Raw genomic sequence first — 72,089 nt, forward strand, 5'->3', positions numbered from 1 at the left:
CTCTCTAGCATACCAGGTACACTCTATCCTTAACTCCCGGCGTGGTAATGGGCATCTTCAATACCTGGTGGACTGGGAAGGTTATGGCCCAGAGGAACGGTGTTGGGTCAACGAGCAGGACATCCTCGATCCCTCACTCACAGAGGGGTTGACAAGTTGGTACTCATTTCCGGTCTTGCTCGGTTATTTAAACAGCTCCCTATCTAGTGTTCTCTGTGAAGTATAGTTTAAGTATTAGTTTATCCATTTGGAGTATGTACTGAGCCTTGCCTGATTATTTCTAGATTTTCTAAGTGTGTGACCTGTGCCTGTTCTTGTGATTACGATTCCTAGTTTTGCGGTTTTGGTTTGTTTTTCCGAGTGTGTTTTTGATTTTAGACTTTTTGAAGTAAGCACTAAACATTATGTAAGTTTGTGAAAGTCATGAAAGCTTTTATAAACCGGCCCATACTGTTGCATGCTGAGGGATATAATCCCAGTCATTTTCCGAACAAACAAACATACTTGATGCAGGGTGGTACAATTATTAAAGAGAAGGCTTGTTGCTGTAATTTAGGTAATACGTTACCCTCTATAAACCTGTCTCCTAAAGTCAGCATGAAACTTTGCTGTATCATAGCAATATCTTCAGCAGTGATGAACATTACAGTGATAAACATTACCCTGTAATGTTATTTGACATTTCAGTACTTGAATATGTTGTTTTTTTGGGAAAAAAAGGAATAATTGGAAAGTAAGCACTAAACATTATGTAAGTTTGTGAAAGTCATGAAAGCTTTTGAAAACCAGCCCTACTGTTAAACCTACATATGATCTCAATTTAGCAAACAATGTTTGTGAAATTCCTGCCAAATAATTATATGTATAAAATATGCAGCTTGGGACACCTGACCCATATGTGAGTCAAAAGTTTTTGCATGCGGTACCATTACAGATATTATTAGTAGTAGTAGTATATTTTGCATACACACATATGCACAAAAATAGTATTTTTGCATGGTGAGGGCTATAATCCTACTCATTTTCCGAACAAACAAAAATACTTGATGCAGGGTGGTACAATTATTACACCTTAAGTTTTTCATTGTTTTTACCTACTATATAATCTTTTTACACAATATAAAAACTATTCCTCAAACTAGCAGCTATTCTTTCTCTTTATTTTTGAAGCTGGATGGGGTAAAGGTTATGTGTATGGCAACTGAGAGCAAAATCCCTTCAGACATGCGGGGCAAGCGACAAGCTCTTAACAGTGATTACAAAGGCTCTGGCTATGACAGGGGCCACCTATTCCCAGTTTACCACACACATAACGAAGAAACCATGCTGGCCACTTCAACCTTGACCAACGCAGCTCCACAAGATTCTAGCTTCAACCGTGGTCAGTGGAAAAAGCATGAGCGTGACCTGAAGAAACTACTACTGAAAAAATGTAAAAAGGCTTTCATTATCACAGGGGTAATTCCTGGGAATAAAGTGATTGGGAACAATGTAAGGGTGGCTAAGTATTACTGGAATGCTTATTGCTGCTTGGGTATTAATGCAACAAGCTCAGAAGGCTACATGGGCCCTGATAACAATGGCAAAGTGCAGAAGGGCACTGTGCGTCACCTGGAGACAAAGCTGCAAAAGAGTTATAGACAGGCCTTTAGGGTCTTCCAAAGCTTATGCTAATAATAATTCTAAGCACAAAATATAGTCAAGTATAATATGAAAATATTAATTTACGTGCTTTTGATTTTGACACCTATCATGCAACTGATATATCTAATGTTATTAAATACTTTGGATTCTCAACAGTGGTAATTAGATGGCAACAAACTGGACAATTAATAGAATGACAGGAATCAGTTGTGGCCCCTGTTTGGAATCAGGTGTGGTTCCTTTGGCCACTTTGCTGATCAAATTGGACACTGATATTAATTACTTTACACAGTTTCAATCAATCAATTAATCAGTCAATCAATCAATCAATCAATCAATCAATTCCAAACACAAACACCCTCGACACCCTCTGCAATTAGTATTGATTTTTAATTGTCTCTGGTTTTGTTATTTGTTTGTCACCTAGTCTTTGCAAAGGCTTGCATGCCTTCTGTAATTCTACAATGTAAAGAATTTTCACAATAAATAACTATGTATAACTCAGTACAGCATTTAAATTTGTTTGGTAAATTTGTATAGCACTGTAGCCTGTTGTCATGTCAGCACCAGAATTGGTAACCACAGACAATAGATCACAAACCACACACACATTTTTTCTAACTAGACTCAATCACACACACACACACACACACTCTCTCTCTCTCTCTCTCTCTCTATAAGCTACCATACAGTGTGAAAGCTGTAAACCCTGGTTAATGATATTACCTTGAACAAAGTTAAGTCATAAACACACAGACAATCAGGGGATTTATTTTATTAGAATAAGAAAGGTTTGTTTTTAAAAAATGGAATTGAGATTTCCACAGTGATTGCCACAGCAATAACATCTAATGTAAAACTGTACATAGTACAAACTCGGAACCATTGTTTCCAATGATTGATCCTAAAAAATGATAATACAGATAATACAAAAAACAAGAAAAAAAAAAAAAAGATAAATGTATTTTTCCAATCCTATTTCAATTAGATTTTTTGGGGTGAAATTTACAATAAAAAGTTTCAGCATATTTGCATGAGATATTTTCTTAGTGAAGAAATGATGAAGTATTTAGAAGAGTAATTAAGATCCTAATTTATGATCTATGCAATAAAGATAAAGCAGGAGCCAGAGAAGTTTTTATGTAACAGAAGCACAAAAAAAAATCTTAATAGCTGCAAAAATAAAATTACAGTATAATTTTATTGCCAGCCATGTATATGAGTATGAAAGGGCTTGTTAAATCATAAGGTTATATAATGTACATGATGTTTTGTTGTTGTTGTTGTTCACTAATCCAAGATCCGATCCAGGAAGTTGTTTGCATTTACTGGCATGGTGGACCCATTATTATTCAGGTGTTCTAATTGTCCTGTGATTCTCTGCCCTTCTCGTCCAGTGAGAAAGGAAGAATTCAAATTCTCCTACATGTCATCCCTCTTTCTCTGACGTTTTTCAAGTTCCTTTTTCATTTCAAGGACCTGCTTCCTCTCCTCATCCATCTCTGCTTGCCGTTTTTCTAAAAGTTCCCACATTTTCCTCAGGTCCTGCTTCTCCTTTTCCACTTGCTTTTCTTTGAATTCCAGTTCTCTCAACCTCTCTTCTAGCTTGTCCTCAGGAATAATGTGCACTAATTGGTTGTGTTCTTTACCTAGTTCATACATCTGAAGCACTCTGTGTTTTTCTGAAAAGGAAAAATATGGAAGAGACTCTTTGGTTAGAATTCTTGTAACAAACATAATTAATTAAGTAAGTAAGTAGTTATAATTAATAATTAAATGGTTGGTCACTAGACATAAATGTTTTACAATTAATTGCTGACAAACATAGATGAATAAATTTCAGCAAAGGCTAATGGTTAGAGGATTGTCTGACCTAGCTCACGGTACAGTAATGGCTCACAGTAGAAGAGTGTATTGTAGAATCCATCGCTCTGTTTTATCCCATGCTGCTCCAAAACTCTAAACATGGCATGCATTCTCGCCTCGCTTCCTTCCTCTTCACACACCTGGAAATACTCTTCTTCTGTAATCAGGCCCTGATGGAGCATTCGGTTGGCCACTGGTTCCACCTGCCTCACTGACTGAATGAGCCTCTGCCTCACCATATGCACATATTGAGAGTGCTCTGAATGGGAGAGATTACAGTCTGTGAGTGATTTTCATTTACCAAGTCCACTTTAAGCATGAGAAATTATTAAATTACTTGTTTCTTGGGGTCTGAGCTTCATGTTGCATAGATTTTAATTATTGGGACTGTGTATGCCATCGCTTAAGCTAGTGTGAGTTATGCTTTTAAACTGCATTTATATGTTTGAAAAAATATGATGACTATAGCCAGGTATAAACAGAATGCTGTGAGCCGTCCCAACAGAATAAAAAAAAAAAGAAAATTAGGAAAATTAACTTTGAATGTAACTTACCCATCTGCAGAGTAAGCTCAGGCTCATGTTCTTGTAGTAATCTGTAAAGGGCTTCTCTTCCCTGTTGTCCTTTGCTAGACAGAGCATGCAAGAGCTGTTTCATTCTATCCTGAGACCTTGAAGATTCTACAATGGTCCTGTATTTGTCCTGAGTCAGCAGACCCTGGCTGAGCAAAGCTTTACATATCCGCCGGCTTTCATTCACCCTCTCAACCAGCTCGTCCATACAGCTCGTTACCACATCTGCACACACAGAGATAACACACTGAGTGGAGTAATTCCCCAGTTCAGTAATACCCAACACATGCTAATCAATGGTCATTAATTACATCGACAGCCAAGAAGTAGTGAGTCCTTATATGACTTATAGTTCTAAGTACCAAGATCGTCAACAAGCAGTGGGAATCTGTTAATCTCTGAAACAGAGCCATCAGGTATTTCATCAGATTGTTCTTCCACAGCCCTACTTTTGAGTCAGAAAAAATTCCAATTTATGCTTGTTTTTGCTTCTCTGGACATCCAGAGTATATCTTTTATCATTGACAATAGGTAAAGCCTGCTGTGATTTACATGCTGTGTTATTTAAGGTTGACAAGTTTTTTTTTTTTCATCATTGTTCACACCCTGCTAGAGTTTCACAGTGAAACTTTCTTTTAGGGCAGGGTTCAGAAGAATAGATGAATCCTAACCATAATTGACACAAATTTGCATAAAAGATCTTTCTTATTTACAATTGAACACCATGGGTTTGGTTTAGTTCCAAATAGAATTGTACTTAAAAGTCCACATTCAGGAACTAGAAATAAATCGTAAACTCACAGCTCCCGGTCATAATAACATAGTTACGGAAGTTCACATGTATTTCATATTCTATTATACATTATTAATGACTGTGTGTAATTTCTGTGCTCAAAAAATATTTCAGCAAGAGTTCATTTGTGAGTTACGTGCAGAATGTTCAGATCAAAATGTACTTTATATTTCTGTGGAATGCTCATCTAAAAATATGTGCTGGTTGACTGGAGTGTGTGTAGTTTGCTTGAACATTGCACGAATGCCTCTTTTATTCGGCGTCACCACGCACGTTAACTGTCATTCCGGAACACTCTTGTTCATGTTGTCATGTGTCATGATCTGTTTTTTTAAAGTCCTGTGGCCTGAATGTTCATCAAGATTGTTACGCTGTGTTTATAGTTAGAATATAATAGAAGAATGTAGGAATGGATTTGCATCACGAAATCATAATATAATAAACCTACGTTGGATTATCATTTTGCGTCTGAAAAGAAAATTGTTATATATACTAAAGAAAATTTCCCAAAAATAAACATTACCTATATACACCTATTGTGTATTGCAGTATTTCTTAATATATTTTTGACAAAATATACAATGATTGGATGTAAATTGTTTGTCTAACTGATGCTCGGATGAACATCATCATTGTTTGACAAACAGTGAGTAGATTAGATTTAGATTACATTTATGGCATTTGACAGATGCCCTTATCCAGAATGACTTACATTTTGTTTTATTTTATACACCTGAGCAATTAAGGGGGTTAAGGGCCTTGCTCAGGGGCCCAGCAGTGGCAGCTTGGTGGCCCACTCATTCAAACTAAGCTATTACATCCCCAATCTTATTACTCTTATGCACTCAAATACTCAAATTCAGTGAGTGATTTATACATTAGTCATACTATCGTGCTGTTCACTTGCTCTTATCATCTTACCCTGGTGTCTTGCCATGTTCATTTCTGGATACATGATACCTGTTGAACAAAGAAGAATTCACTCTTATATGCAAAACAGCAAAACAGACAAGTACAGAATTTAATCATGTGCCATTGTAAAATACACCCCCCACCACCACCACCCACACACCCACACACACTGTCATTTTTAGTAGTTTGTGAGGACTTTAATAATCAAAAGTGTGACTCTAGGCAATTAATAGAAAATAGAAACTAAAAGAATTATAATAGAACTAGTGCATTATTACATAAAACTTATTAACTGTAAAGTTTACAATAGCTTCCTCTCAGCTGAGATGCCAGAAATATAATTTTATATTGATAGTAAATAACTGTAAAACATTTTTTTAGTAAAAGCACTGTTACACCTGTACATATAGTTCTTTTTAGAATATACTGATGCACACTACCAGTCAAAAGTTTGGACACACCTTTTAATTCAATGTTTTTTGTTTAGGGATTTATTTTCTACATTCTAGAACAATACTGGAGATTTCAAAACTATGAAATAACACACATGGACTTCAGTCATCCATATGTAATGACAACAAAAAACAGTCAGTTGTTATTTTAAGACACGAAGGTCAGGCGTTCTGGAATAGTTCTTGCAAGAACAGTATTGTCAAGTGCATTTGGAAAACCCATCAAGCACCATGATGAAACTGGCTCACATGAAGACCATCCCAGTAAAGCAAGACCAAAACTTACCTCTGCTGCAGAGGAGAAGTTCATTTAGAGTTACCAGCCTCAGAAATCACCAATTAACAGCACCTCAGATTAGAGCCTTTATGAAGGCTTTACAGAGCATCAGTAGCAGACATATCTCAATATCAACTGTTCAAAGGACATTATTGTGGATTTCAGCCACGTTCAGCATTGTTTTACAATGTAGAAAGAAATAAACATCAGGAAAGACCATGGAATTAGAAGGTGTGTCCAAACTTTTGACTGGTACTGTATGTTTCCAGCTAGTCACTGTGCATTTTACAAATAAATAAAGCACAAAATAGTACATTTGCTGTGGCTGATGAAGAACAAAAGTTAAGATAGTTAAGATCCAGCCATGGACATTTGAATATACAACCATCTAATCTGTAATTCACAACCCTAACCACTGAGCGACCACAGCAAGCACTGATACATAATAAATAAATCTACAGTTTCTTTGCAGCAAAGAAAGTTAATCTCAACGTCAACATTAGGAGAATTTCATAATTCTTACCCATGACAAAAATCTTAGATATCCCACTATGCATTTCATTTTCTGATATTTAACTGCCTAATGACTTAGCACATGAAATAAAAACAGTATTTTGCAATAAAATAAATACTTTATATTTACAGAAATGTTCCTTTGTTCATTAGAAACTGGATTAATTAATGAGTGAATTAATTCCAAATCAAACTTATATTTTCAATTCATCAGCTGCTTAAAGAAATGAAAGCTTATTGAATTAGAGAACGTATTTAATAAGTATAGAACATTTGAATAATTATATAAATAAAACAAAACTGATAATGAAATGAATTGATTTTATTATTAATTTTTCTTTGAAATGACTTTTGGTTAATTAAATATGACTACTTTTCGTTGAATCAATTTTACTTACAATTTCCACATTATTAACATCTTTATTTGTAACATTCCACTATTCAGTTTAGAACATAAAGCTTCAACTGAATAACATACAAAACAATTCAATCTACTTTTACTAAAAACAGATTTTATTTAAAATGCTCATTTAAGCTTAGGTCTACTTAAAGAAGCTCAAAATGGTAAATTCATAATATTTCTTACCTGTCACCTTCTTTCCTTTATCTGTTCTGCTTGAGTTGGATGTGGCACTGTAAGCTGCTATGGTTCTGTATGTCTGCTAATGTTTTGTTATCTGATTGCTGCGGGGCGTCTAGCTTTTATACCCAAATCATTGCCATTTCCAGGCATAGAGTCATTTAGTCTGAATTTCCCACACATGCAATCATTATTTCCAGGTCGTGCACTGACTGTAACAAGACTCGATTTTCCTGTTTTTCATTACTCATATACAGTACACGTGCATACAAGTTGCACACGTTTGGCCACCATTCACCAAGAGAAAAGAATCTCTGCCACAAACAATTTTAACACATTTTTCTCACAAATGTTTTTATTTTATCTTTTATTTGAAAAATTCTATGTTACTATGTCAATAATGAGTAACACCACTTTGCAGATATCACAATTTCCAAGTGTTTTTTGTTGTTATTTATTTTATTTTATTTATTTTTGCCAGCTAGGATACTTTCTATAATTGTTTTAAGACACTATGCCACTCTTTATGACACCAAAGAAAAAATCCCTGTTTATTCAGCTTACAAGTTCAGGCATGCAATTGTTAAATGAATTAATCACTGATATGCGAAGCCACAGGTAAGAACCATGATTTATAAAACTTGATTTTATCTTTTCCAGAAATCCTGCCAATATGGTTGGAATGATACCTTTATGAATGTCATTTTGAATTGCAGCTCTGTATAATTGTAACGGCGTATGCGGAGCCAGAACACCAGAGGGCACCGTCACCAGAGTATTGACAAGTTGGTACTCATTTCTGGTCTTGCTCGGTTATTTAAACAGCTCCCTATCTAGTGTTCTCTGTGAAGTATAGTTTAAGTATTAGTTTATCCATTTGGAGTATGTACTGAGCCTTGCCTGATTATTTCTAGATTTTCTAAGTGTGTGACCTGTGCCTGTTCTTGTGATCACGATTCCTAGTTTTGCGGTTTTGGTTTGTTTTTCCGAGTGTGTTTTTGATTTTAGACTTTTTGAAGTAAGCACTAAACATTATGTAAGTTTGTGAAAGTCATGAAAGCATTTATAAACCGGCCCATACTGTTGCATGCTGAGGGCTATAATCCTAGTCATCTTCCGAACAAACAAACATACTTGATGCAGGGTGGTACAATTATTACACCTTAATTTTTTATTGTTTTTACCTACTATATAATTTTTTTAACACAATATAAAAACTATTCCTCAAACTAGCAGCTACTCTTTCTCTTTATTTTTGAAGCTGGATGGAGTACATGTTATGTGTATGGAAACACAAAAGCTCTTAATAGTGATTAAGAGCTTTTAGAGAGCAAAAGCTCTTAATTAGAGAGCAAAAGCTCTTAATAGTGATTACGAAAAATCTGGCTATGACAAGGGCCACCTATTCCCAGTTTACCACACACATAATGAAGAAACCATGCTGGCCACTTCAACCTTGACCAACACAGCTCCACAAACTCATAGCTTCAACTGTGGTCAGTGGAGAATTCATGAGCGTGACCTGAAGGAACTACTGAACAATTGTAATGAGTCTTTCATTATCACAGCGGTAATTCCTGAGAATAAAGTGACTGGGAAGAATGTAAGGGTGGCTAAGAAATACTGGAATGCTTATTGCTGCTTGGGTTTTAATGGCCAAAAAAGCTCATCAGGCTACATGGGCCCTGATAAGAATTGCAAAGTGCAGAAGTTCACTGTGCATGACCTGGAAGCTGAGCTGCAAAAGGTTTATGGTGGCGACAGCTTCAGTGTTTTCCAAGGCTTATGGTAATAATAATTCTAACCACCAAATATAGTCAAGTATAATTTGAAAATACCAATTTACGTGCTTTTGATTTTGACATTCATCAGGCAACTGATATATTAAAGGTTAGTAAATACTTTGGATTCTCAACAGTGGTAATTAGATGGCAACAAACAGGACAATTAATAGAATGAAAGGAATCAGTTGTGGCCCCTGCTTGGAATCAGGTGTGGTTCCTTTGGCCACTTTGCTGATCAAATTGGACACTGATATTAATTAATTTACACAGTTCCAATCAATCAATTAATCAATCAATCGATCTATCAATCAATTAATCAATCATTCAATCAATCAATCAATCAATCAATTCCAAACACAAACTTGTCCAATATCTAGTTCCAGCAAGTTTATAAGTGTGTAAAGTGAACATGTTTCTTGTCTCCACTACAGAAAAACATGACTAACCTGTGATGTGTATGTTATCCACACCCTCTGCAATTGGTAGTGACTTTTTAATTGTCTCTGGCTTTGTTATTTGTTTGTCACCTAGTCCTTGCAAAGGCTTGCATGTCTTATGTAATTCTACACTGTAAAGAATTTTCACAATAAAAACTATGTATAACTCAGTACAGTATTTATATTTGTTTTGTAAATTTTTATAGCACTGTAGCCTGTTGTCATGTCAGCACCAGAACTGGTAACCACAGACAATAGATCACAAACCACACACACATTTTTTGTATGCTGTATGGCTTAACTCTCAACTGCCTATCAAGGGGTTGCAGTTATCTCATCTGCTTTATGTTTTACCCCACATTGTAAAAAATGGGCTCTAAATTTTGCAGTAATTTACTGGCAACAGGGATGTCAACAAAAATCACTTTCAGTTTTTTTACACTAAACAACTGTAAACATACGGTATTTCCAGTAAAGTACTGTTATTACTTACTTATTATACATCTATTAATACACAACCTCTTTAAATAAATGCATGTTAGCTAGGCGAGTTTTATGTAAAAGGCTTTGACTTACAGAGGGTTAAATGTTCAAACCTTGACATATCAGTCAAATGACCAAATGTACTGGACAAGGGATAAATGGATAAAACTGCATGATGTGCTGTGTATTATGTAGCAACTGTACTCTGTACTGTACTTTATGTTCTGTAGGTACTATAATACTTTACAGTAAGTACTGTATGTCATGTCATGTCATTATCTCCCACTTATCCGTAGCCGGGTCGTGGGGACAGCAGTCTAAGCAGGGATGCCCACACTTCCCTCTCCCTAGCCACTTCCTCCAACTCTTCTGGGGGAATTCCAAGGCGTTCCCAGGTCACCCGAAAGACATAGTCCCTCTAGCGTGTCCTGGGTCTTCCCCAGGGTCTCTTCCCAGTGGGGCATGCCCGGAACACCTCCCCTGGGAGACGTCCAGGAGGCATCCAAAACAGATGCCCAAGCCACCTCAACTGGCCCCTTTCGATGTGGAGGAGCAGCAGCTCTACTCTGAGCTCCTCCCGGGTGATCAATCAATATAGTACGTAGTACACATCTATTAATACACAACTTCTTTAAATAAATGCATGCTAGCTGGGCTAGTTTTATGTAAAAGGCTTTGACTTACAGAGCAGAGGGTCAAGTGTTCAAACCCTGACATATCAGCCAAATGACCAAATGTACTGCATTATGACATGGAATAAATGGAAAAAACTGGATTATGTGCTGTTTATTATGTAGCAGATGTACTCTTTATGTTCTGTAGATACTATAATACGTCACAGTAAGTACTGTATGTCTGCTGTATATTGTATTTGTAAGTTTACTGTAAATTACTTTAAATTTGAAAGGTTTTTTTACAGCACAGCTATAAACATGAAAAAGGCACAAACACACAATCAGGGGATTTATTTTATTAGAATGAGAGGTTCGTTTTTTAAAAAAATGGATTAGAGATTTTTACAGTGATTGCCACAACAATAATATCTAATGTAAAACTGTAAATAGTACAAACTCGGAATCATTGTTTTCCTTGACTGATGTTATAAAGGCTTTCATTATCACGGGGTAATTTCTGGGAATCAAGCGATTGGGAACAATGTAAGGGTGGCTAAGTATTACTGGAATGCTTATTCCTGCTTGGGTATTAATGCAACAAGCTCAGCAGGCTACATGGGCCCTGATAACAATGGCAATGTGCAGAATTTCACTGTGCATCACCTGGAAGCTGAGCTGCAAAGGAGTTATAGACAGGCCTTTAGGGTCTTCCAAGGCTCATGCTAATAATAATTCTAACCACCAAATATAGTCAAGTATAATTTAAAAACATTAAGTACTGTGATTTTGATTTTGACACCTATCAGGCAACTGATATAGCTAAGGCTATTAAATACATTGGATTCTCAACAGTGGCAATTAGATGGCAACAAACAGGACAATTAATAGAATGACAGGAATCAGTTGTGGCCCCTGTTTGGAATCAGGTGTGTCATGTCAGGTGTGTCATGTCAGACACACACATACACACACACACACACACACTCTCTCTCTCTCTCTCTCTCTCTCTCTCTTTCTCTCTCTCTCTCTCTCTCTCTAATCTATGATACTGCGATTTTTGCTGATCAAATTGGAAACTGATATTAATCAATGATTGATATCAATCAATCAATCAATCAATTCCAAACACAAACTTGTCCAATATCTAGTTCCAGCAAGTTTATAAGTGTGTAAAGTGAACATGTTTGTTGTCTCCACTACAGAAAAACATGACTAACTTGTGATGTGTATGTTATCCACACCCTCTGCAATTATTATTGATTTTTAATTGTCTCTGGCTTTATTATTTGTTTGTCACCTAGTCTTTGCAAAGGCTTGCATGTCTTCTGTAATTCTACAAAGTAAAGAATTTTCACAATAAATAACTATGTATAACTCAGTACAGCATTTAAATTTGTTTGGTAAATTTTTATAGCACTGTAGCCTGTTGTCATGTCAGCAGCAGAATTGGTAACCACAGACAATAGATCACAAACCACACACACTTTTTTTCTAACTAGACTCAATCACACACACACACACTCTCTCTCTCTCTCTCTCTCTCTCTCTCTCTCTAAGCTACCATACAGTGTGAAAGCTGTAAACCCTGGTTAATGATATTACCTTGAACAAAGTTAAGTCATAAACACACAGACAATCAGGGGATTTATTTTTTATTTTTGTTTTTAAAAAATGGAATTGAGATTTTCACAGTGATTGCCACAGCAATAACATCTAATGTAAAACTGTACATAGTACAAACTCGGAACCATTGTTTCCAATGATTGATCCTAAAAAATGATAATACAGATAATACAAAAAAAAAATGAAAAAAATAAAAGATAAATGTATTTTTCCAATCCTATTTCAATTAGATTTTTTGGGGTGAAATTTACAATAAAAAGTTTCAGCATATTTGCATGAGATATTTTCTTAGTGAAGAAATGATGAAATATTTAGAAGAGTAATTAAGATCCTAATTTATGATCTATGCAATAAAGATAAAGCAGGAGCCAGAGAAGTGTTTATGTAACAGAAGCACAAAAAAAAATCTTAATAGCTGCAAAAATAAAATTACAGTATAATTTTATTGCCAGCCATGTATATGAGTATGAAAGGGCTTGTTAAATCATAAGGTTATATAATGTACATGATGTTTTGTTGTTGTTGTTGTTCACTAATCCAAGATCCGATCCAGGAAGTTGTTTGCATTTACTGGCATGGTGGACCCATTATTATTCAGGTGTTCTAATTGTCCTGTGATTCTCTGCCCTTCTCGTCCAGTGAGAAAGGAAGAATTCAAATTCTCCTACATGTCATCCCTCTTTCTCTGACGTTTTTCAAGTTCCTTTTTCATTTCAAGGACCTGCTTCCTCTCCTCATCCATCTCTGCTTGCCGTTTTTCTAAAAGTTCCCACATTTTTCTCAGGTCCTGCTTCTCCTTTTCCACTTGCTTTTCTTTGAATTCCAGTTCTCTCAACCTCTCTTCTAGCTTGTCCTCAGGAATAATGTGCACTAATTGGTTGTGTTCTTTACCTAGTTCATACATCTGAAGCACTCTGTGTTTTTCTGAAAAGGAAAAATATGGAAGAGACTCTTTGGTTAGAATTCTTGTAACAAACATAATTAAGTAAGTAAGTAGTTATAATTAATAATTAAATGGTTGGTCACTAGACATAAATGTTTTACAATTGATTGCTGACAAACATAGATGAATAAATTTCAGCAAAGGCTAATGGTTAGAGGATTGTCTGACCTAGCTCACGGTACAGTAATGGCTCACAGTAGAAGAGTGTATTGTAGAATCCATCGCTCTGTTTTATCCCATGCTTCTCCAAAACTCTAAACATGGCATGCATTCTCGCCTCGCTTCCTTCCTCTTCACACACCTGGAAATACTCTTCTTCTGTAATCAGGCCCTGATGGAGCATTCGGTTGGCCACTGGTTCCACCTGCCTCACTGACTGAATGAGCCTCTGCCTCACCATATGCACATATTGAGAGTGCTCTGAATGGGAGAGATTACAGTCTGTGAGTGATTTTCATTTACCAAGTCCACTTTAAGCATGAGAAATTATTAAATTACTTGTTTCTTGGGGTCTGAGCTTCATGTTGCATAGATTTTAATTATTGGGACTGTGTATGCCATCGCTTAAGCTAGTGTGAGTTATGCTTTTAAACTGCATTTATATGTTTGAAAAAATATGATGACTATAGCCAGGTATAAACAGAATGCTGTGAGCCGTCCCAACAGAATAAAAAAAAAAAGAAAATTAGGAAAATTAACTTTGAATGTAACTTACCCATCTGCAGAGTAAGCTCAGGCTCATGTTCTTGTAGTAATCTGTAAAGGGCTTCTCTTCCCTGTTGTCCTTTGCTAGACAGAGCATGCAAGAGCTGTTTCATTCTATCCTGAGACCTTGAAGATTCTACAATGGTCCTGTATTTGTCCTCAGTCAGCAGACCCTGGCTGAGCAAAGCTTTACATATCCGCCGGCTTTCGTTCACCCTCTCAACCAGCTCGTCCATACAGCTCGTTACCAAATCTGCACACACAGAGATAACACACTGAGTGGAGTAATTCCTCAGTTCAGTAATACCCAACACATGCTAATCAGTGGTCATTAATTACATCGACAGCCAAGAAGTAGTGAGTCCTTATATGACTTATAGTTCTAAGTACCAAGATCGTCAACAAGCAGTGGGAATCTGTTAGAAACAGAGCCATCAGGTATTTCATCAGATTGTTCTTCCACAGCCCTACTTTCGAGTCAGAAAAAATTCCAATTTATGCTTGTTTTTGCTTCTCTGGACATCCAGAGTATATCTTTTATCATTGACAATAGGTAAAGCCTGCTGTGCTTTACATGCTGTGTTATTTAAGGTTGACAAGTTTTTTTTTTCCCCATCATTGTTCACACCCTGCTAGAGTTTCACAGTGAAACTTTCTTTTAGGGCAGGGTTCAGAAGAATAGATGAATCCTAACCATAATTGACACAAATTTGCATAAAAGATCTTTCTTATTTACAATTGAACACCATGGGTTTGGTTTAGTTCCAAATAGAATTGTACTTAAAAGTCCACATTCAGGAACTAGAAATAAATCGTAAAATCACAGCTCCCGGTCATAATAACATAGTTACCGAAGTTCACATGTGTTTCATATTCTATTATACATTATTAATGACTGTGTGTAATTTCTGTGCTCAAAAAATATTGAGTGCAGAATGCTCATCTAAAAATATGTGCTGGTTGACTGGCGTGTGTGTAGTTTGCTTGAACATTGCATGAATGCCTCTTTTGTTCGGCGTCACCACGCACGTTGACTGTCATTCCGGAACACTCTTGTTCATGTTGTCATGTGTCATGATCTGTTTTTTTAAGTCCTGTGGCCTGAATGTTCATCAAGATTGTTCCGCTGTGTTTATAGTTAGAATATAAAAGAAGAATGTAGGAATGGATTTGCATCACGAAATCATAATATAATAAACCTACGTTGGATTATCATTTTGCGTCTGAAAAGAAAATTGTTATATATACTAAAGAAAATTTCCCAAAAATAAACATTACCTATATACACCTATTGTGTATTGCAGTATTTCTTAATATATTTTTGACAAAATATACAATGATTGGATGTAAATTGTTTGTCTAACTGATGCTCGGATGAACATCATCATTGTTTGACAAACAGTGAGTAGATTAGATTTAGATTACATTTATGGCATTTGACAGATGCCCTTATCCAGAATGACTTACATTTTGTTTTATTTTATACACCTGAGCAATTAAGGGGGTTAAGGGCCTTACTCAGGGGCCCAGCAGTGGCAGCTTGGTGGACCACTCATTCAAACCAAGCTATTACATCCCCAATCTTATTACTCTTATGCACTCAAATACTCAAATTCAGTGAGTGATTTATACATTAGTCATACTATCGTGCTGTTCACTTGCTCTTATCATCTTACCCTGGTGTCTTGCCATGTTCATTTCTGGATACATGATACCTGTTGAACAAAGAAGAATGATTCACTCATATGCAAAACAGCAAAACAGACAAGTACAGAATTTAATCATGTGCCATTGTAAAATACACCCCCCACCACCACCACCCACACACCCACACACAGACTGTCATTTTTACTAGTTTGTGAGGACTTTAATAATCAAAAGTGTGACTCTAGGCAATTAATAGAAAATAGAAACTAAAAGAATTATAATAGAACTAGTGCATTATTACATAAAACTTATTAACTGTAAAGTTTACAATAGCTTCCTGGCAGCTGAGATGCCAGAAATATAATTTTATATTGATAGTAAATAACTGTAAAACAATTTTTTAGTAAAGCACTGTTACACCTGTACATATAGTTCTTTTTAGAATATATTGATGTATGATTCCAGCTATTCACTCTACATTTTGCAAATAAATAAAGCACAAAATAGTACATTTGCTGTGGCTGATGAAGAACACAAGTTAAGATAGTTAAGATCCAGCCATGGACATTTGTAAGTGGGATTTGAATATACAACCCCCGATCTGTAATTCACAACCCTAACCACTGAGCGACCACAGCAAGCACTGATACATAATAAATAAATCTAAAGTTTCTTTGCAGCAAAGAAAGTTAATCTCACCGTCAACATTAGGAGAATTTCATAATTCTTACCCATGACAAAAATCTTAGATATCCCACTATGCATTTCATTTTCTACTATTTAACTGCCTAATGACTTAGCGCATAAAATAAAAACAGTATTTTGCAATAAAATAAATACTGTATATTTACAGAAATGTTCCTTTGTACATTAGAAACTGGATTAATTAATGAGTGAATTAATTCCAAATCAAACTTATATTTTCAATTCATCAGCTGCTTAAAGAAATGAAAGCTTATTGAATTAGAGATCGTATTTAATAAGTATAGAACATATGAATAATTATATAAATAAAACAAAACTGATAATGAAATGAATTGATTTTATTATTAATTTTTCTTTGAAATGACTTTTGGTTAATTAAATATGACTACTTTTCGTTGAATCAATTTTACTTACAATTTCCACATTATTAACATCTTTATTTGTAACATTCCACTATTCAGTTTAGAACATAAAGCTTCAACTGAATAACATACAAAACAATTCAATCTACTTTTACTAAAAACAGATTTTATTTAAAATGCTCATTTAAGCTTAGGTCTACTTAAAGAAGCTCAAAATGGTAAATTCATAATATTTCTTACCTGTTACCTTCTTTCCTTTATCTGTTCTGCTTGAGTTGGATGTGGCACTGTAAGCTGCTATGGTTCTGTATGTCTGCTAATGTTTTATCTGATTGCTGCGGTGCGTCTAGCTTTTATACCCAAATCATTACCATTTCCGGGCATAGAGTCATTTAGTCTGAATTTCCCACACATGCAGTCATTATCTCCAGGTCGTGCACTGACTGTAACAAGACTCGATTTTCCTGTTTTTCATTACTCATATACAGTACACGTGCATACAAGTTGCACACGTTTGGCCACCATTCACCAAGAGAAAAGAATCTCTGCCACAAACAATTTTAACACTTTTTCTCACAAATGTTAATGTTTTCTCAACCTTTTATTTGAAAAATACTATGTTACTATGTCAATAATTAGTAACACCACTTTGGAGATATCACAATTTCCAAATGTTTTTTATTATAATTTTTTATTTTTTTTTTTTTTTGCCAGCTAGGATACTTTATATAATTGTTTTAAGACACTGTTTTCTAGCTTCTAGTTTCAGTCTTCAATATTTTCAGTCACTATATCTGCAAAATGTTTCTTTGATATGGTTCTAGTTCTGAGATATGCTTGTTGAGACCTACCCACAGATTGTGTGAGGGCCATTACATTCTTGAAGTAGATCATGCTGGATTTTCAGGAATGTTATGGTTGATTGTCTTGTTGCCAGTCTCGTTTCACCTTCAGAGTGTGTCACACTGGTTTCCAGAAATTGCTGATATTTGCTGAAGCTCCCATTCTTCCATCTACTATCTGCTCATTTCCTTTGCCACTGGCTGCCACACAGCCACAAAGCATAAAACATCCACCCTATGCTGAACAGTTGCCAAGGTGTTCTTTTCATCAAATGCTGCTGTTTTAATACCTTCAGAATTATGTTAATTCATTTTTAACTTGATCATTCTGCAGCATTTACAAAATGTCTGTGACTTGTTTAGATGTTGGGTGGAGTACATTTTGTATAAAACTTCCTGCATGGTCCTTTGCTGTCATCTTTGCCTTTCTGCCAAGTGGTCCTATCTGAGAGTTTCTTTGGTTGTCCAGGTCTTCTCCTGACTTCCACGGGTCTCTTTAACTGCCACATTTGTAATGACAATTCAAACAGTGGAAAACTAGAAGATTTTGCCTTCCTTCTTGCTTTGTAGATATTAATGAGAATAGTTTTAAGCTTCTCAGTGAACTGCTTAAAGTATGCCTTGGTTATTGAGTGGAAGAGTCAGAGAATTTATTATGTTTAGAATTGCCATCAGCTGACCATTCATGACCTGCCCTAAGTCAATTAAGGCCTAACAGGTTAAGCCATTATAACTGGAATGCTGTCCAATCTCTTGGTATAATTACCTTTTAATTTTTAATTAATTACTAAAATAAACTAATAAAGTTTTTTTTATGTCCCTCAAATATAAGTAATCTATGCATTAATATTCACAGAAAATATATATTTGTAATACTTTAAGTGAAGTTTGAACTTGGAAATTCATTACACTACATGTGTGTTTACATTTCACAAGCACTCTCACAAACATGCACATACGCTGAAATGAAGACTACGGAAACATTTTTTGTTTCTTGTTCTTCTTGTCTTCACATATGTCCAACATTGGACAAAATCTGCTCTTTTTCTACTTTGGTTGTACATATGTTTCTTTCCATAAGTAATGGTCAGATTAAGACATTTTTGTGAATACAGTCTCCTGAACATATAATAAAAATAATGTGTTTTTGTTTTTAAGTATATGTTTACATTAGTATATTGAAATGGAAAATTTCACCTAATCAAAATAGTTTCTTATTAAAAATGTCAGGGTAAGAAATCCCTCAATTGCAAAGTAATATTCCTCTCATAAGGGTATACATATAAAAAAAAGACAATCCATATAAACATAATATTATTAATACTTTGTAAAACTTGGCTGAAAGATGGCTGGTTATCCCCAGCCTTGTCCCCTTTTTTTATTTCAGAAAATGCTCTTAAATAAGCATTAACAAGCAACATTGAGAATTTGAAGTTGGACAAGAAAAACATTTACAAAATTAGAGAACACCACAAGGGCATTATAAAAAGACCAGTCAAATAAAGCTGATGTGCCCCTGAAGTGTCAAGGGATTCAGATGGATTCTGCCTTAGAAAGGCAAAATGCTTCCAGCACCAGGAAATGATGACCGTGTGGACAATGAAGCCTTGGATGAACTTTGAACTTCACATTCATGGTCATTAAAGTATTTGGGCTAGTGCCAGTCAACATGGTGAAATCCCTGAGGTGATAAAAGGAATTTATTCATCGTCATCATCGTCGTCATCATCGTCGTCATCATCGTCGTCATCATCGTCGTCGTCGTCATCGTCATCGTCATCGTCATCATCATCATCATCATCATCGTCATCATCATCATCATCGTCATCGTCATCGTCATCGTCGTCATCATCATCGTCATCGTCGTCATCGTCGTCATCGTCGTCATCGTCGTCGTCATCGTCGTCGTCGTCGTCGTCATCATCGTCGTCATCATCGTCGTCATTGTCGTCATCGTCATCGTCTTCATCGTCGTCGTCATCGTCATCGTCATCATCGTCGTCGTCATCATCATCGTCGTCATCGTCATCGTCGTCATCGTCATCGTCGTCATCGTCATCGTCATCGTCATCGTCGTCATCAACGTCAATTTTTCCTGCCAGCACATCCTCAATCCAGGTGTCCAGCTCATATGAAGTGGGCATGTCCTCCTCATCATCTATGTCCATCCATACACTGTCAGCCTGTACAACACATACAGAATTTTTAGAAGAGATAGACTAAATGAGGAGAAGGTTCTGTTTAGTCTGAGGCACAAACAACTCCAGTCAGTCTCAACTCCAGGCCTTGAGACCCCCTGCCCTGCACAGTTGGAAGTGGAAGTTCATCTCATCAGTTAATTACTAATGCTTTATTGAGTTAAGGGGTGTTAAGGGTAGGAAGAACTTCACACTGTGCAGGGCAGGGGATTCTGAGGACTGGAGCTAAGAACACCTGGCATACACTTCTCAGAAAAGGCATGCTGAGATGTAAGATAACATTATCTTTAGAAGCATTAAAGACCCAGCATACGATTGTTAATTTAAATATGTACAGTTAGACAAGTTTAAAAAATAAATAAATAAATAAAAATATCATCAGAAAACAAGCTAAAATAGAATGACTGAAAAATAGAAAGCCAGAGAGAGAGAGAGAGAAATTCAGGCAGGCTGGCAGGCTAGGAGATAAACTCTGAGTGTTAAGACTCAGGTAATCAATTTCGAGACAGCACTCACAAACTCTTACAGAACACAGCTGAGCATTTCAGGCATTGGACAGGCATCTTATCACAGCCCTTCAGGCAACAGACTGGCTTGTTAACATAGGCATGTTCTTACATCCTTCACATCCACCACACCAATTTGTGGAGAGGAAAGGTCAATGCCAAAGGTGTTTTCCCAGTAGGGCACCAGCTGAATGAAACAAACACAGGAAAATTTTTAAGATCTTTAGGCATTTGTGAGATTTGTGAAATATATGCAATACAATATGCAGGCTATAAAAATGTTTCAGTTAAGATAACAGAAAAATTGAACAATATTTAGATAGGTTGATATATTATTCAGTCATGCATATTATGAAATATGAAATATTTGTAATTACATAGGAATAGGAACATGTAGTTATATATGAAGGAATATGTAAATATGAACCACTAGAACCTTTTCACTGGGGCATGGCCCCCAGAAAAATTTTGCTGTGCCTCAGTAAGATTTTCCTAATAAATCATTGCTTAATGAGGTTGACATTACAGTAGATATGTCTGGAAATAGCCTTTCCTATTTATTAAATCATATGTCTCACATCCTCGCTGTGTTCATCTTCCCTTCAAATTCCCCATGGAAACTTGAACATCCTAAGACTTGCAGTCAGACAATTATTTATAATACGACACTGTAGAACCAAGATAGGCCCCAAACTCAAGGTTCCCAGTAGGATAAGCAGTGTAGAGAATGGATGGATGGATAAATACTACTCCCATAGTCAACAGTATTGAATACTTTGGTGTTGTTTTATAGGATATTTATTTCCAGGCTGGCATGCCCACTGGTCTCCCTTCAGCTTTTTTTGGATTAATTAATAAATTAAAGCTCTTTTCAGACAATTTAAGACCTATATTCCTTATACAAACAGCCTCTTTTCATACAATGATTACTTGTAATTTTATCAGCACCTCATAAATGATTTTATTATAATAGGAGCAATGGTGCGAGAAGCTAACAGACTGTAATCCAGTTTCCAGTCAGTGTCAAAGATAATAGATCAGGGTCAGTGTCAGGGATAGGAGATCAGGGTTTAGGGTCAGGATTAGTTTCATGAAAATACTCACCAGGGGGAAGTCATCTGGGTCGATCCAGATGATGCTAAGGTTAGGGTTTTCTGTGTTCTCACGGGCTACCTCCTTCAGAATCTCCAGTAATTCAAAACCATCTAATTAGAGGTTAAATGTTAATCACAAGATATGCTCGCACCCTCACTTTTATCATCTGAAAATTGTTCTTTTCAAGTGATAATGAAGCATACTTATTAACTTAATATTTGTGTGTGTAAAAACACATGGGAAACATGATAACACCCAAAAATCACCAGATATATGGAACATTTTGTCTTTTGATATGAGCAGAATTACCACTGATGTGATTTCCTAAGCCTGGAAGTCACTTTGAGAATAGCCATTGCATGCACAATTTAGTAAATCCAAAGCTCAGATATTACATTTAACTGAAGCCTGTGAAAAAAACGTTCATGCACACACAACTTCTGAACAGAACATACTGTACATTTTTGACACACCTCAACAGCTTTAGTTTCCAAAGTTTAAGTGTCATTTTCATTTCACAGGAAACTTACTAAAGTTTGTATGTTTCTCCTGCTGCCTTCAAAACGTGAACAGTCTCAACATGAAAATAACCTTTTGTTCACCTCACAAGTAGTCAAGACAGTGGACCTATACTTTAGGTTTCATTTCGGAAAACCTGAGTTCAGTATCCAAAACAAAACTGGAGTTAAAGTGAAGAAATTATTATTACACAACTTAATGGGGCATTCATGTTTTACAGAGAAAGACAAAGATCTTATCCACTTTCAGCTTACCAGGGTCAGATTCTTCAGCAAAGGCTACAATGTGTTGCCCATTAATGTCGTCCTCCTAACAAACAAACAAACAAACAAATGAATGAATGACTTAATTAATGAATTTAATTAATGAATTTAATTAATTAATTAATTAGTATTAGTAATTTCATAATTTATCATTATCTGAATAGTTCATATTAACCAGACATCAAGCTAAAAGATATGAGACTTAATACTGTAATATATGTGCATTTTCCTGGCGATAAAGGCTTACCCAAGTCTCATACATGTTGTGGGGTTCAAGTTTTCTTAGAGTTGGTCTGAAGAAAAGATATCCAACAGATTTCCATTAACAGACAGTTTTAATTAAAATAAAACTTGAAAAATAAAAAAATAAGAAAATAGAAAAACAAGAAATTCTCATGATGTCGTTATCAGCTGAATTATACATATTTCAGTCAACTCTTTTACTGATGGGAATAGACTTTAGGTAGGTTTGGTCTTAGTACGGAAACTTGCCAGTGAACCTGTACGAGCATAGAGATATTAGGAACATGCTGATGCACAGTAAGGTACGAGGAATCCACATCTACACAGGTGGTGCTAGGGAGAAGGAAGGTAAAGAGGAAAAACTTTAACTGCATGCTGAGGCCAAACCTGGGAATCAGGATAACAAAGGGCTACGTAAACAGGAAATCATAGCAGATAGACTGCAGCACCGGCATCTAGGGAGCCAGTCAGGGTGAGGGTAGAGTTTTGTGATTTGACTAGTCATTAAAGTAGGGTAAACATTAATCTGTACAGTCATTTTGCTTGAACCCTGCTCCTGGAACAGTCCATTTTAAAAACTTTTTGTATGCCGCAGAATTAGTAAGCAGGTCTGATTCTGTAATAATAGTGTCATATGCTTCTGTTATACAAATCTACTTTTCATCTAATTAAGATGCCAGTTACCTTTCATGACTTACCTTTCATGCTCCTCAATGAAGTCAATTATCTCATCCTCACTGTAAGGTTTGCCTGGGATTGCGATAGGATGTTTCATGAAGGGTTCATAAAAATCCACCTCATTCATTTCCAGTTTTAGTTTATGGGCAATCTGCACAGATAAAGTAGTCAGGACAGTGAGGAATTAAGATAGAGGTATACTATAAAAACAGTCCAGATTCACACTATTCTTAACTTGGCATGCTCAGTTCTCTGTCTTTGTTGATACTGTGATCCATAGTACAACATGAATGTATGTGAATGGTAAGATTTGAAAGAAATTAGGAAGCTTGTTAAGATCATTTTTCAGTGTATTCGTTTGATATACATTTTTTGTGTTGTTTACCAATGGCTCATGTGTTGGATCAAGCAGGAAATGTATTTGGACAGTGGTTAAATGATCAACAATTAGCATTTGTTTAATTTAATATTTCAAATATTACAAGTTATATTTTTATTTATACAATATTATAAGTTGTGAATACTGAATACTTCATTGATGCGACTCTTGGACCAACTCTTTGCAAAAATAAAATCTGCTTTAATGTACTGATGAATGCATGTGGTATGGTAATATACCATATGTTATAGAGCTTATATCTGAGAATATGGAAAGAAGCATTTCCCAGGCTATTTATTGCCTGTCTGTCTGTTGCTGTACACAACCTCTCTACTGCCTCCCAGTGGTAAATGACCAAAACATGACCATCCCTTATTTTATATAGGTGCTGGTATCACAAAGACGTGGAATGATGGGAACAGCATTGGTGCTATGTAATTTTACTAATCCTCTTGATTACACTTGATTAAATACTCACCAAAAGTCAAAATCTTTATATTTGTATAATATTATTAATTGGACCTATCAATATTTAACCTAGTACATTTACTTATAGCTTGAGTGTAAACTACAGTAGCAGCCATCAGGCACTAAATATATATTTTACTGGCGTTAGGAATTCCCATCAAAAATTTCAAGTTCTGCGACACACCAACATTGTTGATCCATGACAATCATTTATCTAGCCCTAGTTGTTGTCATAAATTTGGTATTTAAAATTAGTCAGCATTGACAAAGATATTTCAAAACCTCCACATCACTACTGCTGCTGTGTCTGCTGATATTTCACAATTCTACATATGTTTACAATACAATGCATACTTTTTTGCAGAAAAAAAGAACTGTACACTGGTCGGCTCTGTATCTGGATTGTATTGTCTGTTTGCAGTATCTCTTGTCTTGTCTTTTGTCTTGCACTGTTTGCGCAAGGGTGCCCGCATGCACTTTATGATAGTAGATTCATTTTTTACTATTCATCTTTAGTTCTGTGTTGTCTTTGTATCTCTGTGTCTCTGTGCAGCACCATGGCACCTGAGGAATGTTGTTTCAGTTCACTTTGCACTGCATCAGCTATATATAGTTGAAATGACAATAAAAGCTTCTCGACAACTCTCTTGCACCTGAGGCCACATACACAGTAACATACTCTCCCGTATCACCAAACATGCTGTGATAAAAATAATTCTACCATCTAAATAATGCCAGGTCAGTAGTATTCATATTGTGGCACCTTAATAGTAATATAGAAATAGATATGTTTCTAGATGTTATTTGTGGAGTGCCCTTTTGTTTACAATACATCGTTTACAATTCATTTGTAGTGGTTCAGTTATAGCTAAAATATTCTGTGTAAAAAAAAAAAAAAGAGAGAGACAAAAACAGCAATACAATGAAATGCCTGGAGTTTTGCTTACTTTTGAATTGAAAGTGGCAAAGAACTTGATAAACGGATGGAACTCTTCAGCGGCATCATCATATTCAATAAAGTCTGCAACATGAAGAATATTTGGGATATATGGATATTTACAGGTTCAATTAATTATGTAATCAATCAACAGACACAAGACTGAACTAAACAGACCTGCAAAGAATATACAGCTACTGTGCAATACTTACGTCGGGACTTCTCATTCTTAAAGTATCCCACCAACTTGATATCCTCATCAATGTTAAAAAAGCCTTTTAGCTCTCCTTCGTTGTCGATGATCTCCACAGGCTCTTCTATAACCTGAGAGGACAGAGAATAATACATCAGTAATCAGTGAAGTAAAGAAATTTACTTCGGCTTAACTTGTTCATGGTTTCATCTCATGGTTAGACTACTGGCTTGTGGCAGGTATTAAAGCACCAGATTTTTGAGGCACGAAAATATTTCTTGGAACTTGGATGTTAAATGAGGTTTATCAAGAAGTGCATTCTTCAGATGAAATGTTCTTATCTTTGGTTTGATTTACATGGGGTTATGATTTATATGAGTTAGTTCCATGGAATTATACCAATGTAAGAGTAATATCTGCTTAATAACTACCAATCGTATTTTTCTAACTAGTTAGTAGAATAAAATAATAGCTCTACAGATAGCTGGCACATAGTGTCAAGGGCTTATTTAAAATGTTACTGGAACACTAGAATGCTGCAAATACAGTGTGGATATTGTACTGTGATTTTTAGAGCATCATTCAGACAAAATTACGAATAATGGTTATAACAGAAGAAGGGAATAAAGTGAAATGGAACACAACAGATTTTCCTTAATAATCAGAATCAAGAACTTAAAGATGCTATGGTATAAATGCACATTTATTGTTTTGGCCATATAATATAATTATGATCAGAGCGACTCACATCATAGAGGAATTCCACCAGTGTTTCTGCAGCCATTTCTCCATCATACTCAATGATCTCGTCATCAGCAAAGATATAAATGCTGTCGACTTCATCCAAACCTGTCCAAAATCAGGGGCATACTTGGTATTAATGATTTACACAAAAATAATACTAAAACCTTTCATGACACATCAGTCTGCAATACTGAAGTAAATTGGTGACTGGTGATAATTAAATTGTTAAAAACAAAAACAAAAACAAATAATGTCTTGTCTATGTGCTTTTCTTGATATATTACTTATGGTATCCTTTGTCTGTGACCTAGTGAACCAGTATCAGTGTGTATTCATTGATAGAGACTTCATTGTACCTCACTGTAAGTCACTCAGGATAAGGACATCTACCAAATGATGTAAATGTAAACGTAAAAATTGTATCCTGTAAAGTTGGTCTAAATACTTTTAATTTATTCCAGGACTGATCTGTATACAATTTTTTTTTTTTGCGTTAAAGAACATGTCCGACATTTACAGTAAATACAATAATTACAATGGAAAATGTGATAGAAGAGCTATATCCACAGAAGAGCTACTGTAGCAAATTGCTAATGCTGACTATTATAGAAAGGAATTAGAACACACAATGATTAACAGGCCAATCAGAGTGTCCATGCTGACCATTGTCCATTGCTTAAATTGCATGTAAGCATTAGACCTATATATATCTTGAGAAAGTTGTTTATGGCATTTATGCCATTTACCTGTCATTTCAGAACTGTCAGCTTTGCCTTTTATGTGATTTTGTTGACTGTCGCCAAAAGCAAATCAGCTGTATGATGTATGAACCGGTCAATTAATGGGTCATCAACATATGCAGATGACAATGAAGAAGATCAGCGTTTCTCATATGTCCTTAAATCACTTTAGCTTATACTAGCAATTCCATGCGACCTTTTTTGAAAAGTGAGGCCCATTGCTGGTTTATAATCAAAATCTTGATTTTTTTTGTTGTTGTTCCTATTAAAACTATTTTTATAGAATGAAGCAAGGAAATGGCATCAGAATTGAATACATTTCACCAGATATTAACTGTATAGTGTTGCACAGTGAAAAACATTGTACATCTCCTCTCCATCTCCAGTGAACAGTGTAGGGATAATCATGTTCCTCTGAGCAATTCTAACATGTTGCTGAGTAATTACTCTATAATGGAGAACAAGCTTTTCTTTTGAGGATTGTCTTACTTTGAATGACAAGACCGAATGTGCTGCTTGTCCTGCCCTGGAGACATGCACCACTGACAAGTAGGATAAGGATAAGAACATAATGACATTTGGAAAAAAAGGAATTAAGGTACTTGACATTTGGTTTTGCCTCACTTCAGGCAGCACACAGTCAAATGCAATATAGCTGAGTGGATTACATTTTACATTGTGCTCCACAGCACTGGTTCTCAAAACTGGTCCTCAGGGCCCCACAGTCTTTCCACATTATTTTTCTATGCCTGTGTTGTGTGAGTAGAAATAGAGCAAACATGTGGACAGATCATGGTTACATTAATGGATGTATTTACATGTATCAAAAATGTGTCATCATATTTTAATGCATGTATTATATGTAATGATTGTAATGATTATATGCTAGACAACGATATACTAGTCACATAGTTAAGATATTGCTGTCCTGCTACAGGTAGAACTGTAGACATGCTGCGAGTCACTCTGCCACTAGAGGGTAGTGTACTCTGAATAATAATGTAAATAATACAGCCATATTCATATAGTAGCTTGTATAAGTATTCACTTCCCTTGAACATTTTCTACTGTGATACCCTGCAGTTGAAATGGACAAAATTGTGATTATGTCATAATTCAACACAAAAGGGATTCCAGTAGTTTGTGTAAAACCTGATGAACTGTGTTAGATCAAATCCATTACCATGTCACAGGAACACTTTCCAAAAAAGATAAGAATCGAGGGAAATATGATATTTTGTACAAAGGAGTTTGTAAAAATTTGCTTATACTTAAATAATGGACTAGAAATAGTACAGAATCTTCAAGAATCTACAATTTTTGCAAGCAGTACAATCCCAATTTACACTGTATACTCCCAAATAACTCAGTTCCTAGATGTAATACTTCAAAAAAGTAGAAGATTTCAAGGTAGTGAATACTAACACTGTATATCAGCACTTTAATTTTAGGAAATGTTCAAAAGTTGAAGAGTGATTCCTTTAATATTGCTGTTATAATTTCATGTCCACCCTGAGAGGAAAACAGTGACTGAGTATTTAAATGGATAATGATATAATTGTGTTGGGGTTTAGTGGAACACATTACCTAACTTCTTGGCAACAGCAGCATCCTTCTTCGCATCCACCAGCCCGAATCCAATATCCTCATCATCAAAGTCATCAAGCACTTGTGCAGCAAGCTACACAGTCAAAACATTGACACATGGGTAGACACACAAAGAGAGAAACACACCAGTAAGATATAATATACAGAAATTAATATATAGAGAGACATCTTAATACTGACAACTTACATGAAACTGTGAAGATTTGAATGTGACATTTCTGAATGTTTTTCCTGAAATATTTCACTGCAGAAAGTTTAATGCTTGTTTTTTCCCATTATGTAATATCCAAGGCCTTTTGTGCAAACAGGATTTTTCACACAAGACATATACAAACAGCATGATCATAGCATTTTGTGATGACCACACATGCCCTGTGATCACCATACAGACCACAGCACTTATATATAATGACATGCTGTCTTCCTAAAAACCAGAGTGACACCATGCTATAATAAGCTCAACAATGCCCAATAAAGTGCGTTTTCAATAATTACTCTAATGTAGAACACAATGAGGCAAATACTGGCTGTCTGCACTGTGAAATTAGGACCACTGGGGCACAGCTGAACTGACCAATACCAGAGGCTCTTGGGCCGTTCACAAGACTGGGGGTGAAACTTGTTTGAAACTTGTTTGTTGAAGGCTGGAAACATGGAGAAAGGTGGAAAAGGGATAATGTGTAGCTGTCATCTTCTCACTTCAGCTGCATGAGCCAGTTTAATTAAAAATTTAGGTTAAAGTTTGGGTTAGGAGTAGGGTTAGTATTCAATTTGTATGAAATCTTACAAACTTGCCATTTGTTCATTTAAATTCTTCGACAGCTCTTAAGAGGACAGACAATTAAAGATTTTTCTTGAGGAATAAATCCTGACAGGACATGCTGTTATAGAAAAAGAATGAATGATGTAGTGTATGGGGTCACCATATTATTTTACAATAACAGCATGACCCAAAGTGTTTTATTCCATTTATACCACAGCAATTTGCCAATACTTACAGTTATATAAAGTATGGCAAGCTGTACATTTTCATTTGAAGTTGGTAGTTTTGCTTAATGTTGTGGATTGTCTGAAAAGCCAGTTAGTTGCTGCTAGAACAGCCTCTCTTCTGCTAGAACAAAAAAACACAACACTTAACAAATGTCTGAAAATGTAACGTAAAGTAATAGATGTACCTCAGACGGAATGCACTGACACTGGCGAGTCCTTCCAAAAATGTTAAATAAGCCTCAATATATTAAAAATTACCCACATTTGTAGTCTATTTTTGTGGAGCACCTAGACATGATAACATCAGATTTTGCATGTTAATATAAATCTGCGATTTGCCCTGCAGCCACAATTACTGAGAATTGAGAATTCTACAGCTGTGGTATAATACAGCGACTGCTACCAATATATCCATCTCAAACTAATGGTAATGGGACAGTAGAAGCTGAAATGCATAAATGCATAAGTAAATGAAGGGATGGATGGATGGATGGATGGATGGATGGATGGTGGATGGATTTATTGGGTAACAGTAACATATTTTGGCTTCTTTTTTATGACGTTCCCGAAGCCATGTCTAAAAAAATCTACAATAGCATCGCTCTCCGTTTCCATATTTCACAACTACATAATGCATCAGAAATTGCCTGAGAAGATGAACGGAGTCCAAATAAAGCATTCCTAGTCAGAACGGAAGGATGCCATTCAGATTTTTTTTTTTCTTTCAGATCAGGCTTTAGTAAATGGCCAGGCTTTAAGAAAATGATCTTTCAGCTCAGGCTTTAATTAAATTATCTTTCAGATCAGGCTTTAGTAATTGGCCAGGCTTTAGAAAATGAATTTGAAAAAATCAGAGAAATTTGGAAAAAGGAAAAGGAGAACAGGATGACGGCCTGGACATACCTGGTAGGTGAGGGCAGCAGGGCTTGTTAGCAACTGCAGAGAGAAGTTAGGGCACTCTTTAGAGTAGGACAACCAACAAAACAAGTTGACAACTCCAACAACTCCATAGAACAGACAGATGCAGTCAGTATAAGACCTAATTATTCAATTTAGTACACCCCAGCTCAAGGTAACCAAGTAAGACAGTGAACATGGCTCACAATGCAGCCAAGAACAAGCAGGTTTGTTGAAGAAAAAATGCACACTGTTATTGTAGTTATGCAATTTCTCCACAAACACCTAAAGGCTATGCAAGTACACATATATTGCAGCCCACATCCATGAGTCTTAGTTTAGTTACAAAGTAAATGACTATAGCCAGTTAACACAGTGACAAATACATTTTATATATTGAATGATTATTCAACATATAAGATGTTTTCCAAAGGAAAGCACATTGTGAGATTGCATTAACAAGGAAAGTACATGCAGGATTTAGGGGAAATTGTATCAACACCTCAGTCTTCCTTTGTCCTTACACTAAATATATACATAAGTGCAACAACGATCTAGGAAAAAAAATTCACAGACTGAAATGCTGAACACATTTATTGCTCTAAAAGCTCATTCTCTGCTGTTTCTCGTCTCATAAGTTTAGTACTCCATTCCCAAAGCCTGTCTTCTAACCCCAAGGAAACTTTAATAATTAATAAGAATCATATTGGTTTCATATATCTCAATATGTTGTTTGTGATTTGTCATTTAAGTACTTCTAATCTTGAATTGTGTTTAAATGTTCCACCAACAAGGCCTTGGTTTCTGAACTAATCACAAAATAACAGTGCGCATATATTTGCATGTGTAACTGTGCCTTGCTATACATTTTCATGTTTAGAAAAGCATCTGATTTCTCACTAGATAGAAATTTTAGTGCTGTAAGCAATGGTTTGTTGGATCCATACAAACAAGAATATTATGTTTACTCATTACTAACATTTTTCATCATTTTTTCTATCCATTGCTTATATCTTGCTGCAAAAAGCTTGTCACGTGACAGTTTTCAAAAGTTGACCCAGTTGTTGGTGCATGTACAAATGCACAGAAGTGCAGACAGGTATTAGGTTACTAGCTTAAAAAAATAAAAGCTAATGAAAGCTTGTGTCCAGAAATGATTACAGCTCTGCTGCTCATGGAACATCTAGCAAAGACTAATGATGAAACAGTGTTATTGATTTAAGCTTAACTGAACATTTTCCATGGAAAGTTTCCATGTCTGTCTAAGGACTGCAGCTTCATTGATTAATGCTGTATTTGAATTTGAATTGAATGTAAAACATCCACAGTGGTACAAGTATACAGCCATATAAAGCATAATGTAAGCAATGTTGTGCATCTGGAAGATGTTTATGAAAGATGATTCTCGATACTATTGAGACTGCCTTGAAGTTTGGTTCTAATCAGTTCTGAACAAATCAACTGGTTGTTGGTTTGGAATTAGATTTACTTGGGTACAGTATGGCGCTAGATAAAATGATGACAGATGAAATGACTCAGACATGAGCAACAGCCACCAGCATGCATTCAGCAAGCAACAGAGAAACACAGACCATCTGTTTTAGACACTGCCCACAAAACATGAAAACAGCACTTGTCTGTCTAAAAGTTTAGTAATGGTGGTATTTTTCTGTTCACTGTCTCAAACAAAAAAAAAAGGAAATGAAATGAATGTCAAAAAGGAAATGAATGTAGCTCTGCCTTTGGATGAATGTGGGAGGATAAATCACTCATGACCCTTGCCTGATCTTGCTATAAAAAGGCATTTTGCAGGTACAAATATTAAAAATAAATTCATTTTAAACGAGAACGTCCAACTGAATGGGTTAGTGGAGGAGAAAAATTAAAACCCTTAAAGGTCTGTAATAAAGGACATTTATTATATGCTTGAAAGCATCCAAAAGGTCAGAGCTGTTTCAGATCTCAATGGTTTGAAGTGGGCAGTTTTTATTCAATGCTTTTATGTTGTCAATGCACAATACTTGGCCACTGTCACTGTGAGGGGTATGACTTCATTATATTTGACATATTTACAGTTTACACCTTACATTTATGCACTCCAGGTAGTCCTTGACATTATAACTTCCTGTCAGTGTTCTTAAAAAGCTGTAAGAGTTTTTAAGAAGCTGGCAGCCCTTGAAATCCACTGTTAGGGCTTAAGCAGATGTATGATTCACACATGAGCGAACAGGACTCACCGTCCTCAACACTACTTTAAATTACACATCGCTTTTATTTGAAGGGCCGTGATTAATTTGTATAGCACTCGAGTACTAGCATCTCATGGTTAGTCATGGCCCTCCTTGTTCTTCCTACGACTACGTGTGTGTGGACATTGCCGGTCCCTTGGTGGCAGCTTAGTCTTGTAGTACTTGTATTTCTGTTTCAGTGAATTCAGAGTCAGATACAAGTGCATTTGGTATATTTACAGATGAAAAATATAACCAATACAGAACCTAGGAGTCTAAAAATTAAGTATGAACATGAAATATAAACTACGAAAACGAGGCAAGCAGCACACAGACAACTGATAACACAGGACAACTGAAGCAATGGAACATACACAGATACAATACAATACAGTGCTCATGAGGTTCTGTCAGGTGTGATGTACAGGGGGTAACAGGGTCAATTTTCAGCACTCACATGACAGAACCTTTCCCTGAAACTGCATCTGCAAAAGTGCAACCTATAGTCACAGGATGTTCATGGACCACCAGTTGATAATGTCAATCCCCTGATGGAGGCTCAGTTGCCAACAAAGTCTAAGAAGAGTGATACCTCTAACAGGGCACACCAAACAGAGCTAACGGCAGGCACATTGGCTACAATGATCTAAGAAGGTGTCGATAGATGGGGGAAAGTTAGAGGGAAGAGCCATGCACTCCATGAAGCCAAAGGGAGATACTGACATTCTCTGCAAAGGGTGAATGGACATATGCCATAAAGCAAGGGGCAGAGTAGGTAGGAGAAGCAATGTCCTCAGCAGAGTTGGGAGGCGGCGTAACATCCTTAGTGGAGCCTGAATGTGAAGGAATGTTTTCGGCAGAACTGGTGTGATGTCTGTGACAGTGGAGTGACATCCTTAGCAGAGCCAAGAGGCCTGCCTTTGTCCTTCATAGGGCAGGAGGATAGAGGGAATAAGACAGAACCCTCTGCTGGGAAGGGGAGGATGGATACAACCTCTGTTGGGTTCTCTGTGAGGTAGGAAAGGAGGAAGCCCACTCCATCTCAAAAGAATCCTGGGGGACCCATTGCAGGAGTTGGTCCAGAGTCACACTAGACCTAGAGAACTATTGTTTTTCTTTCATGAATAATACATACTGCATCCATTCCTTGATCTGGTGTTCTGTCAAGGAACTCAGAGTTGCATGCAAGTGCAAGTGAAACACAAACACAAACGTTGCAGGAACTAGGAGTCTAAATATGAGCTATAGAGGTTATAAAAACTAGAAAAATGTGGCACACAACATACACACAGCAAGTAACACATGACAAAGGAATGTACAAAAAACAGGGTTTGAACACAGTTCTCATTAGGCGCAATCTGGAATAGGGGTTTATGACCAGTAAGGTTATTTGATGTGCAGTGGATGGTAGGTAGCATAGGTACAGTCACACTCTGCATTGATTACTCAGCATTGCAGCACAGCTTTGCATTGCCAACTGCTTAATTTGAGTGTCTTGCTTGTAAATGTCTGTCAATAAAAATATAAATGTAAATATTTTCTTGTTTTGATTCCAGACATTTATCAAGCTTCCATTACTGGAACGCATTTCCTTCATGTTTTCTTAACCCTACCACCATCCAGTAACACACATGAATCATCTGTCTCAGACATCATCTCTGCTACAGCTTGCTGCTATCTCTATCTGACTCAAAGAACCCGGGAAGCCCTGCTATATACTGGTCTATTCCTGATGTTCACCCATTCCTGCCTTTCAAAATGATAGTTCAGAGATCAGTACATTGCAAAATCTACACATCTGGTCTGAGAATTTTGCTCAAGGTCTGCAAACAACAATTTTACAATTATAGAATACTTAATTTCTGGAAGTTATTCAAGTTATATTATTATAACTAAGTTTATTATAAATAAGTTATATTACTTCTTTACATATTAAAACCCCATTGCACCATTACATTAGAATTTATTAACCCCATCTGGCATGTCAAATGTTTAGCTTCTACATTTTAAACTGCAATATAATAATAAGCCTGTTTTTTTTTGTAATTATTTAATAATCACTCTGAATTATTATTCTACTGAAGAACTTCACTTTCAATAGCATATGGCTTTTAAACAATCCATATTTTGCAGTTCTCACATGTATAACCAACTGTTTCCACCTCCACTGATTAACAAGCTTTCTATTCAAATGAATACTTCAGTCACCAAGAACTGGATAACCACCCTGAATGTGAGCTTTGCAAAGCAGTCACGGTGCAAGAACAGCTGCTCAAGGAATGTCAGGAAGAATTTGTTTATCTTGGAGGAGATATTCAACTATGGATTACATACTGAAGCATGTTCAACAACTCCCAACCTTCCAAACACCAGACCTATGGGTCATTTAAGCACTAAAATTGCTTTGGTAAATTCATTAACCACTGGAAGAGCTCTTGAATAAACATCTAAACTCTGGGAAAGACAGTGCCAGGAAATATCATCTTATAAACCCTTTTAGATATCTTTTAGATCCATGTTTGACAGAAGGAAAGGACTGAGGGGTGAAGCTATTCAGCACAAATCCAGCCACTGATTAGATCTAATGTTTCTGTACCATTGCAAGCTTAAGTGAATGGAATGAGCTGACTCTCTGTATCCTGTACTTCAAGACCATGAAGAATGGATGTGCAAATAAAATTGGTCTCATAAAGGCCTCCATCAAATCAGATAACCTGCTCAGAGATCATTTTCTGACAACAACTAACGCAATTACTCACCACATTTGCTCCCTAACAAATGATAAACAAGAAAAAAGAAATGACATTTACACTTATTGGTTGGTCATCTCATAGAGAATGACCTATATACTCATTTTCCAAGGATTTCAAACAGGAGTAAGCTCTTCCCCATGTTCACTTTCTAGATAAATAAATTCTAAAATACAAGTAACTGTTCACTGCCATGATCAATGTGATTACCTATCATTCTAAGCATAGATGCATTGAGGAAATTCATAGATGCAGAGCTACTGATGGTGCTGCATACCTTCATCCAACATAGCACCATAGGTTCATGCACAATCAAGAGGGCTCCATAACCAATTCCACAGATAATGGAAGGTACCACCCACAATTTGCCCTCATTAACTTCCCAACATATCAGATTATCATTGGTTTACTCTAGTTGCAATAGCACAATCCCACTACAGATTGTGAGCACAAAGCCATTGTTTTGGTCCGACTCTGGCAGAGGAAGATGCCTACGCATTCCAATCAGCATTCCAAGTTCCTCCATTCTCTTGTGAGTTTCAGATTCCTCCCATGAAATTGTTATACTACACTTGTCAGGAAAACCGAGCCACTGATGTCCTGTCACATCAGTCTGGGGATTGCACAATTACATTTTAGAGGCTACCTTCTATCACAAGAACAAACGAAAGAGATAGATGACTTACAACAAGGTTTCATCCATCCACCTACATCTCCAGAATCAGCAGGATCGCCTTTGTTTACAGTCAAATAAAGACATCAACTTCCTTTAGTCCACTTGGCCATCAAACAATTAATCTATGAAGTGCCTGGAGAGGGTGATGAATTGAAGATGTGCTTTTCCACAAGGTGCACAATGACTACTTGGTGATGTCATAAGGTTTGACATCATAAGGTGCCCCCTCCATGTTCCTTGTGTTCAGTTTTTATTTCATTACTCCACAGTACCTGTTTCTAAAATGCGTTCTGGGTTATGCAGATATTGTTTTGCCTACATCACACAATCACTTTTGTGCTTTCTGATGACTCTACCATGCAGATCATGTTTGTTCACTCCTGTGTAAGCTAAACATACTGCAGGTCCCTGGGACCGTTTAAGGATTTTGCTTTGCCTTAATACACAGTTCTATCAGTTTTTCTTGGACATTTTAATGATATTTTGGACAGTGGAAATTGTGAGTGAGAAGACCTTTTTTTTTCTTTCTTTGTATAGCTGTCTTCTGCTTTGTAAACATCAGTTTAGAATTGCTGTTGTTAATGCTATTCTTAATCCCTGCCCTGCCTAGCAGGTTCCAATGAGCTAATTAAATTATTTTGAAAAAAATTATTCTGCTGTTTTGTTCACTTCAAAAATCAATAAAATTTGTAATTGCCCATGGGTGCCCAAACTTTTGCATAAACTGTAAATCATTGTAAGTGCTGCTCAATTCAATATTGCCCATTGAGAATGTTTTCGTACACTATGGTAATAATTCACTCTAAATAATTTCACTTATTGTCATCAAGAGCAGGGGACAGTTCTCAGGAGTCACTGCCACAGCCACCAAGTCCAAGAGGTTCCTTCCTTAGGATGAATATGCCTAGAATTCACCTCCAATATACTTTATTTATACAATATACTATAAAGTGCTCATAATTGTATGCAAGGTCTGTTGCCCCACCATCTCTATTATTGCCCTAACCAAGGTATTTACATGAATTTGTGGGTTATGGCATAATAATATTAAATTAAATATTGTACATCAAGTGACGTATAACCTGATGTATTTTGCACAAGATGTTTGCAAAGGATATGCTAAAACAAGGAAAAAATATAAAGGTGCTTTATCCACTTGTCCCTGGAACTTCTTCAGTATTCAAAATTGTGGTTTTAAAATTAAAGTCATGCTGCTTGATGCCCCCGAGAAGTAAATGAGTGTTTCCATAAAACTAGAGACAAATTAGTTAATAAAACATCTTTGAAACTCAATTTTCTTCCAACAGGAAAATGTGAGGCAGCCTGGCTGCACTGATGCATCCCATGATGCGGAATTAGATGCTTTTACATCTGGCTACAAGCAGAAACAAAGAACGATTTGCACCGCTCCATACACAGTCATTATCAGCAACAGTTTTCTTTACATCAGGCCTACAACTTCTATATACTGTATATATGTACTGTATGAGACTGCAGTTAACATAAAGCATTGTGGATGGTCAGGCTTGTGACAGTAGGACATCATGTCCTTGAAAGCATAACATACTATACTGCATGTCATAGATGGTGCGAGTGACCAGGGGAGTGGAGAGGCCTGGATAATGGTGTAGGGCTGTGCACTCATTTATATGGTCATCGATGATGCACATTTCATGTAAACAGAAGAAATAAATGTACCAAGCCAAGTGATTACAGAACATTGTTGTTCTTTACCGTTGGTTTCAATGTCAGTTTAATTTCAGGAAGCACATATCTATTTTATGAAATATGAGACAAAGATTTACATCATCTGCTTGAGGTGAATGTACTTTTTTGTGCAGTTACATTTTTATCTTACAATCTCAGGTGTTTTGAGAAAAGGTTAACACTAATCACTGTGTTTGTACACAGTGAGGGGGAAAAATAGGATGTTGGACAAACTACAGACCTAATGCATGGTTATGCACACTACAAGTGCTGAGCTCAGGTGTGTAACTGATGCAGAAAGTTTGCATTTCCATCTAAAATCAAGGCTGCAGCTCCAATCACACCTGGGACGAATTGGCCATTTGTTGAATGTTTGGAGTCAAGAGTCTTTTGGATTATTGCATCCAAATTATGGAATGTGACATTGTGTCCATGATTATTAAATATAGCACAAACACAGATGATAGAATCTTGCTTCATTATTATTTAATAATATGACAAACAAACTGTGTGCACTTACTTTTGCATTATAGCTTCTTCAGTTCTCACTACTCCATGACATTTTTGTTCCTCTTGTGTTTCCATGACATTTTTTAACACGGCTAAGAGATAAAATATACATGCATTTTCTTGCAGCGGGCTATGTATTAATCATTGCAAACTGTTCATCTTGCCATTTTGTGATGTCTCAGTGGATTTTTAAAGATAAAGGTGTATATTCCATTCCATCAGGTTGTGTGATTTTGTTTTCCACACACTCATGACACAGCAGTGGTGGGTTCATATTCTAAAGTGATGCAGCTGCTTATGTAATAATCAGCACGTACACACACACATAAATACACACATATATATCTTTGTTGGAAGATATATACCATCATATTTGGTTATGCCAGATTATGGATTCAACCCAATGTGAACAATGAATTACAAGCAGTGTGAAGAATGTGGATAGTATTTTCTTCTGATTACATACTGGAACCTCTGTTTTAAATAGCTAAAAATTGTAGAGCAATAATAAATAAATCACACACACACACACACACGCCTCACTAGTAAATCAATTTACATAGCAATCAGGAAATATCTTACAACCAATAAATAAATTGGCATAATTTTTTCATTTAGCTTATAAATGTATGGTCTATTTTCATACCTGACTGCAGGGCTTAGATTAATATATTATATAACAGCACTGAGTCGACTTCTATGGAATTTGTAAATTAATTTTCAATAACTTTTTTAACTTCAGATGTAAAAAAAATAGAAAGTGAGGGAATGAATGTAGCTACTATAACCTAGGTGACAGAAATGAATTTGTCTCATACAGACATTCCACAACATTAAATGTACCTATAAATGGCTTTAAAAAAAAAAAGCCTATTGTCTTATTCCGTAATAGAGTCATAAAATCTAACAAATCTTGGCAAATTGTTGTGGTATAGGATGAATAAATCTCTTCTTACATGCTGTTACAGGAAATTAATCAACTGTTCAGTGGTGGTGGTGTGGTGCTGCAATTCCACCCCTAGAATGCCACCTTTGGTTATTTTCTTTTAACAAATGCCATTTTGTGTTTAATTTTAGCTCAGCCAATAAATTTTAACTTTTCTTGGCTGTGAAGTCATTGCAAGACCCAGGTTAACAGAAACAGCCAGTGTAGTCCTAATATTGGTATATAAGATGTGCTGGCAAAGGGGAAAAAAGACTGTGGACTTTGCTGAAGACATAATTCTCTACAGTAGAAGGTACACAGTGGAGGAATGTCAGGGGCTTTGGAGAGGCGGTAATAGAGGCTAAAATTATCGGCTAACAGACAGTCACCAGGCTATGTCCAGCAGGAGCTATTCTGGCATGTTGAAGTATTTTGGCACCTCTTAAAACCTGCTGACATGCACAACAAGCTACAGTTTCTCCTCGACAAGCACTACAGAATTATGGGACGAAAAGCACATTCATCATGACACTAAATCCATTGAATGTTTATGATTTTAAGTCTCTGGATGTATTAGGTGACTTTCCACAGGGTCACTAAGTTTAATGTTTTAATGCAACAGCTCAACAGATCTTGGAGTTTAGCCACAACCCTGCTGAGATCTGTGTGTTCCCTCTTTCAAAAGCCTTGGTAATTAGCTAATGAGTAAATCGGGTGTGCTAAATAGGGTAGATAAACTGTGCAATGCTGTGTGCCTGTCTGGGGGGCTGACACCACTATTCGAACGTATTAATTTCTATGAGGCTACATAATATATCTGCATCATCTATTTCTCATGGAGGTCCCATAATTGCACTTTCTATTCATACTGAATTATTTATTTTCAATGATTAACATTCATTTCCTTTAAGGAACAACATGAACTGATAGATACGGGGGTAAGTTCTAAATCTTTTTATGGTAACACAGTTCTTTGGAGGCTAAAATTAGCTGCTAACATGTCTTGTGAGATAAATAAGTTGCATGATTTTAGAAGCTGAATTTTTGTCTCCATAAGCCACTAGCTATATACAGTGTGCACCCAAATACTTTGCTAGCTTTTACACTGGGTCAATCACTTGCTTGTACTCCTGCTCAACAAAACTTAAAAGAATTACATACAAATAGACAAATAGAAGATTATATCAACTTTTGTGTGAATACTGCAGTGTCATCTAAGACTGTATGTCACCAACAACCAGAAGGCCCTAATGAATGAAGACAAAGGGACTTTTAAGGTTCTGTAGGTATTAAAAAAGGAAGTAAAGTGTAAACGAGAGCTGAAGGTTAAAATCAGAAAATGTAAAGAAGCCATAGAATTGGAGGACAATTTGCAGGGAATGGTCATGGAGGTGGATGAGGAAAATCTCAGGTTATAATTTACAGTGTGACCATCAAAGAGAGATGAGTTTGCCCATTCCACCTGACTTTTGCCCATCATCATCCAGGGTAACTCTGCTGCACACCGCACAACTGAACAGCTGCCAAACCAACCAGGGCAGTCCCCATCCACTACTTCATTGGTCCATCATCATCATGACCATCATATAGCAATGAGACACCTTCACTGCTCCTCCCTCTCCTCTTTCACCAAGTATAGTCATTGCAAGTGTCCAGATTAGGAGAGAGCTAAGGAGATACATGAGAAGGCAGCAGGGCCTGATGGTGTCAGCTGTAAAGTGATGAAGACCTGCCCAGACCATGCAGAGTGTTGAGACTGGAAATGGTGCCAAGGCTGTGGACGATATACCATTTGGTACCCGTGCCTAAGAGAAATAACCCAGAGAGTCTGAATGACTTTAGAATTGTAGTACTGACTTGCATCTGATGAAGACCAAGAAAAGGTTAGTCCTTGACCACCTTGGAAAGCAGCCAACTACAACAATGGATCCCCTACAATTGGCCTATCAGCCTTGTATGGGGGGTGGAGGATACAGGAATTTTTCTGCTACACAGAGCTTACTCCCACTAGAACACAGAAAGCACTGTGAGAATCATACTCTTTGACTTTTCAAGTGCATTTAACACCATCCAGCCCACACTCCTAGGGGACAAGCTGAGGGCCCTTCAGTACAGTGGAACAAGGACTACCCAACTTGCAGACTACCCACATTGGCATCACTGGTGCTCCTCAGGTGACTGTTCTGGTTCCCTTCCTCTTCACTTTTTACACCACATTTCAGGTACAGAACTGAGGCGTGCCACCTGAAAAGGCTTCCAGTTGACATGGCTATGGTGTATTAAAGTGGGGAAGGAGGAGGAATACTGGAGGGTGATCAACAGCCTTGTGGAGTGGTGTTAGCTTTATCATCTTCAGCAGAACACAAGAAAAACAAAAGATAGTGTGGTGGACGTCTGCAGGATGAAATGATCTCCAAGCCTGGCCACCATAAAGGGTGATAGCATCAGTATGCTACTGACCTACAAAAACCTGGGTGTATACCAGGATGACATGTTGAAAACCACAGCATATCATGAAATCAAAGACAGAAAGGGGCAGAGCCAGCTCTAGTCTCTGAGTCTCAGGTCCTTTGGTGTATGAGGTCTACTATATACCTCATATGAGTCAGTGTTGTCAAGTATCATCATATACAGTATTCAGCTGTGTGCTGGGGTAACAGCTTAAATGGTAAAACACAACCAGACTCAACATTGATATTGAGCTCAGTTCTGGAGCTCAGATGGCTGAGAGGGGAATGCTATCCAAACTCTCAAAGTCATCAGGACGAAACCCAACTGACCATTCCATGCTGAAATTATTGCTCTAAAGAGTACAATGACCAGCAGGCTGCTTTTGTCTTAGTGCAAGAGTGAACATTTACACAGGTCCTTCCTTCCAAAAGTTATTAGACCGCATAAATATGCCATCACTCTTGTCATGTAGTAAGTTCTTCTGTTAGTTTCTTACCTGCACAGAATTCTGTGTTTTCCCCAGTCCAATGCTGCACAACAACATTTTTGCATGCTGTTATAAATCACACATAACAGTTCAACTTGTCATATCCTACCTCATCTTGCACATATAGCTATAATGTTTATTTATACATGCAGCTGTGTATAAAAATGTACAGCTTTAGTCATTTTCACAACTGGTATATATACTGTATAATTGTGTAGATAATTTAATGTTTTAACACACTTCTTCGGATATATTATCTTTATATGTTTTTATAAATGTTTTTTTCTGTCTTGAAGCTATTTCAGTGTTCACTTTTATGAAGTCTTTTGGCCAGGCATTGCTTTTCCAGACCCTGTTTCCACCATGTTATGCATGCAAATTATTATAGTTTGTTGCTGTTTACCTGTTTCTGATCCTGGGAGTGGACTTTGAAAAGGATTCTTGGCTTTGCAGCAATGTTAGGCCAACTTCTTTATATAGACAAAAAGGGATATTTTGGAAGGGACACTATTTCCATTTGTGAGACTCCATAGATTCTGATATACTTTTCTGATTACCTTTATTTGCTTTTTGAATACTATAATAACAAAAAAAACTAACACAATATTGACAATTTAACGATTATCTCAGATACACACAGAGTGATTCAAATCATCTTTAACACAATTTTTTATATGTTTTTCTAATTGTTTGAGCTCTGTGCTCTTTTGTCTCATGACAGCTAATAAGAGTCTGCCGGAAAGTGAAACCTCTGGTGCCTTTTAGAGCGAGAACATTAGCGTAGCACTACTATATAATCATGTTGTGGTTACCATGACAGGTCTGCAATAGCTTAAGGGACTTCCTTTATTGAAAACAACTAATGAGAAGGCAAATCAAATAGATTAGATAATGAATCCCAAGTCTGGCTATAACACCAGCAATGAAAGGCAGCAAACACACAGATTATGGCTTGTGGAGGTTGGTCTAAATGTTGCTCAATTACATTGGCCTGTAGTTTAATATAGCATGAGAAGCTTCTTGTTAGCTGCATAGAAAGTCTAATAAGTGTTATGAAATTATGAAAGCGAGTCACAAACCTAATTAGAGAAACTGATTCCCATTCTCAGAATTATATACTCAAAAGTATTTAAGTAATCTTAAGTTTATCTAGGATAATTATGTATGATTTTTCTTCAAATTTGAGAAACGAATTATGTTCCAAATAGCTATAATGAAACTGGGGATGACTATGGGGCTCTATTTGTGTGGAGGTCTGGAAAAGTCCATAGGATGTCTAGAATTTGTCTTTCAATTGTATACTTACACACTTTGTAGAAACGACAGTTTCAAAATGATCTAATATAAACACACTGGTAAAAAGAAATTCAGTCAATAGAAGAGAACTGATTTTTATATAAGGCAATGAGTAAGAATGATGTGGAAGTTACTGATAAGTCTTAAAAATTTGGCAGTAAGGTTTATTGAAATATAAAGTATATTGAAATATGAATTTATTGGTAGGTGAGGCATCTTACTAAAAACTAAATAAAAAAAATTAAATGTAATAAACTCTGGCTCTCAGGGTTCTACAGTGAAAATGAAGGAGAATGTATGTTTCCATTTTCTTTTTCTTCTTCTTTATATCTGTTACAACCAAATATCAGACACTAACTTCCTCTAACTTCTTCAAATCAATTCTGAATCCAACTGTTGTATTTATCTTATATTTGGTTTATTTTCTCATTAGATTCCTCTTAAATGTTGATGGCTACATTTTCCAATGAATCATAATTTTCACTGTAATTCTGAATGGAATTAATTCAGTAAACTGTGAAAAACAGTGTGAATAAATCATTGCGAAGAGAATATGTGACATGGAAATGTGTGTAAAATAAATAAACTGGATAAGTAAGAAGGTATTTCCCATTCTGATCCTCAAGTAACACTGAGTTGTGTGAAAATGCACTTCAAGATGCTGACACTTAAGAGGGAGGTTCTGTAACCTTGGTCTAACATTGCTATCATTAGCAACTGCACATAGCATGCTCTAAGTTTCTCACATGTTTGACTTTCAGCTGAGGTGTAGGTATTCTGAAGATGTCAGCACGTATCACCATTTCGCTCAGTATTCAGGAGATAATGCCCTTGCCACCAGGCAGAAGACAAATGATTAAAGTGATTTGTGAGACTGTAAGATATGAGCCATCTGTTGAGCACTTTCTCATGGAACTCTGCTGAAAGATTTTGTTCAGCACAATTTTAACCATTCAGTTTCAGTGTTGAATGGAATTATAGTTAAAGCTTTGATCAATACACCAAAACAAACTGCTAAATGATGCTCGATGAAATACACTTATAGATACATAGATAATTCAGTTACTCACAATGTTCCACATAATTCCAATCCTGAGTGGCAACCAGATGTCAGATAAATCCAATAGTCCATAAGATTAACTGTTGTATTATTGGAATTATAGGACCACCTCAAACTAATCCCTGGTAACCAGCTAACAACCTAACCATGCTAACATTGATCTTTGTGTTATCTTCTTTCTGACATTTTTTGGATTGAATTAGCAAAACCCTTGATATGTAGTATTTAATATATATTTAGTACAGCTAAATACAATTCCTAGCTTACATAGGGCAAGGATGGTTGCAACAATATACTTTCTAATGCTCAAGCGTTACAAATTAGTGCTGGTAACGTTGAGGTGGTTAGTTAGTAAGGTTGAAGTTGTCATATTTTGTTTCACATTTGTGCTTCATGTTATCTTGATTGACTAGGGCCATGGAGTCTGAACAGATAAGACTGTTTTAAAACTGATAAGTTTGCAAATACAACTGTTTGTTGAATTAACTGAAAAGTAATTATCTGAAAAGTTTCTTTTTCCGTTAACAATAACCACATTGTCATCTTGCTGAACAGAGAAGGTAAATAAAATGAGAAATGAGAAAAGTCATAACACTCTATCCTTTCAGAGCTAATGTAGTGTCTAGCCCTGTAGCTAGTCATTGGTCTGAAGAACAGCCTTCAGCTAAATATTTGAAATTAACATTTGCTATTAGATAAGCCTCAACAGAGCTTCTGCTTCAGCTCCCGAGCTGGTTCATATTTAGAAAACTGGAGTCACTGAACTTCAGTCAGGTTTTCATAGATTTATCAACTCTGCTACAAAGGTTTAATCTAAATACTTGGTCTTGGTTTGCTGGGTCTGCATTCAGTTGATAACCTTTAATATATAGAATATAGGACAATATAATTTTCTCAATTTTCTTCAACTTTGTGAAGATCCCTTCAACCAAAGAGGAATAAAAACATTTTTAATTGAAAATGTAAAATCCTCAAGGCCATGTAGCTTCTGTGAATATTTGTTTCAGCTCTTTAATGTGAGAGATGGAAATACTAGCTTTTTGCAAAGCCATCAGTTTATAGACAGCAAGAGTGTTGTTGCTATGTGCCTGGAGCTCAGATTGGAAGTGAGTTAAATCAATAAGATCTAAAAACAACAAAATTGATTTGAATCAAAAAGGCAGACATAAATGCTGGTGATTTAGGGTATCGATTCCTGCATTAAATGCAAGATGGTCAAATGAGAATGAGACGGTGTGAGTTACAGCTCTTATCCTCAGAGTTTTCTCTCTGTACTATTGTCCAGGATTTGCTAAGGTTACCTTAGCTGGCCTAGCCTATAAAAGTAAACTTCAAATGTCATATTACCTGAAAAATAAAATACTCACTTTAGGGGATACTACCTGTCTTCAACTTTCATATGTAGGTCTAATAAACATGACATTACTACTTGGTATAAATAAAATCAAAATGTAGAGTATCAAACATATACTGTGAACTTACTGGTGAAAAGAAAAAGATGGCTTGCTTAAAAGTCTTTCTTTCACTGACTGAAATTTACAGGCTCCAATGAAACCTTTATTATCCATTAAAACATTCATTGGAATAGCTGTCCTCACTTCTCTGTCGTCGCTAAACACTTATCTTGCAAGAGGCTTATTTGAGTGACAGACTATCTGGTGGATTTTAAAGGTTAGGCAGGACTTTCTGCTGACAGGCTAGCAATGAAAGCCATCACAAACTACTAGATAGCCATCTGGTAAAGACACTACATACATAGACAGGTTCTTCTTAAAACCACTTGGATCTTATTTCAGCCATGTCGGGGTATGGCATGGAAATGTGAAACGGATCACTGGATGGATTCCACTATTCCACCATATTGGTCATCAACTGTAATGTGAACTGCTAACATCTTGATCTTCTCTTTGCTGAAACATGATGCTTTCTTGCCTTTTAAGGGCCAATTAAGGGCCAATCTAGTCAAACCTGGATATTTTTTTTGACTAAATATCCATCTCCAATATGCCTAATTCTTTAACATGATTCCTTTCCTTTCTTTCTACCAAATATATTGTAGCCATTGAACACACCTCCAAAGCAAGCTCTTCCACTTCAAACTGCTTCTTGGCCATGCGGTTTCCTCCGACAGCTTTGTGATAGTAGATCACCATGACATCGTACTTCTTCATCACAGCCCTGTAGTTTTTGCTGCTGAGCTCATGGACACGATCTTTGCCATCATACTCAGGGATGTCCAGGATCTTTACTCCCCAACAGAGAATTCCACAGGTGAGGAGAGAAACTCCAAGCCACACGCCCCACTTCATGTTCCCGACACTTCAATCAGCAATAAAAATAAAAAGAGTTTCCTTATTTTTTCTTAATTTTAGCTTTGTTCCTAACGGCAGATCAAATAAACAGTTAGGAACAAGGTCCAGTCCGTGTGTCTGCCGCCCTGAAAAGAGCAGGACTGATAATTCAAGTGTCCTTTTAAACACACACATACACACAAATCATGACTCTGGGAGGGGGTGAGGGTGAGGAGGGGGGTAGCATTGGGGCAAATTTGTTGGAGTAAAGTTGGACCTGCATAGGCAACTTGATGGAAGCAGTGGAAGAAGGTATAAGCAGCATAAAATCAGACCCAGATGTGATTGGATAGTTTGACTGGATAAGGGGTGGGATATGTCAAAGGAGGTGGGACTAAATCTGAGCACCTGTTTCAACCAGTAGAGGGGTAGTGGGGTAGTGAGATGGACACTGATATGGTCCCTCAAAGGGAGATAGGTACAGTTGAGCCAGAGAGCAAGGCAATAAGATTCCATTTCCATATTAAGTTTTGATGAGGGCTTCAACCCTCACTAAAAATAAGAGCTTGCTTGGATGGTGAAAACAGGGAAGTCTGTGTCTCTCCTACTTGTGCTGATCATACATTCATTTGCCTCAACTTAATTTGGCTTTGTTCCCATTGTAATACACCAAAAATGTGCATATGCTAAATTTCAATTATAATTACTAATCCAAAGCTTAACCATGTTGTGTATGTGTATGTGAGCCTGAGCCACACAAAAATGTAGATACAGACTCAGAGTGCTAGATCAGGCAGTGTCAAATTTGCAGAGTGTAACTGGAGACTAGAGTTATTAATAAGTTTGACATATGACCTCTGTTCTTTTATTCTGTTGACTCAAACAGAGCATTGCATTTGGAGAGGTCATACAGGGAAAGAGATGGAGTGTAGCCAAAAGGTATGCAAAGTAGCCAAAAAGTTACTTTATTCAGTTAACAGAGACATTAAATAAGGTACTGTATGCATCTGTGAGCTTAATGTACATGTATTCACATTTTCTATTAAAGATATGTAAAAGCCATAAAAAACAGTAAGAGAAGCTATGATTCCTTAACTTTTTTCCCAGATGTATTTTGACAAATCAGAAAAGAAGTTGTTTTCAACGTGGGGTCTATGAATAATAGCCAGGTGAGCCACAATGTTGTCAATATCATTTTTTATTTATTATAATTTGGCTAAAGTGCTAGAAATCACAGCCCACAATTATTTAATCCTATACTGTAGTATTCACTATTAAATAAACTTGATAAATAATAAATGCAAACTTAAAAATGTGAAAGCATTTACATAATATAAATGATGTTAAATAATAAACATTATTTAAATGCTTATAACATGGCATTTAAATAATGCCAACTTGAATCTAATGTGTTATTTAGTGGACATTTGAATAGTTAATCAAATGGAAATAAAATTAAATCAAATGGCACAGTATACTGAGGTGGTCTGTAAAAATCTTTTGACTATAATAGGTTCCTTGGCTGCAGAAGAGATTGAGAACTCCTCATTTAGAAGACATTCATAGGCACATGGCTTCCTAGACATAGCAGTAGCTTTAAAAAGGTTGTGGCAAACATATACTGATGACAACATTAAAACCACCTGCCTAATATTGCCAAAACAGCTCTAACTCATTGACTCGCAACTCTTGGACTATGCAAGACTTTTAAGGTTTGCTGTGGTTTCTGGAAACAAGACATTAGCAGCAGATCCTTTAAAACCTATGAGTTGCAAGGTGGAGCCTCCTTGGATCTGACTTGTTTGTCCAGCACATCCCACAGATGCAGATTGAGATCAAGGAATTTGAAGGCCAAGTCAAAACCTTGAACTCTTTGTCATGTTCCACAAACCATTTTTGAGCAATTTTTGCAGTGTAGCAGGCCACATTTTCCTGCTGAAAGAGAACATGTCCATTAGCGAATACCATTGACATGAAGGATTATACTTGATCTGCAACAATGTGTAGGTAGGTGATACTTGTCATAATTACATCCAAATGAATGACAGGATCCAAAGTTTCCCAGTAGAACATTGCCCAAACTTGCCTTTTTCCCATAGTGCATCCTGGTGCCATCTCTCCAGGATGTAAAACACATGATTCATCAGACCAGAGCACCTTTTTCCATTGCTTTTTGGTCCAGTTCTGATGCTGACTTGCCCATTGTAGGTGCTTTTGGTAGTACACAGGGGTCAGCATGGGTACTCCTACCGTTCACTGCCCACATCAGTATTGGGAACCCATGGCCTTGTCACTGGTTGACCAGTTGTCTTCTTTGGACCACTTTTGGTATGTACTAACATCAGCACAACAGCACCACCAATGGTCATTAAGAAAAATACACAGAATTGTATAAGAAGTGAGGATGAGGCTAACAGTTTTTTAGCTCCAACTGTACGTTTATGCAGCTTATCAATTGAGTTGAAGTATATTCAATTCAGATTTTTTGTATAGTGTTTTTAACAACATTGTCACATAGGAGCTTTCCAAGAACGGTTGCTCACTGTTCAGGGTCACCACAGCAAATCATCTGTTCAGCATATTTGATTTTGGTACAGGTTTTACACCAAACGCCCTTCCTAATGCAATCCTCCCATTTTGTACAAGCTTGGGACCAGCACTAAGAGTTAACCCAGTGGCTGGGTCAGTTCCCTGCCAGGGAATCAAACCCGAGCCACAGCAGTGAGAACATGGGATCCTGCCACTGGACTACCAGGGAACACCAAAAAATGAATTATAAAATATTTTATTTTAATTTATTCCTAATGAGCAAGCCAGAGGCAATGGTAGCAAGGACAAACTCCTTGAGACAACATCAGCAGGAAACCTTGAGAGGAACCAGACTTAAAAAGGGAACCCATCTTCAATGATAGTCATATCACAGAGTGAACCACCCCTTAAATTTCAGTTTCACTAGCAGTGATTGCGAAACACAGTAATGAATGTGAATTATGTGCAGTGTGTAATGAATGTGAAATTCTAATTTTATCAAATGAACTTGTCTGTCTTTAGGTGTGTGTGTGTGTGTGTGTGTGTAATAGCTTTCCCACAAATCATGCTTATTATGCCAGCTACGAGAGATCTCATATTATGATGCATTACTCAACCCTAATAGTTTCACTGTCAAGCTACTGACATTGACATGATATTTTTTTTAATATCTTGACCAGCCATCACTACTTTCAACTATGCACAATATACCTATACCTGATATACCTAAATATACCTAAAGTCCATATATCTAAATGTGTGCAACTTCAGTTTGCTGAAGGTAAGGCTACATTGAAACCAAGCTATCTCATTTTTTCAGAATAACAGCAATAACAGTGGATTGGAAAATCATAATTTATCTGCTGTACAGTGTTTGCTGTACATGATTATAATTATGCTGCATACAAAAAATGGCATGCACCAGGTAAGGTGTTGCAATAAAAAAAAAGAGATTTGCAAACAAGGGGTGATGGAAACAAGGTCAATCACATGAAGGAGAATCAGGGACGTAACAGTGCAGAACATTACAGTGTAATTCTGTTATAATTTGGAAACAAGCACACTACACTACACTACACTCCCACACTACAGCGCCCTCACATGGTAGAGTCAAAATCAAATCACTTTCTAACTTGTATTTTTGTATCTGTGTATCTGATTTTTACTTATTTATTTATTTATTTATTTTGTGTGTGTGTGTGTGTGTGTGTGTATGTGTGTGCACATGTTTGTGAGTAGGTGGCTATGTGGGTGTTTTCTTTATAGCATTTTTCATTCCTTAATCTCTGTTTATGCTTGAAACCAGCACTTGTCTGAAGCTGCATTTAGAAAATACACTGTGGACTAAGCCAAATAGCACCAAAGCAATGAAAATTATTGTACCGAACTGCAGGTGCAGATGAACAGAGGAAGAGGAAGGGTGAGAGAGAAAGAGAATAAATCGCACACCTAGAATCCAAAGAGCTTATTAAGCGAATCAATAGTCGTGACCATGATGGTGCCATTTGAGCTGCTGGGAGAAAGCTTCTGTTTGTGGCAGAATGTTCTCTTTGCTTTTCTAAAATATCAAATATATAGCTACATTAAAATCCATGCAATAAATAAAAATCAAATAATATTATTATGACATGCCATTTTTGGGGGGATTTTTTTATCTTGTGCTTCTAGTGTTGTGTTAACAATGGAGAAGACTCACATATAGGTTTGGTGGTCAGTGTTCACAAATCTTTGGCCATATGATGTATATATGGAGTGAGTTTCATCTATCTGTTTATCATATCTTATAGTCAACTTTCAGTTTGAAAACAAAGGCACGTCCAACTTGGTGACTAATTTAGTATTTGATGTGGGCAGTAAAGCGAGTACTCTATTTCCCAGTACAAACACTTGAAGATAAACAACCGATGTTTGGAGTTTTGCCCTCTGGTCCACAATATACTGCATTTAGTTCTTGCGGTCATTCTCCCAGTGTCTTCTAGCGTCATCAATAGCAAACTTGCAAAGCTGTATTCCTGATCTAAATTTTCACCATAGCTCTCTTCCTAATTTGCTGTCAAATCTGTTCCATCACCACTAAACCTGATTGAGAGATCTAGATCAATTATATGCACATGAATTATTCATATTATCAGTCCTTCCTATAGCGTATAACACTATATCTCTGGTCTGTTACCAAGTAAAAAAAGATATCTGCACCCACACATCTAGGCTGCCAAGTTATAGCTTCAGTGTTTTACTTTTACTCAAGTAAAAGCCACTACTACCAACAAATGCCCAGCCAAAAATGAAAGCATGTCACTTCTACTATCATTAATTCACTCTCTAGTACACTTCTGCTCTAAACCAAGCTGCAGGGGGGATGAAGCTTGTGCACACGGCAGCGCTACATGTTGGGGCTTGTTGATGCCTGATATGTCTCATGGTACCTGGCGTTCATCCTTGCTCACCCTCTGCCAGTCTGTGGGATCATTGTGGAGACAAACACCATCGCCCACTGGCCTTATGAGAGCCAAACAGGCGCTAAGAGATGTCTGGGGTGCTCAGTGTTTGGGGCCTAGACAAGCTGTTGACAGGCTTTAGTGCCAGGATGAGAGGGATGAGGGCTAAAAAAACAGCAAAGAAAAAGCTTTTAGAAGGTTTTGCATTTAATCTAAGATAAGTGTGCTTGGTTCTGCTTATAATTCTTTGTCAGTATTACAGGAATAATCCCGTTGCCGAGCAACTGCAGCCCTAATAGATGGCAGTCCATGGGAGATGAATCAATGTGGAGGTTTTTTTTTTTTTTTTACATGCTTGTGTTTATAGATTTGTATAGCTACTTCAAATAGGTACTTCAAGTCTGTCTCACTTTACAAGCCTGAGTCTTGGGCTTCTAGTAGCTCTGTCAATATGGTGTGAGTTTTGAAACATTGCACATCTAATACAGCTATTTTGACAGTAAATGTGAGTAATAACTGTAATGCCAGGCATTTTGCTCATGGTTCATATAGCTGAGTGAGCCTTTGAGCAGGATGAAAAGCATCAAGGCTTCACAATGTAACTGGTTTGCTAACTGTGATCTGAACTGAATCTACAGCAGCTGTAATTAACAAGAGGATGGTAAAGGCTGCTGATTAGTTTATTAGCACGGTAAGATGGCACAGGAAGACCTGTTTGCTTGCTTCGAGGTGTGGAGGACATGCATCAAAAACCTATTTACAATATAATACACCCTTATTTATTATTTATACACACATTTTGTATATAGTATATATGAATGTAACAAACCAGGCACCATAATTATCTTTGTGCAAGGTTTTATTAGTGAAAAGGTAATTAGCATGCGCCACATTCTAAGTTGTTTAACACGTCTCTTTGCAAATATCAAGAAATGAAAGATGAAATTCTGATCTGTTAATTCGTATTCATCGTATGATCTTAAACCCAAATGTCTTCAGTGTATAGCAAAAACAAAGAACTTGCTGTTCCAAAACTTTCGGACGGAACTGTAAATGAACTAGGAAGCAGACAGGGAATTAAAAAATGACTAGAATTCAGGAAATGATGACTGTCCTAGGCTGTTGTCACATTAAACATGTTTCTAATTGCTCTGATTACATCTATAGGTTACCATGATACAGTTGTTCCATATTTTACCCGGAAAATATAAATGATAAAAAAACATATGAGTAGATGTATTTTAAACGATTCACATTGTAACAAACACCTAAAACTGTGGAGACAAACATGTTGCTAAATCACATTCATCATGTGGCTCCGCTTTTTGTGCGTCACTCCTTTGGGTGTCAGGAAGAGAAAGCTGCACTAGCTGCAGACAAAGAGGGTTTGAAATGACTCGGCATTTTCTTTGTTGCTTTTTCAGTTGATTCACTCCCTATTCAGGCGAGCACACACACACACACGCACAGGCACACACACACACACACACACACGCACAGGCACACACACACACACACGCACACACACATTTGTCTTACTCTACATATGAGCACCTTCCACTGAAATATGTTGTATAACTTGCAGTTAACTGCAGTTTTAAAGCGGTTAATTAACGATGTGCCTAAATTATACCTATAAAGGAAATCTTTGGGTGCTTTTTTGAAAAAGGATTTTTTGGGGGCGTAACAGTCTCATAGGGACCAGTCAAATGTCCCCACAAAGTCAAAGCTGTCATATATTTCTATCGTTGTGGGGACATTAAATATTTGATGTTGTTATTCACCTGAAATCTTTACTCGAAATATTAATCATTTAAAGCTTATTGTTTCAAAACAGTCACAATGTCAATCAAATTTCAGCATGGGCACATTTTTGGTAGAGAGAGAGAGAGAGAGAGAGAGAGACATGACTGCACACAACAACAAGCAGTTCTTTCAGAGAAAGAGATATCGCAGAGCGTGTGCAAGGCAGGGGAACATTCCAGAACATCAGATGACACACAGGCATGTGCTATCTCACTGTCTTTCTTTTGCCCCATCCCAATTTCGTTTTCCTTTTTCTCATAAATTCTGAATAAACACACATTCACACAGAAAGAATCCATATTTATCTTTGAAGATCTTTGAAGATTTATCTTTCCCAACCAGGAATATGAATAGTCTTTTTCATGTTTTCTATCTCCTGGTCTGCTTCTTTCGTCTACTTTCTGCCAATTAAATGGTCTTGTGATGGAGAGGAAATGACTTATAATCTTCCCCAATTATAAACTCTCATGATCTCTTTTGAAATTCTCCTCGCTTGTTTTCTTACCGGAGTGTTCCTAATTTTGAGGTAGGCAAATGTTTGCCGTGTACATACCGCATTTTTGGTCTTAGGTTCCTCTTCTTTGGTCTTGTAAGTACAAATGAGAGCAAACTTAGTTACATTTTTATGCTGTAGAACATCCTCAAAGAACATTCAGTCTAGCAGTCTCATCTCATCGCTTTCCATGTTAAGAAGAAAAAGGCAATCTTATCCGTCCTGATGACTTGCGAAACATAAAGGGACTGACTGCAAAACACTGGAGGCTCCTTCCAAAAGTGCTACATAAATGACTCAGCACAGAAGACCATATCAACAATTACACACATTTTTAATCAGTTTGTGTGAAACATCGTATTACAAGTCTCTAAGAAAGTTGCTTATTATTATGTTAAAGATTATCTGTTAGAACAAGTGCATTAGCCAGAACTATTGTCAGAGCTGCTGTGATAGAAAATTAATAACACCTTCTGACCCATCAGAATCAGGCCTCAAACAACATTGTTCTATAATAATGTTAACGTAATAGTTCAAATTATTCTCATATTGTGGATGACTGTCAATGTTTTAATACAACCCTCAGCTACTTTTCTATTTAACCCCAACATACTGTTCCTATTTCATGCCTTCACAGTGTCTATAACAAATTTTGAACTCCAGATTGATTTAGACTGTATAAATAGCCTATCTGAGATTAATAAATGGATGATTAATCCTTAAACAATGATTCAGGGAGCAGGGAGAGTGTTTTTCTTTTTAGGTTTTACACCACTCGGTTTTGGAGAAAAAACGTCTACTATCACACAAAATCATGTCCTGTTTTACCTAAGACATGAAATCATAACAGCCATAATCATATAAGTATATACTATTGAATATGTAAATGGCAAGAACATTCTAGAACTGCTGGGATAAATTATAAAACCATGTATAACCATTATAACTACCACCTATATAAATATTAATTAACACTTTTTTTAATATTACTAATAATTACTAAAATTATTTGTAATATTGCTATTTGATTATAAAAGAAATACAGTAGCATTCCTGACCATGCCTGTATAATTCCATGGCCTGAAAAAATAAAATAATAAATGTAAGAAAAATCTACTTTAAAATATGTCGAGTGTCTGCCAGTTACATTCAAATGAGTCAAAAAGAGTCCTTGTTTCCTGTGCTTGTCCTTGATCCTTTGGTTCCTGATGTGTGTGTGTGTGTGTGTGTGTGTTCTATAACCAACCAATAATGGCTGAAAAAGCTGCACTACACTCTTAATAAGACACACGGTCAAAACCTGGAGCTGTGTATTTGATATAGTTGCACAACAGCAGCAGCTCTCATTTGCCGAGTGCCTCACGGGCTTTCAATTAATCAGTATTACAACAGTCAAATCCCCTCACCTTCCCTGAGAGCTACACTTCATTAGATGCAACCGAGAGAAACACAAACTCAAGCACACACAAATCTCAGTCTATCGCTCACTCTGGTCAGATAGAGAAACAAGCAGTTAGCAGTTCTGTTTTGAAACTGATTTTATTATTTGCATATAACCATCATAACAGTATTCAAATCTACAGGTACTGATCTTAAGATTACAATGCAAAGCTATCTCTATTTCACTTTCTGCCTGTTTTTACATTTCCTCTCTCTCTCTCTCTGTCCATTTCTCTGTCATTCTCTCTTTGTCTGTGCAGATCATATAAAGTGAGAAGAGTGTTCAAAAAGAGGCTTCAGTTTCCTGAGGCATGTATATGTTAGCAAATATCCCTTCTTATAGCTATGAAATGAGGCCTTGAAAATGTTAAATGGACTGAACCGAATGATGCATTCTGTATCTTGCTTGTAATCAAGGTGCATGTCTCTACAAGAAAGAGCTGAACTTCTGTTATAATAGAGTTACTTTGCTGCGAAAAAAACACACAGTTTTATATTTTGTTTCAGCTCACATGGACATTTTTTGCTCTTTTGTGCTCCCATTAATTAGTTTAAAATATATATGAAATCATATGTGCACTATCACCATACTGTTTTCATTCAACTCTCTTTGCATATAAAATGCATAAACTTGCCAAAATGGATCTTAATTGCCCACAAAGGTCTAGCGTGGGGTACAAGGTAGACATATTGCCCACACTATAGTACATTACACAATACTCTTGCACAATAATCTAGCACAATATTGTGCAGTAACACATCGTTGTTGTTGTTGTTGTTGTTGTCGTCCTTCAGCTGTTCAGGGTCACCACAGCACAGGTTTGGCACAGGTCTTTTTTGTGCCGGATGCCCTTCCTCACACAAACCTCCCATTTTATTCATGCTTGGGACCAGCACTGAGAGTTAACCCCTCAGTGGCTAGGTTGGTTCCTTGCCCCGGAAAATGTGCAATAACACAAAAACTCTAAAACCCACAGACAACTCTACTGTGTCTCAGACAAAACCATGCTAGTTGAGATTTATTTTTAACAAATAAACTATACTCTTATGCCTCCAGTTTTGGACCTACCATCCAACCCAACATTATATAAGCAATATGGTCAAATAAATTCCGTTTCAGATATAGCTTTGACCCAAAGCATAAACTCTGGTACAACCAAAGAAAAATTATAGCTTTTATGTGTAATATTGTAGTACTGTAGTACTGTAGCACCAGTCAAATGAGAGACTGTGCTAAGGATTGAGCAAGACATAGCGTGGGTGTATATTTTTCCATGAAATCTGCAAGGGACCAGAAGGAATCCTGCTCACCGATTAAACTATTGTCCTCATCACTTTTGGCACAAATGTGAAAGCATACTTGATCACTTTCTGTACGACACCAAGGTGAGATTGAATAGCTATGTAAAAAAGTCCAGTTCGTTCTGACCTCGGAGTACAATTGTTGCACTGTGAACTTGAAAACATGCTTACATCACGTGCAGCATATGGCAGAACCATGTGCCTTATGTTGTTTTGAAGGTTTTGATCCAAGCCACACTGTTCTCTGTGGTATTTCTGCAAATATTGGAGTGGTAGTAGTATTGCTAAACATATCATTCCCAGATTATTGGCAAGCTGTGAGTTAAATTTCTGTGTTAATTTTGAGTATCTGTATCCAATCATTTTGGAAATTGGAATGGAAATGGGATACTTGTGAAATTTCACAATTTGCAATGTGCAAAACAACAAAGGTTATGTGGAAGTAAAATAAAGAGACAGTTTATTATTGACCAATGCCTATGGCTACATAATACTAATAGGATACTAATGCAGGATATAGTACTGTATATCAGAACTTCAGCCTCCAGAAGGTTAAGATCCAATTTCCAAAACATCTACAGCAAGTCTCATTACATATTTAATCACTGGACGTTCTTGCAGCAAGATGACCTCCAGCCAAACAGTCACAACCACACACTAGCTATGTCATCCATTCATTAATTTATTCATTTGTTCATTTTTCTTTAGCTTTATCTTGATCAGAATAGTGGTGGCTCAGGAGCACCAGTTGAGAGGATGGACAGGATGTCCCTCCAACACAATTTTCATTTAATCTTGCATTTCATTTAATCCTGACCTCAGGATGAACTGGAATGGCGACTGCTTCCCAAGTCTTCTCATTCGCAAATCCTGAAAGCCATGCTCCAAATTCTAGTGGACAGACTTTACAAAAGAGTGGCAGTTATTATAACAGCAATTACTATATCAAGAATGGGAGGGTCTAAAAGTACATATGGGTGTAATCATCAGGTGTCCACAAAACCTTTGACCATATAGTGGACAGATGGATAGAAAAATACTTCTAACAAAATATATACAGTTTTATATGATATTTAAGTGTATTTAGATTGCTTATTGCGTCAAGGCAGAAATATACACTTAGCATTAACACAAATGGCTACAACCCCACACTCCACTTTACTGCCCTCTGTGTCCAGAGTCGGTACTGCAGTACTCCAGAGTTCCCACAGAGAAAATGCCATTCTCCTCCCAACATCCGCTTCACTCCATCCTAATCTTTAAAGGATATATTTAACTGTATGCATGGTTCACTAATACCGTCAGAAAATAATTTCTTTTCTATTGATAAGCGCGTCAATTATGCATCTTTGCTTGCACAACGGTGCGGATGCGGCATGCCGGAAATGGCGAGGACAGAAGAGAAAGGAGGAGGAATTACGAGACCGGATAGCGCGGTGACATCAGACCCGAAAAAATGTGTGTGTGTGTGTGTGTGTGTGTGTGTGTGTGTGTGTGACGGCCGTGTCCGGCAGCGTGTGACAGGAAAAGAGGGAGGACGGGCGGGTGGGTGAGAGAGAGAGAGAGAGAGAGAGGGAGGGAGGGGGGAGAGAGGGAGGGAGAGAGAGGAAGGAAGAGAGAGAGAGAGAGAGAGAGAGAGAGAGAGAGAGTACACACACTCCGGGAGAGAGACAGAGAGAGAGAGAGAGAGAGAGGCGGTTTCCATTCTCAAACCGGCGAGACGGCGGATGCACGCACGCGGACGCAGTAACTTCGCCGGCCCGGAAAAAAAAGCATCGATATTTTCACTGTTACCTGCTTTAATCTACCTTTTTTTTATGCTTTGCTCCAGCGGGTTATTGTAATCATTTGGACTTTGGCACTTGCCAATAATTCACCGCTTTACCTTATATTCCAGCAGTAAATAAGTGAGAGGAGAGCGATCATCCCCATCCAATCTCTCTCAGTGACTCATTGCTACAGATAGAGTAAGTACAGGATGCCTGTTTTATTTCCTTTTTGCGTCTTTAGTGTACAACCCGATATCTTTCATCCCACCGTCCTCGTTTCAATACACTTTGAGAATTCCACAGAATGAACATAACTTGTGTCACGATCTGGGCGTGCTTTAACCCGTTAATGGGCTGGAGAAGTTAATCATCAGATGGACCTTAGGATATGTATTTCGAAGTAGCCTGAACTTGGCACTTGGGTTTATTGAACTGATATCTAGAGAGATGAATTAATACCATCAGGGTTGCTTTAACACCAGCTTGGTCGTAGTCACAATGAACGTTCTGTATTCTGATAATGACATGCAGTGTGAATACACCAATAAAATATCCATACAGTATTTTTGGAGCACCAAAATATGACCAAGCCAAACAGACAGAAATTAAAACAGGCACGATTAGAGGTTTTCGATTCAGATCATTCTATATCGACTTACTAAAATCAGCTTGGACACTGTACATTTTATTTCTCGATCATGCCAGAAACCTGATGTGATTTTATTTTGAGTTTGAAGGTTAATAGACAAATGGATCTTGTGCCTATATATCGTGGAATAGCTTGAACTTGACACTGGAGATATTACATTAATATCTAGGGTGTTGACTTAATATCAGTAGTCACGCATTACCACTTGCAGCGTCCAGGTCCATCCAAAGGTACTGTAAGACTGTAGTAGTTTGTGTTCGTTTCACACGTTAGGTCGTATTTTGAATGCATTTCAGAAAAAGATGAATGCCAGGTGAAAATACACACTTGATAATATTTATTCGATAAACCCCAATAGAAGCAGGTAAGCATCAGACTCGAGAATCAAGAAGGATTTTTTATATAAATAAGAGTAAAACAGACCACAGTCATGTTTAGAAGTGCCCTGTCCAGATTTTTCCATATCGACTGACTAAGAGATTGACAAGAAACAAGGTTCTGCAAAAAGCATCCTGACTCAAGCTTCTCGGAATGCTGGCCATGAGCTAGACTAATGTGTACCAGCCAGAATTAAGAGGGTTTTTTTAAATGGTAGATATATAAGTGTGTGTTTCAAGATATTTTTGCTTATTGCAGTAATTCTGCTTTGACTCTTCTGAACAAAAGGCAGAAGAACAGCTTCTCTTCATCCACTTCCTGGCTCAGTATGTGTTTGTGTGTGTGTGTGTGTGTCTGTGTCTGTGTGTTTGTGGTTTCAGGCAAGGATTCAAGCAGTTGCTAAAAACCAAAAAGTCTTTCCACAGCTCTTTTTTTTTTGACAACAGCGTGTCAAAGTGGAAAATCTGCACTTTTCCAAATACTTTCTCTTAGATCCTGATGTTGTTGTTTTGCTTGTCATTTATTTTCATTGCATTTTCGACTCTGTCAGATCCCTGCCTGCCTTGCTGTCCCAACCCTGCTCTTTGTTGCTGCTCATTGAGCTTCCCCCTCCTGCACAATGTAATTTCCGCTGGTCTGTCATTCACATTGTGCATCCTTCGTTATGTATCAAATAGCAGCAGAATTTCTCAGTGCAACGGCAACAGATGTTTTTTGCTGTGTGTGTGCTGTGACAAAGCGGAATGATAGCATTTGATATAATAGGTAAGGAAATATAATCTAAAAGCATGTTATGCTTTCAAGATGTTATGTAAGAATTCTTTTGGGGCAATGGTTTTGTCCTGGATTTTGGCTCTCACTCTGTGTGTGTGTGTGTGTTTGTCTTCCGGACTTCCTTTCTAGACTTGCTCTATTAAAATATTGGTGCCAAATTGCAGGCCTCTCGAGGCCTCAGATTTTGGAAAAGTTGGTGTCCAAAATGAGATCACATATCACATAGTCCTCTGCTGTGGGAAACAAAGTGTTCCAGCTCTTTTTTCACTTTCTGTGAGTCTCATAATCTTAGGTAAATATTCATTACAGTACAATAGAACATTTGTCCTGGCTGTCTGCAAGTGATGGGGTTATCCTGTTAGCGCTACAAATGATTAAGGTGTGTGTTTGAGAATTGTTTTTTTTTTTTTTTTTTTTTTACCATAGAAACCTTCAGCTGTTTGTATCCTTGCTTGTCCCTCTCAGTGATCCCGCTGCCATTTTAAGAAATGTATCAGCATTGATTTTCATTGATTTTCTCACTCTACATGAAATCAGCATCAAAGGATTTGATATGAGAACCTTTGAAGGAGTGGGGTTATTTTTTACCTCATCCTGCATCAATATTCCACATGAAAGCTCAGGATGTTCACTGAAGTGGAAACACACGGGCAGTGAAGAAAAAAATCATGCAGCGGATTTTCAACATAATCATAAAATTTGTGAATGGTAGTAATGTTGCCGGCCATTTTTAGTGTACCAAACATTCATTTTATTGCAAAACACCAATTAAAGACAAAAATCTATAATAGATTTAGAATAGAATTAAAAATGCAATGGAAATCAAAGTGGGCATGTTAAATTCCTGCTCATCACTAAAGCATACAGTCAACCATGCATTATTTTTCTTCACCTGCTTGTCTAGCTTGTTATACGTCATACTTTTTAGTCAGTTTGAGGCCATTGTGCTGCCTTTCTTTTGTTTCGTTGTAGGTTAGCTGTCCATTATCTGTTACAATTTCCTAGTCAGTGTGCTCCATGGACAAAGAAACTTGACAACTGACAAACCACAGAACAACACGTCCTGAGGTTTTTGTGCAAATCATGAATGTTTTAATGTGTTTTACCAGATTTTTATCAGATAATATACCAATTGTATGAACGTTGTCAACTGACAAAGTGAACTTTGTCAACTTACTATTTATTCAATTATTCTGTGATTAATTTAATATCAAAACAATGAACAATTGTGTATTTTTCAGTTGACTCTACTGAAAAGTCGACTTTTTTTTTGTTGTCTGATTTGAGTTAGGTGGAACTGTTTTTGGGATTGGTAATGTCAGGTCTATCACAGTGGATCAGATATCACCAGGGATATTGCATGCTTGATGATTGGCTAGTGTTCCTGTGATTGAAAGAAAGAGAGACCTCTCATTTCCTGAGAGCACAAGAAATTTTCTCTTCATTTTAGCTGTGGCATCATTGGGACTTTTCTTTCGCACCACTATATCACTCCTGTTATGGTTTTAAGCATAACGGGATAGGTGTTGTGGATTATAAAAAAATCTATTTAATTTATAACAGGCCCAAGTCAGAACAATAAACTACAAAAAGAATGTGCTGGAAATATGTTTTCCACAGTTTCTCAATAATTTGGACACCAAACTGGTCATCCAGCTACCACAGCCAGTTTAGGACTGTAACTAAAAGGATAGCTGTGATTCAGACTACACTTTTCCGTGCTGTCTGTAAGAATATAATAACGTTTGACTGTTCTTTGTATGAATCATGCACGTGCACATAAACTTGAGCGAGAATATAAACACAGATGAATGAGGACATTGAGAACATAACATCTTGCTATTTGCTCATAGCCATAGTCATAATCTAACCAGTGTGAAGCCATCAACCCACAGCCCATCTGACTGATCTAGACTCTACCACACAAACTCCATTACCCACGACCCCCCTGACTGGTGGCAACACCATTCGGACAAACAGGTGTGCCCTCTCTGGGGATCTGGCCAATGTCCAGAGCCTGTTAGGAACAATTTACAGCATCAGAATTCATGCAGAGCAATTAGCAACAGTCAAAAGCCCTGAAAGCTTTTAGCGGACATTCATGTTCATGACATCAGAATATGTGCAGATATACTTCAAATACAGTATATGTCATATTTATAGCAGAGTGCTAATGAATGCTTGATTTTATTTCCTATATCAGCAGCTGTGTCAGTATTTCCAGCAGCAAGGTTTATTATTCTGCTCATGACTTAACTTGTATTCAAAAAGGAATTCTAATATGATTATGTTTTCTGTAAAGAGATCTTTATTAGCATTTTGGAAGGAGTCACCAATGTCAGTCCAACTGTACTGTACAATTCATTTTCAGTTCAATTTAAATGTATTTGTATTGCACATTGTCACAAGGCTGCTTTACAGGAGTATATAAATTCAAGATATAAATCATGCATAAGCAAGCCAGAGGAGACAGTGGCAAGGAAAAACTCCCTGAGACGATATTTGGAAGAAACCTTGAGAGGAAAAAGACTTGAAAGCTAAGCCATTACTCATCTGGGGGAAAGTTAAAAGCTCTAAATTTAGGTTTTCTAACATGGGGAAGACTTTGGGATTTAGGCCTACCGGTTGACAAGTTATGGTTTCACAAGAGAGAGAGGTGGGTGAGGGAGCAGCTGTTACACTGTAAACTCTGTTGTATAACTGCAAAATTGTCAATGAAATGCAAACTGTAATATAAGAGGAATACAACCCTCCAGGGTGGTCATTGATTATCTTCCCATAAGAGTACAAACTGTAGTGCTTTATTCTTTACACAGTTTACAGTATGCTGTAGTTACAGGCAGAAACTAACCCTAAGCCTAGTTTATATCCTGTGTGATTTCATCTCTTCAAATGAGTGAGCCTTAAACATCTGATTAAAGCGGGAGTGAACACAGCATTAGTGGCTTTAAAATGTATGCCTTAGTTTGTGTATCTGTCATCTATACTGTAGTCAATTTGGTAATGTGAATTTTTACCATTATGATGAGAGCTAGTTTAAGTTTCAATATTTTCTTTTATATTTTTACCTTCAATGCAGAAAACTTGGCGTACAATGTGTCGTATTTGCTTACATTTACATCTGATACTGCTTTTTAAAACTATATGTACAGGTGCAATGCTTTAAATCTATTAGGGAGAGAGAGAGAGAGAGAGAGAGAGAGAGATGGCAGAAAACACTTATGTGGATTGCTTGAGCAAAGCCTACAGTCAAACCAATACCTAGAGTTTCAATCCAGGAGCAACCTTGATACCGACACATGACCTGAATTGTAAATAGATTGAAATGTTCCTTATTTTTATTAGTCAAATTTGTCAGCATCAACACTGGGGATGTATTCAAACATGAATACCTTATTCAATCAGATTGAACACATCATATGGTCTCTATGAATACAGATACAAATATGAATATTTCTATAACACACATTTTTTTTGTCACTGGGCACACGGCATCGGGGTTGATATTAGTTGTGGATCTTTATTTTCATGCAGACACAATCGGATCAGAGAAAGACATTGTAGCATGATGCATTTATAGTGTTTGTTCATGTACATCTGGGTTTTTATCAATGAAAAACACACACACAAACCAATCGAACAAACAAATAAACAACAAAAACTCCTGATAAACCATGACCACTTCAGGTATAAATCTGAATCCATCTACAGATATAAATATTGGGAGCACGAAACAGATACTGATATTTTTATTGCTTAGCTTGTAACTAAAATTAAAAGCGAAGCAAGTGAAAATATCTTGAATATAGTCAAATGTATCTAGTGTTTCCTAATACATTAATACATTTTCCTAAAACTTATTTCCAATTCCAAGCTTGTAGTTTTTTTAAGTTTTGCTCATTTATTTCTAAAAATAAGCAAACTGGTGGCTCCGTGGTAGGTTTCTCGCCTGTCATGTGGAAGGCCCGGGTTCGATTCCCAGCCACTAGATGTAGTGCCGGTCCCAAGCCCGGATAAAATGGGAGGGTTGTGTCAGGAAGCGCATCCGGTGTAAAAACCTGAGCCAAGTTGATGTGCGGACCAGTTGGTCCACTGTGGCAACCCCTCGCACACGTAGGGAGCAGCCGAAAGATCGACATTTCTAAAAATAAGCAAAAATCATACCTGAAATGTAGTATTTTTGAAATGAGTAAAGTTGAGTAGAAATTTGTTTAATACTCTATTATTTGGTTAATTGCCATCTTAGGAATAGGAAGTAGATTTACACTTGCTGAGATGTCATCATTTGCCATGCTGCACTGCCTTGTTTTCATGAAAATATCCGGAAAAAGACCGGAACAGTTTGAGATTAGACAGCTGTTCAACCAGCACCAGTCTTTCTGACTCATGATGCTAGTTCACATTGAGGATTCTGTAACCATTCAGGCGGCAAATGTAAATTCATATAGGACCACATATGACTAATCATGATGCTGCCACTTGTAATTACTAATGCATGTAATTGGGTAATTAGACTGGACTGTGAACTGTAATTATGATGTAAGTATGTTCCCTTTTATCGTCACTTTAATGGAAGTGATGAAGTCAGACCGTGTGTCATGTCGTAATGATAAGTAATAGTGTAGTAGGAAGTACAGTGGCTGATGAATCATGTATAAAACGTCACAAAATTAGATTTGATCAAAGTAGCTCAAAAGAATCAAATCACTAAAATGAGTCATGACTCAGCACTATTATCCTGTCAGGGTTTTTTGGTGTAGAGGCAGTCTGGGTAAAATGAGTGAATGCATTTATTCACTGCTCACGAAAATTGGCCAATAATTATTTTGTACCATAGAGATATTGATTATAAAAAATAAAAAAAAGGTGGCGGAACTTTCGCACACTATGACTGACATTGTGTAAATTTTAGGGTCTTTGTGTGTGTCTTTGAGAGAGTAAGGGAGTAAAAGAGAGAGAGTGATCAGAATTTAGATCAGTGTGTGTGTGTGTGTGTGTGTGTGTGTGTGTGTCTGTCCAGACTGCAGCTGTGACCCTAGTTGAACACTGAGGTTAAGTTATCCTGTTCCCGGTTCCTCCTTCCTCCCTTTCTCTCCCTCTCTCTCTCTCTCTGTCTCTCAGACACACACACACACATTCACACAGCTTTTGTCTTTATTTGGAATGTACTGATAATGCCCACATCGCTGCCACAGTAGGCCACTGTGTGTGTGTGTGTGTGTGTTGGTTTAACTTGGTGTCAGAATGCAAAGCACTGACTAAACATTCAGGTAGATACTGCAGGACTAAGGCGAAAGAGAGAGTGGAGGAGGAGAAGAATGCAGCAGAGCAATGTGAGACTTCCTTTCTCTCCCTGTGCTTTTTCAGTTTCTCTCAGGATCTTGTAAGCACCTGGAATGCAAGGTGTCACATTTTCACCATATTGGTCTGAAGGACTGATCGCTGCATTATGCCGTACCACAGTCTGTTATTAACACAATCCAGTCCTGGTCATTTAAAGGAATATTTGGATTACGATAAGATTACATCTGAATCTAGAGATGGACATTTGCTCTATGTCGATCTGTATGAGTTCACCTCATACATACATTTTATTTTGGCCAAATGTCAAAATTTCAGTGTGAAAGTTTTTTTTTTTTTTTCCAGGCCACCACACCATAAATATTTAGACATTGACAAACTTGTTGGTTGTTTAGTCTCAGCCTCAGATGTCATGCCCATGAACTGTTGGTTGAAAGTCAGATGCATACAGCAAACATAATTGCAGACCCTTCAGGAGCTAATCTGATTGGTTCACACTCCTAAACATGAAGCTGAACAAAACGAACTGTGATTGGTTGCTTTACATGTCAGTCAGACACCCTCTTGGGCGGTCCTTGGCCAATAAAAGCTGCTTTGGAGTCCAGACCTTCTGCTGTTAGTCTGAAGGTCTGGCAAACACAAGACTATTGGTAGTTTAACCAGAATATTGGAGGTGAAATGAAAATTTCAGTGTAATTTTTAAATTAATGTAACATACTGAAATATAACTGTAATTTTTTCTTGTGAACGTTTCTTTTGATCGTTGACTTTGACACATATACACCTACTTCCAGGAGAGTGTTCTTGATCTGGGTAACTGCTTTGAAGGCAATTTTCTTAACCGGTAAAAAAAGAAATAATACGGTTCATTTCCTTAGTCTCACATGTATAAGCTTTTTGGTGTTTGATGAAGTGCTTTCGTTCTTTTCAGAATGTACTATAGTTGATTTGGCCACACATAAATGATTTTGTTAGCTCTCTGAAGAGTTTGTTTTGATTTTCTAGCCTAATTATGTCTTGCTTCATATGCAGTTATATGTCTTTAAAAAACTGTATATACAGTATATTCAAAATTTTATATTTAGTGCAAAACAAGACCCAAATAACACCATACGCCCAATGAAGCATGGTGGTAGCATCTTCATACTTTGCGGCTGATTGTCTTCAGCTGAGACTTGGGCTCTACTCAAGAATGGGTGAATAATGGATAACTATGTTATAATGGATATGGTTATAGTTATAATAGATAAAATGATGGTACCAATCTATTTGGAAGGCCTAGATACATCACTTACTAGCGGCATGAGTGGCATCTGACAGATAATGACCTTTCTTAACACATTCATTTATTTAATATGCAGCCATTTGCTGTTTATGTTGTGTGTGAACTGTAAGATTCAGAAAGTAGGTCAATGAAGTAGCTTCCCTCAGAGCTGTGTGTCCATTAAAGCAGAAATGATCAAATTGCTTCAATTGCCAAGCTAGTTGGAGTTGCCTTAGGATTTTCCTGTGGATGGAGAAAAATTTAGATAATTAGAATTGGACATTTAGCTTGGTTTAGAAGGTTGGGTCATATTAGCACTGACATTTTTTAAAAATATGTACTCTGTACTGGATTCTTTTAGTGGACGGTTGTGTTTCCTTCTTATGACTATCAAGACGAAAAGTCCAGTTAAACCGAGAAATCACATATTAAACATTAATATTAAATGTACACTATTAAATGTAGTGCCATTCATTTATAAATAAAGTTGTAATTGTTGGAAAATTGCTGTTGTATAAAAGAGAAATAAGACGATCAGTGATATGTTATTGATTAATAATCAGCTTCCGGGTGGCAGGACACTGCACTGTCACTGTCTTTTACCGTTTCCTGTAACAGCACATCGAGTTAAGTTTTTTCTTGCTTAACAAAGTTTCTGTTCTCTTAAAAAATTCCCAATGGTTTAAAACTCCACCATGAAGCGAAATTAAAGCTCTGGGTGAGTCATCAAACAAGCTAAGATGAATGTTTATAAGCTTCTGTGAGCTAATCTTGAATCATTTGTAACAACAATTAAGCTCATGCTCATTAAAACGCATTTGTCTTAAAGTAAGCTATCCTTGTGTGTGTGTGTGTGTGTGTGTGTGTGTGTGTGTGTGCAGGCAAGAAAGAAGGAAAGCGAGTGAGTAATATGTTGTTCTGTATTTCTTTTTGCGCCTGTCCACAGACTGTTCCTCTCTTTTCTTTCCTTTCCTCTCTTTTCTCTTGCTCTCTCATGCTTATAAATCTGCCCATCTGCTGTGGTGCAGAGGCCATGATAAGGCATTTGCTAGTTAGATTAAACAGCAAGCCAAACAGATCTTTACACACACACACACACACACACATTGTATTTATCTATCTATGTGTTAGGAATAAAACGCTCAGACACTTCAGGGCATGCTGTTAACAGATAATTATCTGGAATTATCTGGTGTGAATGCGACCTGACACAAAGCAGAGTGTCCGTTGATTATTTTCCTATAACAGCACATCCCGGAGTGTTGCATTAATCAGCAGCAATTTGTCAGTGTATGTGAACGATATGTCATAAGTTTTAACAATACACAATTGCTTGTAATGTTTTGGACCTTCCATAAGACAATTTATTTTCTTGTATCACTTTCTATAAACAGCCTACTGGGAAATCCTAATACTGTCCAGAATACTTTCCTGTGTCCAAAAACCTATTGACCATTACATTACATTAAGTGCTGACTCTAAAGACTCCTTCTAAAAATGTTTAATAAACATATTTTAAATATATATATGCATCTCTATATCGACAACAAAAGAGTTGTTGCTATAGAAATGATGAGGTTAGATCGAGTGAATCAGTATATTCAACTTGGAAAATAAATTACACTTGGGAATTATGTCAGAACCACTGGTATAGAAAATCTTCTGAACCAATCAGATTTGAGAATTCAACACCACTATAGTCTACTGCTATCAATACCATAGTCTACCCAATGAAAAAAAAACTTAGCAGGATATCTCCTGCTGTTTTTATTAGCATGCTTTTAAATGCAGCGCTCCTCCTACATAGTTTTTTGTGTTTTCTTTTCCATTATACATGCATTTTTTTTCTTAACCACTAATGATTAAGAAATGACTCACACAAGTAGATAGTTACTAGTATAGCTTCTCTCTTTTTTTCTTTTTTTTGCAGTGGTAACTAATTCTTTGTAAACGTGGCCATGGTGGATGGCTGCTCTGCCATTTTTTACAAGCTAAATGGCAATAAATGTCAAACTAAAAGAGAATGAAAGAAAGAAAAGAAAGAAAGAAATTGTGAAAAGTGGGAAAATGAGGTCATTTGGCAACTTGGAGAGCACTGTAAGATAATTAGAATCAGCATGAATATTGTTGCTGAGAAGGATTGTGAGGTGATGATTATATTGTTAAGTTTTTCAGTGTGTGTGTGTGTGTGAGAGAGAGAGAGAGAGTGGAAAAGATTAACTGTGTCTTACTGTAACTCCGATGTTCAGTCCAGCTGCTGTTATTTCCTCTGCCCTCTAAGTCCGGCCAGGAAGCGTTCCCATGGTAATCGCAGGAACCGTATTTGGACCGCCAATCACAGCTAAGTCGCCATGACGATTGGGCTGGACTCCAGTGCAAGAGATGGAAAGAAGTAAACAGGTAGAGGAGAAAAAAAAGGGGACAATAAAGAAGGAAAGTAATAAATGGAAGTAGGATGTGTTGGTCCTAATGCCTTTCCTTCTTTCAGTCAGAATTCACACTGAGCAAAGCAGAATGTGTGTGTGTGTGTGTGTGTGTGTAGATTAATGTATGTAGAGTGATCTGCTGTTTTCTAGCGATATTTTTGCGCACACACACACACACACACACACTCGATTTATCTCTGCACTTCAGCAATACAGTATCTGCTCTAAAGTTCAAAACAGGAGGTGTATTGTGGCCTAAAGTGCAGTCAGGTTTGAAGAGATTTCACTCTGTGTGTGTGTGTGTGTGTGTGTGTTATAAGGACCATCTGGCTCCACAGTACTGAAGAATGTGCAGTAAACCAGATGTGAGATGAGTAAGGCTGAAACTATATGGAAGCTAGACCCCCTAAAGACAACACACATACACACACACACACACATTTCCTCTTTATACGTCCTGTTCCTCTCTGTGCATGCGTGTGCCAGAGTGAGCGTGTGCATCAGGATCAGCTGCACGGATCTGAGCTGATGTATCGTGACTCTGTACATTAAGCTCAGAGGATTTCTGAAAATAGAAAAATGACTGGCCTACATTTTCTCGCTCGTGCATGGGCACAGCGGTTGCGTTTTCATTTTGTGTGTCTGGATTGCACATGCTGCCATGAACGCGTGTTCGTTCAACTGCTAAAGGATAAGAGTGAGCCTCTTAAAAACTAATAATCAACGAAGTGTTATATCACATTTACTGCGATAAAGCTTGAAAGCACAGCTGTGTCTTGACTCGCCGGATGTTTTGCATGGAAATTTATTTCTGCTTTGACATGTGTTGTGTTAACAAAGTTTATGGGAAGTTTCCGAATGAATGAGTTCCATGTGGCCCACCCGCATGGGTTTGCACGAATATTCACAAGTTTTAGCAGCATAGATGTTTCTCAATAGTTCGTTAGTGGTTGATTGCACGGTTTGAGTCGTAATGCATTCCATGAGTAGAAGTACTAGGTCTGCTTATGTGCATTAGTTTGGTGTTTAACGCTGACTGACTCTAAACTTTCTGTACTCTAACCTCATCTAGCTGAAACACTATTGAACTAATTTGTACTCATCAGTAAGTCTACTCTCTGCACTTTCATAGCCAAGACAGCAGCATAATGACCATGAGTCACTTAAATCAATGAATCCTTCCTCAATTTAAATCATATCACTACATTTATACTAGTAATATTTTGAGTTATTGTTTAGTTAATATTCTTAACAGCTAATACACAGGAACTTGATTAGATGAGATGCTCCACTTATAAATGACATTTAGGTGCCATAACTTAAAGTCGGGCAAAAAGTGAAGCGAATGAATGTTTATAGCTGTTGCTATATAAATGGTAACAGGAGTGTGTCTCATGGATGTTCCTATTAAAGGTATTAACCCCCACACTGCACTAAGACAGCATTAGAGACTGGAGACTCCTTCCAAACATGCTAAGTAAACATCTTTATACATGAAAACTATGATTAAATGTTTTTTCTTTGTTAAAAACGTAGCATCTAGAGCTAGAACTAGAGCTGTCACTATAGAAACAAAATCCGCATCAGCGTACTGACCAATCAGATTCAAGAACTCAACAACAGTATACAAAACATTTAACCTTCTGTAAATGAATAAACATCCTCACAGTGTCAAATAAGAAAGTGTCAAATATCTTTACATTCACCAGGTCCTCACAAAATTTTTTTTACCAAATCCACTTTTAAATTGAATTATAAAAAGGAAAGAATCGAAACGTTTCCTTTTGCATACTGAGGTTAAGGACGGGGTTAGTTTTAGATATAGGAATGTACCAAAGGTAGCAGAGAGAGAAATATTTGAATAAAGAATAAAATAAGGATGGAAAAAATTTGGCACTCATCAGTGATTAAGCAAAGTTTAAAAAGTGGAACTTTTTAAAGAGTGGAAATTTGATTGAATAAAATGTAGGCAAATTATTAAACATGTGTTTATGATATAATACACACTTCAGTTAAGGTAATGAAATATTATAGCCTTTAAAATGGAAACTGGGTTTCCCCCAAGAAGGAAATGATAAGGGGAAGTGACAAAAAATGTGTGCTAAAATCCAGTACATACAGCCTAGAATAGAAAACTGACATTATAGAAAAGAGGTGATGATTGCATTCTACGCATGGGACCCTTTTCAGAGTACCGAAGGACACTGTAAGACCAAACAGTACTAAAAATTCTTTCCAGATTTATAACAATTTTGGTAACACACACACAAAACCTGTAAAATGTAAGTGGCTATAAATGTATGCCACTATAATTCATTCTAATGCATTATTCAGAACTTTGCCCTTTTCCTTTTTTATTCTTTTTTAAAGAGTCAGACTTGCATGAATGAAAGTAACTAATAGCCTAAGAGCAATATAAGAGGTGTACATCCGAGAAAATGTCTGCCATTAGCCAGAGTTTCAGTGCATGGGGAAGCTCTTTCAGTGAAAATACAGCAGACCACACAATTTTACAAAATAAGGGAAATGTAGAGGAAGTACAGTGGATTAAAAAAGTCTGTATAACACGGTGAATCATGGTGGTGGCAGCATCATGCTATGGCGCTGCTTGTCTTCAGCTTCAAGAAGATAACAGATTGCTCCTAGTACTTTGGTACAAAACCTTCAGGCCTCTGTTAGACAGCTGATAATGAAAAGTTTCACTTTCTAGCCCAAAGGTGCCTGTAGACATTTTATATGCATAATTTTAACAATCATTGTTTGTTGAAATAGCGCATTTTAGTTCATTTTATTCAGGTCAGTTGATTATTAAACCCTCCTGGGTCCCAGATACACTCTGGGCTTAGGACAGCTTCCTTGGCTGTCCCTCTTGGGCAATGCTGATTTCAATGAGTACTAAACTTTCTAAAAGGCAAAGCTCACAGAAC

General features: G+C 36.9%; 4 protein-coding genes across 5 annotated transcripts in view; 1 reads left to right on the forward strand and 3 right to left on the reverse strand.

Moving 5' to 3' along the window:
• Nucleotides 1-2,399: 2,399 nt before the first annotated feature.
• Nucleotides 2,400-7,786, reverse strand: LOC131348889 (uncharacterized). The gene is made up of 5 exons (XM_058384114.1): nt 7,616-7,786; nt 5,797-5,835; nt 4,065-4,307; nt 3,518-3,769; nt 2,400-3,326 (listed from the first exon to the last, which is right to left on the reverse strand). The coding sequence occupies exons 2-5, from the start codon at nt 5,828-5,830 to the stop codon at nt 3,067-3,069; spliced, it is 789 nt and encodes a 262-aa protein (XP_058240097.1). The 5' UTR covers nt 5,831-5,835; nt 7,616-7,786; the 3' UTR covers nt 2,400-3,066.
• Nucleotides 7,787-12,574: 4,788 nt separating this feature from the next.
• On the reverse strand, nt 12,575-17,271 carry LOC131348905 (uncharacterized). Its single transcript, XM_058384139.1, has 5 exons — nt 17,153-17,271; nt 15,875-15,913; nt 14,209-14,451; nt 13,662-13,913; nt 12,575-13,474 (listed from the first exon to the last, which is right to left on the reverse strand). The coding sequence occupies exons 2-5, from the start codon at nt 15,906-15,908 to the stop codon at nt 13,215-13,217; spliced, it is 789 nt and encodes a 262-aa protein (XP_058240122.1). The 5' UTR covers nt 15,909-15,913; nt 17,153-17,271; the 3' UTR covers nt 12,575-13,214.
• Nucleotides 17,272-19,068: 1,797 nt separating this feature from the next.
• On the reverse strand, nt 19,069-46,795 carry LOC131348823 (calsequestrin-1-like). Of its 2 annotated transcripts, XM_058383986.1 has the most exons (12): nt 46,375-46,795; nt 30,219-30,251; nt 28,305-28,398; nt 25,982-26,082; nt 25,253-25,364; nt 25,051-25,124; nt 23,277-23,407; nt 22,583-22,628; nt 22,327-22,381; nt 21,563-21,663; nt 20,571-20,645; nt 19,069-19,937 (listed from the first exon to the last, which is right to left on the reverse strand). In XM_058383986.1, the coding sequence occupies exons 1-12, from the start codon at nt 46,609-46,611 to the stop codon at nt 19,455-19,457; spliced, it is 1,542 nt and encodes a 513-aa protein (XP_058239969.1). In that variant the 5' UTR covers nt 46,612-46,795; the 3' UTR covers nt 19,069-19,454. The 2 variants fall into 2 exon arrangements, with proteins under 2 accessions (XP_058239969.1, XP_058239970.1); XM_058383987.1 differs by lacking the exon at nt 30,219-30,251 and having other exon boundaries at nt 46,375-46,788.
• Nucleotides 46,796-58,234: 11,439 nt separating this feature from the next.
• Nucleotides 58,235-72,089, forward strand: part of LOC131349497 (astrocytic phosphoprotein PEA-15) — a 22,834-nt gene continuing 8,979 nt past the window's right edge. Inside the window, exon 1 of the mRNA XM_058385246.1 lies at nt 58,235-58,568. The gene's annotated coding sequence lies outside the window, so the exon portion shown is untranslated. The remainder of the gene's footprint in view (nt 58,569-72,089) is intronic.

Source organism: Hemibagrus wyckioides, linkage group LG29 (assembly GCF_019097595.1).
Source record: "Hemibagrus wyckioides isolate EC202008001 linkage group LG29, SWU_Hwy_1.0, whole genome shotgun sequence".
NCBI lineage: Eukaryota > Metazoa > Chordata > Actinopteri > Siluriformes > Bagridae > Hemibagrus > Hemibagrus wyckioides.

Coding starts and splice junctions, on each gene's coding strand:
- LOC131348889 (XM_058384114.1), bottom strand. CDS start 5,830: ATGTATCCAGAAATGAACATGGCAAGACACCAGG. Junction 4,308..5,796: donor GAACATGGCAAGACACCAGG/GTAAGATGATAA, acceptor CTGTGTGTGCAG/ATGTGGTAACGAGCTGTATG. Junction 3,327..3,517: donor ATTACTGTACCGTGAGCTAG/GTCAGACAATCC, acceptor TTTCCTTTTCAG/AAAAACACAGAGTGCTTCAG.
- LOC131348823 (XM_058383986.1), bottom strand. CDS start 46,611: ATGAAGTGGGGCGTGTGGCTTGGAGTTTCTCTCCTCACCTGTGGAATT. Junction 30,252..46,374: donor TGGAAGAGCTTGCTTTGGAG/GTGTGTTCAATG, acceptor TTCTCTCTGCAG/TTGCTAACAAGCCCTGCTGC. Junction 28,399..30,218: donor CTGCTGCCCTCACCTACCAG/GTATGTCCAGGC, acceptor TTGACTGTGTAG/CTTGCTGCACAAGTGCTTGA.
- LOC131348905 (XM_058384139.1), bottom strand. CDS start 15,908: ATGTATCCAGAAATGAACATGGCAAGACACCAGG. Junction 13,914..14,208: donor TGAGCTTACTCTGCAGATGG/GTAAGTTACATT, acceptor TCTCCCATTCAG/AGCACTCTCAATATGTGCAT. Junction 13,475..13,661: donor ATTACTGTACCGTGAGCTAG/GTCAGACAATCC, acceptor TTTCCTTTTCAG/AAAAACACAGAGTGCTTCAG.